Here is a 72,089-nt window from a genome sequence, read left to right as displayed (position 1 = left end):
GAAGGGGGTGACAAAGGATGAGATGGTTAGATGGCATCATCAACTCAATGGACATGAGTTTGAGCAAACTCTGGGAGATTGTGAAAGACAGCGAAGCCTGGTGTGCTACAGTCCATGGTCTTGAAGAGTTGAACACAGCTTGGCAAGTGAACAATAGCAATGTGTTACTTTTTAATTTATTGTACATATGTTTACTGAGTACTTACTGTGTGCCAAAAACTGAGAATAAAATGGTGAATAAAAACAGTATTTCCCCTTCCTTGGTGATGCTTACATATAATCAGGGGAAAGCACCACCAATCCAATTATCATCAAACAAATTGAAAACATTAACTATGAAAAATGTTGCAAGGTGAAGAACATGATGCTGTAAGAAGGCCAATTTGCCAAAAATCAATTTGCAGCAAGCCAATTTGCCAAAAGTCAATTTTCCAAATGACTGATTCATTGAATTCCCTAACAGAAAATTCAGTGAAAGATAGTTCATCCAAAACCAATTTCTAAAAAATCAATTTGATGAAAAGTAGTCTTTCAGATCATCACTTCATCAAATGACCACTTTGCTGAATTATTGGGGATTTTCTGAAGTCTTCATTTCACAGAAGTTTCAACGCAGTCCTTTCATGACAGCTCTTTAACCTCAAATTTGACAGTCTGTCTGGGCTGGACAACAAATATTTCATGTTTTCACATTTCAGATGCCAAGTCCTTCTCTGAAGCCCAATGATCCAGTACTTTAATGTAAGCAAATGGCAGGTTGCTTATACGTAGTTACTGTCTTTAGGTTTGAGCTTTTTCCAGAAAGATTGCTGCAAAAACACATCCTTGACCAGGGCGATGAACTGGTCTTCAGAAAGTTGGTTTTTGCTAAATTGGTTTTTGGCAAATTGGTCATTCATGGAACTGGCCCTAAGTTTACTGTTTTTCAGTGAAATTACCTAAAGGCAATGCTTTGGAACTGGGGAATTTGGCCTTTCATGGCAGGGACAGAAGACTTCATTGAGGAAAACATAACTGAACTAAGGTCAGAAGGATACATTTTAAAAACAACCAAGTAAAAGGAGGAAGGATCAAAAGGCAAAGAATATGAAAAAACTATTTGAAAGGGCACAGAATGTTCAAACTATTGCACAATTGCACTCATCTCACATGCTAGCAAAGTAACGCTCAAAATTCTCCAAACCAGGCTTCAACAGCACATGAACGGAGAACTTTCAGATGTTCAAGCTAGATTTAGAAAAGGCAGAGGAACCAGAGATCAAATTGACACCATCCATTCAATCATAGAAAATGCAAGAGAATTCCAGAAAAACATCTACTTCTGCTTCACTGACTACACTAAAGTTTTTGACTGTGTGGATCACAACAAACTTTAGAAAATTCTTAGAGACGGGAATACCAGACCATCTCCTGAGAAACCTGTATGCAGGTCAAGAATCAACAGTTAGAACTAAACATGGAACAACAGACTGGTTCCAAATTAGGAAAGAAGTACGTTAAGGTTGTACATTGTCAGCCTGCTTATTTAACTGATAAGCGGAGTACATCTTGTGAGATGCCAGGCTGGATGAAGCACAAGCTGGAATCACGATTGCCAGCTGAAATATCAGTAACGTCAGCTATACAGATGACACCACCTTAATGGCAGAAAGCTAAGAGGAACTAAAGAGCCTCATGAGGAAAGTGAAAGAGAAGAGTGAAAAAAGCTGGCTTAAAACTCAATATTCATAAAACGAAGATCATGGCATCTGGTCCCATCACTTCATGGCAAATAAATCAGGAAACAATGGAAAGAGTGACAGACTTTATATTCTTGGGCTCCAAAATCACTGCAGATGGTGACTGCAGCCATGAAATTAAGACGCTTGCTCCTCGGAAGAAAAGCTATGACCAACCTAGACAGCATATTAAAAAGCAGAGACATTAGTTTGCCAACAAAGGTCTGTCCAGTCAAAGCTATGGTTTTTCCAGTAGTCACGTATGGATGTGAGAGTTGGACCCATAAAGAAGGCTGAAGAATTGATGCTTTTGAACTGTGGTGTTAGAGAAGACTCTTGAGAGTCCCTTGGACTGCAAGGAGATCCAACCAGTCCATCCTAAAGGAAATCAGTCCTGAATATTCATTGGAAGGACTGATGCTGAAGCTGAAGCTCCAATACTCTGGCCACCTGATGTGAAGAACTGACCATTGAAAAACACCCTGATGCTGGGAAAGGCTGAAGGCAGAAGGGGATGACACAGGATAAGATGGTTGCATGGCATCACCGACTCGATGGACATGAGTTTGAGCAAGCTCTAGGAGTGATGGACAGGGAAGCCTGGTGTGCTGCAGTCCATGGTGTCGCAAAGAGTCAGACACAACTAAGTTACTGAACTGAACTGATTGATATGAAAGGAAGAAGCACAGAAATTAGGAGAGTTTTGCAAAATGGTCGGTGTGGGTCGAGTACAAAGAACATGTGGGGAGCATAGTGTGAACTGAATCCAGAAATACGGCTGGGAGCTAGACCATGCTGCATCTCAAAGACCATAATAAAAATTTCTGTTCTTTGCAGAATGTGGAACTTTAATACATTTTATGTAGAGGAATGATATGACCAGATGACATTTTGAAAGATTATTCTGCAAGTGGTGTGGATACCATGTTTTAAGAATGTGGTGGTACAGGCTGCTTTCTTACCTGGAAATTTATTATTGAAGTAGCTCAGAAGAGAGAAGGTAGTACTTAGACTAGGGAACAGAAAAAAGTGGAGTAAGTTATTTAAGAGGTCGAAACAGCATAATCTGTTATGCAGTATTTGACATGGAGATGAAAAAGAGGAATGTAGGGAAATGTCTTGGACAACTCCTAGATTTTTGGTTTGCATAGCTAGATTGTGGTGCCATTCCTCAGCAAGGGAAAACTAGAAGACCAGGTTCATATAAGATCCTCTCAGTGTATTGCTGTATATTTGTATATTTTAGGTATCTATCACAATATCTTCTTTCAAACTTTAAGTTACTGAGAAAGGAAATGTGAGTTTAATTGAGTCTGGATAAATTGAGTCTGCTGCTGTTGTTCAGTTGCTAAGTTGTACCCGACTCTTTTCAACCTCAGGACTGCAGCATGCCAGGCTTCCCTGGTCCTTCATTCTCTCTCAGAGTTTCCTCAAACTCACATCCATTGTGTCAATGATGCCATCCAACCATCTCATGCTCTGTTGTCCCCTTCTCCTCCTGCCTTCAATCTTTCCCAGCATCAGGGTCTTTTCCAGTGAGTCAGCTCTTGGCATCAGGTGGCCAAAGTATTGGAGCTTCAGCTTCAGCATCAGTCCTTCCAATGAATGAATATTCAGGGTTGATTTCTTGTAGGATTGATTGGTTCAATCTCCGTGCTGTCCAAGGGACTCTCAAGAGCCTTTTCCAGTGCCCTGTATGTGTGGGTATTCCACAGATCATAATCATCTTCATCCAGCCTCCATCATTACTAGATTTGGTGCAACTAACTTAGTCTCTCTGTACCCCAGTTTCCTCAACCTTAAAATGGAAATAATACCAGTGCCTGCCTCCACAATCCATTCTCTCCCTTTACTGAAGGGAGGCCCCTAGAAAAGATGGACACTGACCTAGTTGAACCTCCTTATGAACATAATGACAAATCTCCTAGCAAATCTGAAGCAAAGTTAATTATGCCAAATTATCAAGTCACCCAATGATGCCAGTGAGATCTCTTGACTCCTGTCTGGCTGGAGAATACAATCTTTGTGTTAAGATTACTACATCAGAGGACACTAGTGAGGACTAAGTGAGTCCATGCTTGTGAAAATGCAGTGCCAAGCTCGGTTAGCAAGCACTCATTAAGCTGGCGACTATTAATAATATATTATAATAATACCAAAAAACAGTAAGAGCTATTATTTACAAAGTGCATTTTATGTGACCGTCAATTAAGCTAAGTGTCTTCCATGGATTATCTCATTTAATCATCAGAAAAGCCCTATGTTCTATGTGTTTTACCGTTATATAAGAAGCCTGAAGCATGGAGATTAGTTTTCCCAGTCATACAGCTAGTAAACTGTGGCACTAAGTTTTACACCCAGGCAGTCTAACTCTCCAGTTGAGCTCTTGTCCCTAATTCCAAATAACACTGCCTTGCTACACTCCTGCCTCTAAAAGCTCACTACAGTGTCCGTCCGGGTACTATTTTAGTATGATAAAAGCATAAAGCATAATTTATTAAGAAGCACCAAAACGGTGCTCAAAATGTTAATATCGTTTCTAAATACATGTGAGTTCCACTGAGGAAGCTGCTAACCTCAGGAGAAGCAAAAACAGAGAAAACTATTATTTTTACTCCATTTCTCAACATGTAATGACCATCTGATATTCCACTGAGCACAGCCCCCTTGTGCTGCTCCCAAAAGAGGCATAGGGCTGGTCGGTTGTGAAACAATTAAATAAAACTGGAGTTTTAAGAAAATTACCACAAGGTTTGGCAAGTTTCTTTTTCTCTCTATGCTCATATCACTTAAGTTATTTTATCTCCTTATGTTAACTTATAAACAACAATAGGGATAAACAAAGCAAAAGAAGAGATACAAGTTAACTTTGCGTAAAGCAATAATTAACAAATATAGCTAAAATATTATTTTGGAGGGTGAAAGAGTACTGATTTGAAACCATGTTTAGAAATGACATAGGCTTTCCACAGCCTCTATTACATAAAAGTTATAAGCCACAGGCACTCAATTTAGTCTTATTTCATTCATTATGGCCATTCCCTTTTTAATAAAATCATCTGTATATTGGATGTGAAATCTTATTCCCATGGATTTTTACAACACACACAATACTGAGAATAAAATAACTAAATACCATTGTCTCTGGCACTGACACAGGAAAGTGGACAATTATCTAATGTTACCCAAGAAGCTTTATGGTAGCCATGTTCCTGCCCATTGTGGTTTTCAGTCTAGATACCAAACAGGAAGCATTTTTCCTGCTAAACGGAGCAGACCACAGCCTGGAAGAAAACAGGACATGGCAAAGAGAACAAGGTGCACAGAAGCCATGTGAGGAAAGGGCCATATTTAAAGTAAGCTCTGCTCTAGGAACTCCAGATGCATAGGCAAAGACATTTCTGTAAATAGTTAATAAAGGCTTTGATACAAAAAAGGTCACCATTCTATGGCAGATTTGAATGGAACCCTCCAAAATATGATCAGGAGGACCTGGAACAAAATAAATCTAGATTGGACCAGAACACAGAAGAATGCTTATTAAGAAAGAAAATAAAATTGGCATCAGTATCCCATTTGTCAATAATTCATAATTAAATGTTATATATGGAAGTTAACTGTACATGAATATGCATATTTGTTGTTTTAGAAATCCCAATATGAAGAAATTCTCTAAGTATCATTGGAGATACCAGAACTGAAAGGACCTCTTGGGAGATGTAATCTCCAACGGGCAGATAGCATCCTACACTTATTTTGCAAGGTGTGAAACGCATGACTGCTCTCTGCTCAGGCCATTTCTCAAAACTGTGTTTACAGAGACCAATCTTGAGAGATAAGGTAATGCACCCATCACAAAGAAACAGAAGGCTTGCTTGCTGCTTGCTATAAAAACCATAGGTCCTCACATTTGGCTAGAATATAACTGACTGCGTGTGTAGGCTCCCCACTAGGCCCTCAGTGTACTCTCACATGAATGAGGGGCAAGGGGAACTAATGCCAACATACTGATGCTCATGCATTGATAAAACAGTAACATGCTTGCTATTAGCTTGCAAGCATGGTAAAATCAAATTCCAGAACTGAAAAATCCTGCCTTTCCTTATAATAAATTTCTGGAGCCCAGAACAAGAGAAGTAAACAGCATCTTTCATAATGTGTCTTGGTTTTTTTTAAATAGGCTTTATTTTTTAGAGCAGTTTTGAGGCTTAAAGAAAAAATCCCCAGAAAGTTTAAAGGAATTTCCTATTCCTCCAGGTTTATACACTGTCATTAACTAAATGTGACACACTTGTTACAATCAAAGAAACAATATGATACATTAAGGTTTACTTTTATGTCCTACATTCAGTGCGTTTAACAAATGCATAATGGCATGTTCACCATTACAGTATCACATAGAATAGTTTCACTAACATAAAAATTTCCTGTGGCCTACTTATTCAGCTCCTCTTTCCCCAGACTTCTGGAAACCACTGATTTTCTTTATTCTCTCCTTGGTTTTGCCTTTTCCAGAATGTCATACAGTGGGGATTATAAAATACAAAACATGTAGCCTTTTCAGACTTGCTTCTTTCACTAAGCAATATGCAGTTCCCCCCATGTCTTTCCATGGCTTGATAGCTCATTTAATTTCATCACTTTGTGATCAGAGAAGATACTTGTGTGCTCTTTGAAACTATAACCGGGAAATTTTCCCATGTGACCTTAAGAAGAATGTTTCGATGTTTTTGTTGGATACAGAATTCTGTATGTATCTATTAGATCTAGTTAGCGTATTGTGTTAAGTCTTCTATTTCCTTACTTAACCTGTCTGTTCTATCCATTATTGAGAGTGTATTGAAGTCTTTCAACTATTATAGAACTGTTTCTCCTTTTATTTTTTCTGGTTTTATAATTGACATACATTGAATTAGTTTAAGGTGTGCAACAATGATTTGACATGCGTATATACTGCAAAATGATTAAGACAGGAAGTTTAGTTAATATCCATCACTTCATATAGCTACAGCTTTTTCCTTGTGATGAAAACTTGTAAGACTCACTCTCAGCAACTTTCAAATATACAATATGGTATTTTTAACTGTATTCACCAGGCTGTATATTACATCCACAAAACTTATACTGGAAGTTTGCACCTTTTGACCACCTTCACTCTTTTCCCCTACCCTCAACCTCTGCCTCTGGCAACTACCAATCTGCTCTCTGAGTTTGATTTTTTTAGATTCCACACATAAATAAAATCATTATTTGTGTTTACCTGATGTACTCCACTTACCATTTTGCATAGCTTACTTTAATTCTGTTTTGCTTCATATATTTTGACAATGTCATGAAGTGCATAAGTATTTGTTACATCTTCTTGCTGCATTTAAACTTTCTAAATGTTTTTGTCTCTTGTAACCTTTTTTGATTTAATGTCTATTTTGTCTGACAGAAGTATAGCAACACTTTCTCTCTTTTGATTATTATTTTCATAGAATATCTTTTCCCATTCCCTCAATTTCAGTCTATTTGTACCTTTGGATGTAAAATAAGCCAAATGGAGACAGCATAAAGTTGGATTACGTGTTTTAAATCCACTCTTCTAATCTCTGCTTTTTGTCATTCACATGTGAGTACTCATAAGGAATATTATCATTTTTTCAGCCTTATTGAGATATAATTGACATAATGCTGTGTAGACTTAGATTAGGGTGTACAATGTGACCCTTTTTCACACATATGTATGTGAAATATTTACCACAATAGGATTGTTAAAATACTCCTCCTCTCACATAATTACCTTTGCTTTTGTTGTTGGGCTGACCATGGTGAGAACTCTACTCTCACAGAAACTCCCTAGAGTACAACACAATAACGCTAACTAGAGTCACCTTGTACTACCTTAGATCCACAGGATTTATTCTTCTTCTAACTGGAGTCTGTACTATTTAACCAACATTTCCCTATATCCCCTATTCCTCAGCCCCTGGCAATAACCATTCTCCTTTCTGTTTCTAGGAGTTTGTTACTTTTAGATTCCACAAGTGAGGTCATAAAGCATTTATCTTTCTTTCTCTGACTCATTTCACTTAGTAAAATGCCTTCAATGTCTATCCATTTGTCACAAATGGAGAAGGCAATGGCACCCCACTCCAGTACTCTTGCCTGGAAAATCCCATGGACAGAGGAGCCTGGTAGGCTACAGTCCATGGGGTCACGAAGAGTCGAACACGACTAAGCGACTTCTCTTTCACTTTTCACTTTCATGCACTGGAGAAGGAAATGGCAACCCACTCCAGTGTTCTTGCCTGGAGAATCCCAGGGACGGTGGAACCTGGTGGGCTGCCGCCTATGGGGTCACACAGAGTCAGACACAACTGAAGTGACTTAGCAGTAGCAGCAGCAGTATTTCTTTTATATATATAAATAATATTCCACTCTACAAATATACCTCATGTTCTTTATCCATTCCTCTGTCAGTGAACACCTAGGTTATTTCCATGTCTTGACTGCTGTGAAGAACACTACAGTGAACATGAAGGTGTAGGTATAGCTTTGAGACAGTGATTTCATTTCCATACACACACATCAGTAGGATGGGTGAATCATATTATAGTTGTATCTTTAATCTTTTGAGAAATCGCCATACTTTTCCAATTGTGGTAATACCAATTTACATTGGAATAAAGGTTACTAAGAGTTTGGCCAAAAGAACATACTGGTCATAGCAAACACCCTCTTCCAACAACACAAGAGAAGACTCTACACATGGACATTACCAGATAGTCAATACCAAAACCAGACTGATTATATCTTTGCAATCAAAGACGGAGAAGCTCTATACAGTCAGCAAAAACAAGACTGGGAGCTGAGTGTGGCTCAGATCATGAATTTCTTATTGCAAAATTCAGACTTAAAATTGAAGAAAGTAGAGAAAACCACTAGACCATTCAGGTATTACCTAAATAAAATCCCTTTTGATTATACAGTGGAAGTGACAAATAGATTCAAGGGATTAGATCTGATAGACAAAGTGCCTGAAGAACTAAGGACAGAGTTTCATGACAATGTACAGGAGGCAGCGATCAAACCATCGCCAAGAAAAAGAAATGCAAAAAGGCAAACTGGTTGTCTGAGGAGGCCTTACAAATAGCTGAGAGAAGAAGACAAGCTAAAGGCAAAGAAGAAAAGAAAAGATACACCCATTTGAATGCAGAGTTCCAAAGAAAGGCAAAGAGAGATAAGAAAGCTTGCCACAGTGATCAATGCAAGGAAATAGAGGAAAATAACAGAATGGGAAAGACTAGAGATACTGTCAAGAAAATTACAGATACCAAGGGAAATTTTCATGCAAAGATGGACACAATAAAGGACAGAAATGGTACGGACCTAACAAAAGCAGAAGATATAAAGAAGAGGTGGCAACAATACACAGAAGAACTATACAAAAATGATCTTCCTGACCCAGATAATCACGATGGTGTGATCACTCACCTAGAGCCAGACATCCTGGAATGCAAAGTCAAATGGGTCATAGGAAGCAAAACTATGAACAAAGCTAGTGGAGGTGATGGAATTCCAGTTGAGCTGTTTCAAATCCTAAAAGATGATGCTGTGAAAGTGCTGCACTCAATATGCTAGCAAATTTGGAAAACTCAGCAGTGCCCACAGGACTGGAAAAGGTCAGTTTTCATTCCAAACCCAAAGAAGGGAAATGCCAAAGAATGTTCAAACTACTGCACAATTGTACTCAACTCAAACAACTAGCAAAGTAATGCTCAAAATTCTCCAAGCCAGGCTTCAACAGTATGTGAAGGGTGAATTTCCAGATGTTCAAGTTGAATCTAGAAAGGGCAGAGAAACCAGTGATCAAATTGCCAACATTTGCTGGATCATCAAAAAAGCAAGAGAGTTCAGAAAAACATCTACTTCTGCTTTATTGACTATGCCAAAGCCTTTGACTGTGTGGATCACAACAAACTGTGGAAAATTCTTAAAGAGATAGGAATATGAGACCACTTGATCTGCCTCCTGAGAAACGTGGAAGCAGGTCAAGAAGCAACAGTTAGAACTGGACACTGAACAACAGACTGGTTCCAAATCAGGAAAGGAGTATGTCAGGGTGTATATCGTCACCCTGCTTATTTACCTTATATACAAAGTGGTGGTGTTGGTGGTTTAGTCACAAGTCGTGTCCAACTCTTGTGACCCCATGGACTATAGCCCACTAGGCTCCTCTGTCCATAGCATTTTCCAGGCAAGTATATCAGGGTGGATTGCCATTTCTTTCTCCAAGAGATCTTCCCGACCCAGGAATTGAACCCAAGTCTCCTGCACTGCAGGCAAATTCTTTACCAGCTGAGCTATGAGGGAACATCATGAGAAACGCTGGACTGGATGAAGCACAACCTGGAATCAAGACTGCCAGGAGAAATATCAATAACCTCAGATATGCAGATGACACCACCCTTATGGCAGAAAGCGAAGAAGAACTAAAGCACCTCTTGATGAAAGTGAAAGAGGAGAGTGAAAAAGCTGGCTTAAAACTCAACATGCAGAAAACTAAGATCACGGCATCTGGTCCCATCACTTCATAGCAAATAGATGGGGAAACAGAGCAAACAGTGACAGACTTTATTTTTGGGGGCTCCAAAATCACTGCAGATGGTGACTGCAGCCATGAAATGAAAAGACGCTTGCTCCTTGGAAGAAAAGTTATGACCAACCTAGACAGCATATTAAAAAGCAGAGACATTACTTTGCCAACCCAGGTCTGCCTAGTCAAATCTATGGTTTTTCCAGTAGTCATGTATAGATGTGAGACTTGGACTATAAAGAAAGCTGAGTGCTGAAGAATTGATGCTTTTGAACTGTGGTTTTGGAGAAGACTCTTGAGAATCCCTTGGACTGCAAGGAGATCCAACCAGTCCATCCTTAAGTAGATCAGTCCTAGGTGTTCACTGGAAAGACTGATGCTGAAGCTGAAACTCCCAACACTTTGGTCACCTGATGCAAAGAACTGACTCACTGAAAAGACCCGGATGCTGGGAAAGATTGAAGGTGGGAGAAAAAGGGGATTACAGAGGATGAGATGGTTCAGTGGTATCACTGAGTCAATGGACATGAGTGTGAGTAAACTTTGGGAGGTGGTGATAGGGATGCCTGGCGTGCTGCAGTCCATGACGTTGGAAGAGTTGGACATGACTGAGTGATTCAACGGAACTGAACAATTTACATTCCCACAAACAGGGCACCAGACTTCTTTTTCAATACATCCTTGCCAGCATGTGTCTTTCTGAGAACAATCATCGTAACAGATGAGAGATAGTATCTCATTGTGGTTTTGATTTGTATTTTCCTGATAGTGATACAGAGCTTCTTTTCATATGCTTTTTGGCCATTTGTAGGTTTTCTTTGGGAAAATGACGGATTTTTGCCTTTTTGTCTTGTGTCTTGGGATTCACATCCAAAAAATGTCATTGCTGAGACCTATATCAAGGAGATTTTTCTGTTTCTAAAAAAGTTTTATAATTTCAGGTGTTATGTTAATTTAATTCATTTTGAGTTACACATTGAGTAACAGAGGATGTAGCTTCATTCTTTTGCATGTGAATATCCAATTCACCCACCATCATTTACTAAAGAAACTATCTTTCCCCATTGAGTTTGCTTGGCTCCCTAGTTGGCCATATATGCACGGGTTTATTTCTGGGCTCTCAGTCATGACCCATTGGCCTATGTTTCTGTTTTCTGCCAGAACTATGCTGTGTTTATTACCATAGCTTTGTAGTATAATTTGAAATCAGCAATTGTGATGCCTCCAGCTTTCTGAGATGCCTTTAGCTAGGTGAGGTCTTTGTGATTCCACATGAAATTTAGGATAGCTTCTTCTATTTCTCTGAAAAACACCATTGGAATTTTGATAGAGATTACATTAGATCTACATAGGATTGAGATTAGTGGTCCCCAACCTTTTTGGCACCAGGGCCCAATTTCATGGATGATAGTTTTTCCACAGACCAAGGGGATGGGGTGGTTCATGTGGTAATGTGAAAAACGGGGAGTGGCAGGTAAAGTGCTGCTCACTTGCCCATTGTTCACTTCCTGGTGTGAGGCCTGGTTTCTAAGAGACCAAAGACTGATACCTGTTGGGGACCCCTGGGTTTAGGTAGTATGGCCATTTTGATTACTCTCTAGATCCATGGGTATGGAATATCTTTCCTTTTATTCATGTCTTCATCAATTTCTTTGACCAATGTCTTAGTTTTTGCAGTACAGACCTTTCACTTTCTCGATTAAATTTATTCCTAGGTATTTTATTGTTTTTGATACTATAAATGAGACTTTTCTTTTTCAGACAGTTCATCATTAAAGTATAGTATTCTAAATAATTTTTGTATGTTGATTCTATATTCTGCAACTTCACTTAATTCATTTCATAGTTCTAACAGTTTCGGGGGATTCTTTAGGATATTCTACATACAAGATCATGTCACCATCAAACAGTTTTATTTTTTTCCTTCTTAACATAGATGCTTTTTATTTCTTTATCCTGCCTAATTGCTCTGGCTAGGAGCTCCAGTACTATGCTGAATAGAAATGTTGACAGTGGTCACCCTTGTTCTAATTTTAGAGGGAAATTTTTTGATTTTTCACCATTGACTATGAAGTTAATTGTCCTTTTGTCATGTATGGCCTTTATTATGTTGTGTCAGTTCCTTCTATACTCAACTTTTCAGTTTTTATCATGAAAAAAGTTTTGTCAACTGCTCTTTCTGCATCTAATGAGGAGATCATATGATGTTTGTGTTTCATTGTATTAACATGGTATATTACATTTATTCATTTGTGTATATTGAGCCATACTTTCATCCCAGATATAAAAACAACTTGATCATGGTGTATGATCCTTTCAGTGTACTACAGAACTCGATTTAATCTTCTTTATTAAGGATTTTTACAGCTACAATCATCAGAAATATTGGTCTGTAGTTTTCTTCTTTTGGCTTTGGTATCAGGGTAACACTGGCCTTGTAAAATAAATTTGGGAGTGCTCACTCCTCTTAAATTTTTTAGAAGAGGTTGAGAAGAACTGGCATTAGTTCGCTGTTAAATGTTTGGTAGAGTTCACCAGTGAAGCCACCTGTTCATGGTCTTTGACTGGGAGTTATATGATTACTGATTCAGTCTCCTTGTCTGTTCAGATTACCTGTCTTCATGGTGCAGAGTCGGTAGGCTGTACTTCTGTCATGTTGCTCTGTTTTCTATATGTCTTAAACATTTTTGTCATCCATTTCCTGTATTACTGTCCTCTTCTGTGTTTGTGTTTGTGCTTAGTGACTCAGTTGTGTCTGACTCCTTGCGACCCCAAGATTCTCTCATTGTCTTTGGCACTTCTATGGGTTGTTTAAAATGGAAGGTTTTTTATAGGAAGAAGTGTGGGGAAGGGAGCTATTAGCAACAGAACAGAAGAAATTACTTTAGGCTGGAGGACATTTGGGGGTGGGTCCAGAGGAATCACAGGCTTTTATCATGCAGATTGCATCTCTTCCTCTAGGGGATGGAGAAGGCCCACAGTGGCAGATTACCTCTGGTCAGATTGGTGCTGATAGAAAATTCCAAACTTGTTGATTAACAGCAAAACCATCCTTCAGCTCAGTTCAGCTCAATCGCTCAGTTGTGTCTGACTCTTTGTAACCCCATGGTTGCAGCACGCCAGGCTTCCCTGTCCTTCACCAAAACCTAGAGCTTGCTCAAACTCAAGTCCATCAAGTCGGTGATGCCATCCAACCATATCATCCTCTGTCATCCCCTTCTCCTCCTGCCATCAATCTTTCCCAGCATCAGGGTCTTTTCAAATGAGTCAGTTCTTTGCATCAGGAGGGAAAAGTATTGAGGCTTCAACTTAAGCATCAGTCCTTCCAATGAATATTCAGGACTGATTTCCTTTAGGATAGACTGGTTTGTTTTCCTTGCTGTCAGAAGGACTCACAAGTTCAAATGCACCACAGTTCAAAAGCATCAGTTCTTCAGCACTCACCTTTCTTTATAGTCCCGCTCTCACATCCATACATGACTACTGGAAAAATCATAGCTTTGACTGGACAGACCTTTGACAGCAAAGTAAATCTCTGCTTTTTAATATGCTGTCTAGGTTGGTCATAGCTTTTCTTCTAAGCAACAAGCATCGTTTAATTTCATGGCTGCAGATACCATCTGCAGTGATTTTGGAGCCCAAGAAAAGAAAATCTCTGTTTCCATTGTTTCCCCATCTATTTGCCATGAAGTGATGGGACCAGATGCCATGATCTTAGTTTTTTGAATGTTGAGTTTTAAGCCAACGTTTTCATTTTCCTCTTTCATCAACAGGCTCTAGTTCCTCTTTGCTTTCTGGATAAGAGTGGTGTCATTAGAATATCTGAGGTTATTGATATTTCTCCCAGAAATCTTGATTCCAGCTTGTGCTTCATCCATCCCAGAATTTTGTATGATGTACCCTTGATGTAAGTGAAAGAAGAGAGTGAAAAAGTTGGCTTAAAGCTCAACATTCAGAAAAGTAAGATCATGGGCATCTGGTCCCATCACTTCATGGCAAATAGATGGGGAAACAGTGGAACAGTGGCTGACTTTATTTTTCTGGGCTCCAAAATCACTGCAGATGGTGATTACAGCCATGAAATTAAAAGATGCTTACTCCTTGCAAGAAAAGTTATGACCAACCTAGATAGCATATTCAAAAGCAGAGACATTACTTGGCCAACAAAGGTCCATCTAGTCAAGGCTATGGTTTTTCCAGTGGTCATGTATGGATGTGAGAGTTGGACTGTGAAAAAAGCTGAGTGCCGAAGAATTGATGCTTTTGAACTGTGGTGTTGGAGAAGACTCTTGAGAGTCCCTTGGACTGCAAGGAGATCCAACCAGTCCATTCTGAAGGAGATCAGCCCTGGGTGTTCTTTGGAAGGAATGATGCTAAAGCTGAAACTCCAATACTTTGGCCACCTGATGCGAAGAGCTGACTGATTTGAAAAGACCCTGATGCTGGGAAAGATTGAGCGCAGGAGGAGAAGGGGACAACAGAGGATGAGATGGCTGGATGGCATCACCGACTCAATGGGCATGGGTTTGGGTGGACTCCAGGAGTTGGTGATGGACAGGGAGGCCTGGCGTGCTGCTGTTCATGGGGTCGCAAAGAGTCAGACACGACTGAGTGACTGAACTGAACTGAAGTCTGCATATAAGTTAAATAAGCAAGGTAACAATATACAGCCTTGATGTACACGTTTCCAAATTTGGAACCCATCTGTTGTTCCATGTCCAGTTTTACCTGTTGCTTCTTGACCAGCATACAGGTTTCTCAGGAGACAGGTCAGGCAATCTGATATTCCCAACTCTAAGAATTTTCCAGTTTGTTGCCATCCACACAGTCAAACTTTAGTGTAGTCAATGAAGCAGAAGTAGATGTTTTTCTGAACTCTCTTGCTTTTTCTATGATCCAACAGATGTTGGCAATTTGATCTTTGGTTCCTCTGCCTTTTCTAACTCCAGCTTGAACATCTGGAAGTTCTCTCTTCACAAACTGTTGAAGCCTAGCTTGGAGAATTTTTAGCATTACTGTGCTAGTGTGTGAGTTGAGTGCAATTGTGTGGTAGTTTGAACATTCTTTGGCATTGCCTTTCTTTGGGACTGGAATGAAAACTGACCTTTTCCAGTCCTGTGGCCACTGCTGAATTTTCCAAATTTGCTGGCATATTGAGTGCAGCATTTTCACTGCATCATCTTTTAGGATCTGAAATAGCTCAGCTAGAATTCCATCACCTCCACTAGCTTTGTTCGTAGTGATTCTTCCTAAGGCCCACTTGACTTCGCACTCTAGGATGTCTGGCTCTAGGTGAGTGATCATACAGTTGTGGTTATCTGGGTCATTAAGATCTTTTCTGCATAGTTCTTCTGTGTATTGTTGCCACCTCTTCTTAATATCGTCTCCTTCTGTTAGGTCCACATCATTCCTGTCCTTTATTGTGCCCATCTCTGAATGAAAATTTCCCTTAGTATCTCTAATTTTCTTGAAGAGATCTCTAGTCTTTCCCACTCTATTGTTTTCCTCTATTTCTTTGCATTCATCACTGAGGAAGGCTTTCTTATCTCTCCTTGCTATTCTTTGGAACTCTGCATTAAGATGGATATATCTTTCCTTTTCTCCTTTGCCTTTGGCTTCTCTTCTTTTCTCAGCTATTTGTAAGGTCTCCTCAGACAACCATTCTGCCTTTTTGCAATTCTTCTTGGGAATGGTTTTGATCACTGCCTCCTGTACAATGTTACAAACCTCTGTCCACAGTCCTTCAGGCACTCTATAAGATCTAATCCTTTGAATCTATTTGTCACTTCCACTGTATAATCATACAGAATTTAATTTAGGTCATACCTGAATGGTCTAGCAGTTTTTCCTTCTTTCTTCAACTTACGTCTGACTTTTGCAATAAGGAGTTGGTGATCTGAGCCACAGTCAGCTCCTGATCTTTTTTTTGCTGACTGTACAGAGCTTCTCCATCTTTGGCTGCAAAGAATATAATCAATCTGATTTTGGTAGTGATCATCTGGTGATGTCCCTGTGTAGAGTCGTCTTTTGTGCTGTTGGAAGAGGGTGTTTGCTATGACCAGTGTGTTCTCTTGCAAACCTCTGTTACCCTTTGCCCTGTTTCTTTTGTACTCCAAGGTCAAACTTGCCTATTACTCCAGGTATCTCTTGACTTCCTACTTTTGCATTCCAGTCCCCTATGATGAAAATGACATCTTTTTTTTATGTGTTAGTTCTAGAAAGTCTTGTAGGGATTCATAGAACCATTCAACTTCAGCTTCTTAAGCATTAGTGTTCAGGGCATAGGTTTGGACTACTGTAATAGTGAATGGTTTGGACCAGAGACCATTCTGTCATTTTTGAGACTGCACCCAAGTACTGTATTTTGGACTCTTCTGTTGACTATGAGGGCTAGTCCATTTCTTCTAAGGGATTCTTGCCCACAGTAGTAGATATAATGGCCATCTGAATTAAATTTACCCATTCTGGCCCATTTTAGTGCACTGATTCCTAACATGTTCTCTCTTGCCATCTCCTGTTTGACCACTTCCAATTTACCTTGATTCGTGAATCTAACATTCCAGATTCCTATGCAATATTGTTCTTTACAGCATCGGACTTTACTATCATCATCAGTCACATCCACACCTGGGCATTTTTTTCACTTTGGCTCCATCTCTTAATTCTTTCTGGAGTTATTTCTCCACTCTTCTCCAGTAGCATATTGAGCACCGACCAATCTGGGGCATTCATCTGTCAGCATCCTATTTTTTTGCCTTTTCATACTGTTCATGGGGTTCTCAAGGCAAGAATACTGAAATGGTTTGTCATTCCCTTCTCCAGTGGACCACATTTTGTCAGACCTCTCCACCATGACCTGTCCATCTTGGGTGGCCCTACACAGCATGGCTCATAGTTTCATTGAGTTAGATAAGGCTGTGATCCAAGTGATCGGTTTAGTTTTCTGTAATTGTGGTTTGCATTCTGTCTGCCCTCTGATGGATAAGGATAAGAGACTTATAAGGATAGGAGATTTGTGGAAGCTTCCTGATGAAAGGTTGTTGCTGAACCACGAAAAGAGGCAGGGATTCTTGGCATCTGGAGAAGAATTCAATCCGGGGCCAGAGACGAGGCTCGATCACTCAGAGCTTTTTGTGTAATAGTTTTATTAAAGTATAAAGGAGATAGAGAAAACTTCTGACATAGGCATCAGAAGGGGCAGAAAGAGTACCCCCTTGCTAGTGTTAGCCATGGAGTTATATACTCTCTAATTAGTTATTACAGTGAATCAAAAGAATGTCTGGAGGTTGTAAAGACCTCACTAGACCTACTCCCATAATTTACACCTTAATATAACAGGATTAGCCAGAAAGTTTTTTTCCAGAGACTGTCAAGCAGGATATATTATTGTTATATAATCCTAAGGAATGTAGAGGGACAAAACAGTTTGTCCTTTCTGCCTCCTTGAGAATTCCAGACCCCTCTCTCCTTGGCGACCCCTGGACTTCTTATCAATCTGCCTCGGAATTGACTCTCTCACTGGGTTGGATATTAAATTTAGGCATAGTGTTATGGATGTTAGCACAAGTGACACTGTTTGGGGCCTGTGATTTTTCTCTTTAACATCACCAAATGAGCAGAATTATGTGTTGTGTGCCATTATTTGAGAAACATTATATCTAGATTATTTAACCCACAGAACATCACTAACAATAAGAAAATATCCTCATTTTACAGATGAGGAAGCTGAAGTCCAAGTATGTGTCTCACCGAAGGCCACAACATAAAAGCGGCCAATACAGTCACTCTATCAATACCTAGGTCTGTACTTAAAAATGGTAATATTTCTTCTGCACTAATATGCAACTGAAAATAAAAAAGTATACAACATATAAAAACCCAGAAAGATTATTTGGCCTGCTTTGTTACCAATTCTCTGGGTCTTTGTTTTTCACCACAACAGTCTACTTTTTAGCGCTAAAAGAGAACTTCAAACAAACACTCTGGATTGCTCTTCACATGAAATGCTTTGTAAATAAAGCTGACTTAAGCACTAGCTTCTTAAAATACAAATAATTTCTTCTACACTGAGAAACAAAGTTCCCTGGTGAACTTTGAGAAAAAATATGTACAAAGAAAGGATATCTCATCTTTGAGAAAGAATACATACAAAGCCTCAGCAGGAAAGCAATAAAACATTACTTGAAACACTTAATAACCTACAAGTTGGCAATGTCCACATCATGTAAGAAAACTCATCAAGACATAAACATATTCCAATTACAGTAAAGGAAAACAATACATAGTCCCTACAGATTTGTAATGCCACTAAAAATCTTATTTCCTGTCTAATTTCTCTTTAACAATACTGATACTTGCCAAATGAGTATATCCCCAAAGAGACTTTTTTGTTTTTACTAAAACCAAGATTCATTATTTAATAATTACTGAGTGCTGAGTACTGGGAGATACTGTGTTGGGTGCTGGGTAAGGAGCAGGAAGAAAGATAAAACATGACAAATAGCCTCAAAGAACTTACTTTCTAAGGTAGAAAAAAGACATTCAAAAATTACAGAAAAAATAATTATAATTGTGATAGGTGCTTGAGAGGAATATAGGATGATCTGAGGATATTTTATAGAATACTTGATCTATTTTGCGAAGTTAGGTAAAATTTCCCCTGAAGTTAGGACATTTAAATTGAGATCTGAAAGAAAATGTTAGTGACACTTGAGAAAAGGAACCGTTGATAGGGAAGACCTAGTATTATTAAAAACACACACACATCCATTCAATAAAGAGCTTATGTAAATAACTAGAGAGGGTTTTTTACAACCAGAAGTCACTGTTTTATTTCTATAAAAGATTCTCTGGTGGCTCACTGGTAAAGAGTCCATCTGCAATGCAGGAGACACAGGTTCGATCCCTGAGTTGAGAAGATCCCTTGGAGAAGGAAATGGCAACCCGGTCCAGTATTCTTACCTGGGAAATCTCACGGACCTAGGAGCCTGGCGGGCTACAGTCTGTAGGGTCGCCATAGAGTCAGACACGACTTAGAGACTAAAAAACAACAAGACATTCCAAAACCAATCAAATCATTTCCAGAAAACTTTCAAGGAAATACAATTTAAGGAACCACTGGGCTCTGTACCTTGCATATTTCAAGTCCTGCTTTCCATCTAAGTCTTCAAAACCTGTACACAAACACTGCATGATTATCCATTCCAGCCCGCTCTGCATCTTAGCAAACTTGAGTCTTCAGACTCTGTAAATACCATAAACACATAAGACGTAAAACTGCTGCCATACCACAGCCACCTGCTTCCTTGTTCTTCACCTTCCTACTGACATCACCCTGTGACTACACGGACCTCTTTGAACCAATCGAAGCCTTCACTGTCCCCAACCAGAAAAGTTTTTACCTCTCAACATTCAAAAGCAGTGACAGTTCTCAGCTCCTGTTATAAATAAATGGAGACACACAGATCTAGTCTTAGGTTAGGGGAAAAGATAAGCTTGTTGACCAGATAAGAATTATGTAAAAATTAATATTCCCACCCACCGCTTCTTCCAGTATCACATGTTGCCTACTTGAGACAAAATAGGAAGTATTATAGTTTTTAATAAATACGTGTCTATAAACAGCCTTTATTGGCTTCCCTGAGAGCTCAGTTGGTAAAGAATCTGCCTGCAATGCAGGAGACCCTGGTTCGATTCCTGGGTCCAGAAGATCTGCTGGAGAAGGGATAGGCTACCCACTCCAGTATTCTTGAGCTTTTCTGCTCAACTGGTAAAGAATCCGCCTGCAATGCGGGAAACCTGGGTTTGATCCTGAGAGAGTCATTTCCTAGGCAGGCTGAAAAGAAGTCAACCCCTGATAGGGGTCTGGAATTCTCAAGGAGGAAGAAAGGACAAACTTTTTTTCCCTCTACATTCCTTAGGATTATGTATCCTGCCTGAGGACAGTCTCTGGATTAAACCTTCTGGCTAATCCTGTTATCTTAAAATATAAATTATGGGAGTAGGTCTGGTCTCTATTTCTTTGCATTGATACCTGAGGAAGTCTGTCTTATCTCTTCTTGCTATTCTTTGAAACTCTGCATTCAGAATCTTATATCATTACTTTTCTCCTTTGCTTTTCACTTTTCTTCTTTTCACAGCTAGGAAATAGAGGAAAACAACAGACTGGGAAAGACTAGAGATATCTTCAAGAAAATTAGAGATACCAAGGGAACATTTCATGCAAAGATGGGCTCAAGAAAGGACAGAAATGGTATGGACCTAACAAAAGCAGAAGATATTAAGAAGAGGTGGCAAGAATACACAGAAGAACTGTACAAAAAAGATCTTCATGACCCAGATAATCACAATGGTATGATCACTCACCTAGAGCCAGACATCCTGGAATGTGAAACTCAAGTGGGCCTTAGAAAGCATCACTAGGAACAAAGCTAGTGGAGGTGATGGAATTCCAGTGGAGCTGTTTCAAATCCTAAAAGATGATGCCGGGAAAGTGCTGCACTCAGTATGCCAGCAAATTTGGAAAACTCAGCAGTGGCCACAGGACTGGAAAAGGTCAGTTTTCATTCCAATTCCAAAGAAAGGCAATGCCAAAGAATGCTCAAACTACTGCACAATTGCACTCATCTCACATGCTAGTAAAGTAATGCTCAAAATTCTCCAAGCCAGGCTTCAGCAATACGTGAACTGTGAACTTCCAGATGTTCAAGCTGGTTTTAGAAAAGGCAGAGGAACCAGAGATCAAACTGCCACCATCCACTGGATCATCGAAAAAGTAAGAGAGTTCCAGAAAAACATCTACCTCTGCTTTATTGACTATGCTAAAGCCTTTGACTGTGTGGATCCCAATACACTGTGAAAAATTCTAAAACAGATTACCTGCCTCTTGAGAAACCTATGTGCAGGTCAGGAAGCAACAATTTGAACTGGACATGGAACAACAGACTGGTTCCAAATAGGAAAAGAAGTACATCAAGGCTGTATATTGTCACCCTGCTTATTTAACTTCTATGCAGAGTACATCATGAGAAATGCTGGGCTGGAAGAAGCACAAGCTGGAATCAAGATTGCAGGGAGAAATATCAATAACCTCAGATATGCAGATGACACTACCCTTATGGCAGAAGGTGAAGAGGAACTAAAAAGCCTCTTGATGAAAGTGAAAGTGAAAGAGTTGGCTTAAAGCTCAACATTCAGAAAACGAAGATCATGGCATCTGGTCCCATCATTTCATGGGAAATAGATGGGGAAACAGTGGACACAGTGTCACACTTTATTTCTGGGGGCTCCAAAATCACTGCAGATGGTGACTGCAGCCATGAAATTAAAAGATGCTTACTCCTTGGAAGAGAAGTTATGACCAACCTAGATAGCATATTCATAAGCAGAGACATTACTTTGCCAACAAAGGTCCATCTAGTCAAGGCTATGGTTTTTCCAGTGGTCATGTATGGATGTGAGAGTTGGACTGTGAAGAAGGCTGAGCGCCGAAGAATTGATGCTTTTGAACTGTGGTGTTGGAGAAGACTCTTGAGAGTCCCTTGGACTGCAAGGAGATCCAAGCAGTCTATTCTAAAGGAGATCAGCCCTGGGTGTTCTTTGGAAGGAATGATGCTAAAGCTGAAACTCCGGTACTTTGGCAACCTCATGCAAAGAGTTGACTCACTGGAAAAGACCCTGATGCTGGGAGGGATTGGGGGCAGGAGGAAAAGGGGACGACGGAGGATGAGATGGCTGGATGGCATCACCGACTCGATGGACGTGAGTTTGCGTGAACTCCAGGAGTTGGTGATGGACAGGGAGGCCTGGCGTGCTGCAATTCATGGGGTTGCAAAGGGTCGGACGAAGAAGGCACTGGCACCCCACTCCAGTACTCTTGCCTGGAAAATCCCATGGATTGAGGAGCCTGGTAAGCTGCAGTCCACGGGGTCGCTAAGAGTCAGACATGACTGAGCGACTTCACTTTCATTTTTGCTTTCGTGCATTGGAGAAGGAAATGGAAACCCACTCCTGTGTTCTCGCCTGGAGAATCCCAGGGACGGGGGAGCCTGGTGGGCTGCCATCTATGGGGCTGCACAGAGTCAGACATGACTGAAGCGACTTAGCAGCAGCAGCAGCAAACAGTTGTACAGGACTGAGGGACTCAACTGAGGTCTGGTCTTTACAAGGATTATAAAACAATAATATATCCTGCCTGAGGACAGTCTCTGGATTATACCTTCTGGCTAATCCTGTTATCTTAACATGTAAATTATGGGAGTAGGTCTGGTGAGGTCTTTACAATCTCCAGACATTCTTTGGATTCATTGGAGAGTGCCTGAGTCCAACTCCAGCAACCAGGGGTTCACCCCGAAGAGATGAAAGGTGTCAGCAATGAGGTAGTCTCTCAGTTTTCTTTTGGACTGCCTGTTTATTCCAACTTTAAGATTCTCTTTTATACTTTTACAAAAACATTAGGCCAGAGATTTGACATTTTCAGTTCCCCCTCTCCCAGATTTATTATCTCCATAAATCATTGTTGCTCTTCAAACAGAGTTCCTGCTTTAGTGATTCTCTGGGAATCAGCCTTGTCTTCTATTATCTACCTCTTCTCAGTTCAGTTCAGTTCAGTCGCTCAGTTGTGTCCGACTCTTTGCGACCCCATGAATCGCAGCACACCAGGCCTCCCTGTCCATCACCATCTCCCGGAGTTCACTCAGACTCACGTCCATCGAATCTGTGATGCCATCTAGCCATCTCATCCTCGGTCGTCCCCTTCTCCTCCTGCCCCCAATCCCTCCCAGCATCAAATGAGTCAGCTCTGCTCATGAGGTGGTCAAAGTACTGGAGTTTCAGCTTTAGCATCATTCCTTCCAAAGAAATCCCAGGGCTGATCTCCTTCAGAATGGACTGGTTGGATCTCCTTGCAGTCCAAGGGACTCTCCAGAGTCTTCTCCAACCTCTTCTAATGTGTCCTATAGTTAACTTGTGATTACATTGTAACTCATGCTACATTCCTCAGTTTACTACTTATCTTCCTAAATCCTGTTTGCCCCTAACATCCTGAGCTCACTCTCTTTTTTTTTTTTTAATTTTTATTTTTACTTTATTTTACTTTACAATACTGTATTGGTTTCGACATACATTGACATGAATCCACCACGGGTGTACATGCGATCCCAAACATGAACCTCCCTCCCCCATCCCTCCCCACAACATCCCTCTGGGTCATCCCCATGCACCAGCCCCAAGCATGCTGTATCCTGCTTCAGACATAGACTGGTGATTCGATTCTTACATGATAGTATACATGTTTCAATGCCATTCTCCCAAATCATCCCACCCTCTCCCTCTCCCTCTGAGTCCAAAAGTCCGCCATACACATCTGTGTCTTTTTTGCTGTCTTGCATACAGGGTCATCACTGCCATCTTTCTAAATTCCATATATATGTGTTAGTATACTGTATTGATGTTTTTCTTTCTGGCTTACTTCACTCTGTATAATCGGCTCCAGTTTCATCCATCTCAACAGAACTGGTTCAAATGTATTCTTTTTAACGGCTGAGTAATACTCCATTGTGTATATGTACCACAGCTTTCTTATCCATTCATCTGCTGATGGACATCTAGGTTGTTTCCATGTCCTGGCTATTATAAACAGTGCTGCGATGAACATTGGGGTACATGTGTCTCTTTCAATTCTGGTTTCCTCGGTGTGTATGCCCAGCAGTGGGATTGCTGGGTCATATGGCAGTTCTATTTGCAATTTTTTAAGGAATCTCCACACTGTTTTCCATAGTGGTTGCACTAGTTTGCATTCCCACCAACAGTGTAGGAGGGTTCCCTTTTCTCCACACCCTCTCCAGCATTTATTGCTTGCAGATTTTTGGATCGCAGACATTCTGACTGGTGTGAAGTGGTACCTCATTGTGGTTTTGATTTGCATTTCTCTAATAATGAGTGATGTTGAGCATCTTTTCATGTGTTTGTTAGCCATCCGTATGTCTTCTTTGGAGAAATGTCTATTTAGTTCTTTGGCCCATTTTTTGATTGGGTCGTTTGTTTTTCTGGAATTGAGTTGCATAAGTTGCTTGTATATTTTTGAGATTAGTTGTTTGTCAGTTGTTTCATTTGCTATTATTTTCTCCCATTCAGAAGGCTGTCTTTTCACCTTGCTTATATTTTCCTTTGTTGTGCAGAAGCTTTTAATTTTAATTAGATCCCATTTGTTTATTTTTGCTTTTATTTCCAGAATTCTGGGAGGTGGATCATAGAGGATCCTGCTGTGATTTATGTCGGAGAGTGTTTTGCCTATGTTCTCCTCTAGGAGTTTTATAGTTTCTGGTCTTACATTTAGATCTTTAATCCATTTTGAGTTTATTTTCGTGTGCGGAGTTAGAAAGTGATCTAATTTCATTCTTTTACAAGTGGTTGACCAGTTTTCCCAGCACCACTTGTTAAAGAGATTGTCTTTACTCCATTGTATATTCTTGCCTCCTTTGTCAAAGATAAGCTGTCCATAGGTGTGTGGATTTATCTCTGGGCTTTCTATTTTGTTCCATTGATCTATATTTCTGTCTTTGTGCCAGTACCATACTGTCTTGATGACTGTGGCTTTGTAGTAGAGCCTGAAGTCAGGCAAGTTGATTCCTCCAGTTCCATTCTTCTTTCTCAAGATTGCTTTGGCAATTCGAGGTTTTTTGTATTTCCATACAAATCTTGAAATGATTTGTTCTAGTTCTGTGAAAAATATCACTGGTAGCTTGATAGGGATTGCATTGAATTTGTAAATTGCTTTGGGTAGTATACTCATTTTCACTATATTGATTCTTCCGATCCACGAACATGGTATATTTCTCCATCTACTAGTGTCCTCTCTGACTTCTTTCATCAGTGTTTTATAGTTTTCTATATATAGGTCTTTAGTTTCTTTAGGTAGATATATTCCTAAGTATTTTATTCTTTTTGTTACAATGGTGAATGGAATTGTTTCCTTAATTTCTTTTTCTACTTTCTCATTATTAGTGTATAGGAATGCAAGGGATTTCTGTGTGTTGATTTTATATCCTGCAACTTTACTATATTCATTAATTAGCTCTAGTAATTTTCTGGTGGAGTCTTTAGGGTTTTCTATGTAGAGGATCATGTCATCTGTAAATAATGAGAGTTTTACTTCTTCTTTTCCAATTTGGATTCCTTTTATTTCTCTTTCTGTTCTGATTGCTATGGCCAAAACACCTATCCTACTCAAACTCTTCCAGAAAATTGCAGAGGAAGGTAAACTTCCAAACTCATTCTATGAGGCCACCATCACCCTAATACCAAAACCTGACAAAGATGTCACAAAAAAAGAAAACTACAGGCCAATATCACTGATGAACATAGATGCAAAAATCCTCAATAAAATTCTAGCAATCAGAATCCAACAACACATTAAAAAGATCAAACACCATGACCAAGTGGGCTTTATCCCAGGGATGCAAGGATTCTTTAATATCCGCAAATCAATCAATGTAATTCACCACATTAACAAATTAAAAAATAAAAACCATATGATTATCTCAATAGATGCAGAGAAGGCCTTTGACAAAATTCAACATCCATTTATGATAAAAACTCTCCAGAAAGCAGGAATAGAAGGAACATACCTCAACATAATTAAAGCTATATATGACAAACCCACAGCAAACATTATCCTCAATGGTGAAAAATTGAAAGCATTTCCCCTAAAGTCAGGAACAAGACAAGGGTGCCCACTTTCACCTCTACTATTCACTGTCTCTTAAAAAGGCTTCTAGATATAGCTAACTTCTATAAGCTATAGTAAAATATGCTAACTTTAAAACATTCCTTAAATCTTTAACTTCTAACTGTTTTAATTACTTCTAAGCCCTAAATTCAGTAAACTCCTTTGCCATAAACATTCTCCTCACAAATAGGCTTCAGATAGCAATCCGTCCCATGGCCTCAAGCTACAGCCTATGTGCTCATCCTGGAACACTCTTTTGTTAAAGTCCTTGAACAAATGTCAATGATTAACTTTATGAATTATTTTCTGAGCAATGCTGCAGAAGGCTTTGTGCCTTCTCATGCTCCTCTCAAAAACAATAAGCGCCTTAATATTCCTTTTCAGTCAACTCAGCCAAGGAGAGGAAAAGACAATTCAGAATTACAAGGCCTAACTCCTTCATCCCGGGATCCGTGCCTGCGGAATGAGGAGAGGGGGCTGGGGACCGTGCCTCCATTTTATCAGTAATGCCTAACACGCCTCCCAACAGGAGAGTAAATAATCCCATTGCTAACACTAGCAAGGGGGTACTCTTTCTACCCGCTTCTGACGTCTATGTCAGAAGTTTTCTCTATCTCCTTTATACTTTAATAAAACTTTATTACACAGAAGCTCTGAGTGATCAAGCCTCATCTCTGGCCCCAGATTGAGTTCTTCTCCTCTGGAGGCCAAGGATCCTGGCGTCTTTGTGTGGTTCAACAACAACCTTTCAATCCCTGGGTTAGAAAGATCCCCTGGAGAAGGGAAAGGCTATCCACTCCAGTACTGTGGCCTGAAGAATTCCATGCACAGCCCATGGGTTTGCAAAGAGTGGGACACAACTGAGCGGCCTTCACTTTCATAAACATTATGTCCATTTTTTAGGTCTGGGGCCCCCCATGATTTCTTTATTTGAAATTCAAGCTCAGCCAGTCATAACGGCTATGATGTTTTGGGATTATTTTTCAAAGATCAAAATCTCAAGTTTCAAATTTTGTTTGAATGCAACCATATGTAAAATGTCTACAAATCAACAACATACTACTGCTATTCAAACTCCTCTCATGCAAGAGGGCAGAAAATCACTGCCTAGCTTTTGAGAAAGATCCTCTTCAGATGATGAAAGTCTTTGAGATAGCAGCAATAATTGCTAGATGATGTAAATTGAGGTAATGAATAATAAACTTTGATTATCTTCAATGTCTTCAGATCCCTTCATAACCCTATAAACCACCCTTCACCCTTTACAAGGCAGACATTTGCCAGCCGGCATTTCACTCATGACTGATCCAAGCCCAGACTTGTCCTTAAATAGGCACTGAGGTTGCACATGTATTTCATTATGGTTTCCACTCTGAACTTAAAGCTTCTTTCAAAGACTTTCATCAGGATGAATCTCATGATGCCCTTTATGCCTGCCACTTTTAGTTGTCACAAGAAGCCAAGGTTAACTCTCATCTTCAGGACTCTAATTTCCGTAAGACTGAACATCTCCCTTTTGGACCCATTTCTTATCCCTGTCCAGTACCTGAAAACTCTCCACTGGGATCTGTGAGACTCAGTCATCAGCAAACGCGCCTTCTCTGTAAACATTCCCTTCCCTTCTTGCTTTAAAACCTGATCAACCCTGCAGCCCTCTCAACCCCCAAAAGCCACCACTACTTAGTCCGGAGGTGGAGATGACATGCCTGCTCTCCGCTGCTCCTTCCAGACCACTCTTTTTGTCTCCTCAATAAACCTGCCCATTTAAGTTTTATGTCTTCAAATGACTGCACTAAGTCTCCTTCTCTGCTGCGGTACTCAAACAGTCCCCAGGCCGGTCTCCCTTTCTCCTGTTCCCTGGAGATTTTAGTTCCTTACTCCCTGACACTGTCTCAAACCCTACTCCTGTCATTACTCTCAGTGGCCTTCAACATCCACAGAGATGATCTGCCTAAAACATTGTCACCCAGTGCCTTGACCTTCTCTCCTCCACTGATTTCATTCTCCACCTTACTCCAGCTACATACTCATGTGCCCATACACTCTCATACTTCCCAATCACTACTGTCAGCTCTCCATATCTGTGCATTCCAGATCCTCTAATTCAACCAATTGTGGATCAAAAAATACTCAGAAACAAATTCTAAAAAGTTTCTAAAAGCAAAACTTGAATTTGCTGTGCACTGACAACTATTTACATAACATTTACAATTGACCCTTGAACAAGATGTAATTGAACAGTACAGGTCCTTCCATGTGGGTTTTTGTTGTTTTTTTTTTTAACTAAATACTATAGTATTGCATGATCCACAGTGGGTTCAATCTGTGGATGTGGAACCACGCGTACAGAGAGCTGACTGTAAAGTTTTTTTTTAATTTATTTTTTTTAATTGGAGGATAACTGCTTTACAATATTGTGTTGGTTTCTGCCATATATCAATGTGAATCAGCCATAGGTATACATATGTCCCCTCCCTCTTGAACCCCCTCCCACCTCCCACCCCACCCCACCCCTCTAGGTTGTCACATAGCCTGGGGTATCCCCACTGGCTATTTATTGTATATTTGGTGATGTATATGCTTCAGTGCTGCTCTCTCAATTCCTCCCACCCTCTAATTCCTCCCCTTCTCCACAAGCCTGTTCTCTATGTCTGTGTCTCCATTGTTGCCCTGCAGATAGGTTTATCCGTACCATCCTTTCGGATTCCATATATATGAGTTAATATACCATATTTGCTTTTCTCCTTCTGACTTTGACTGTAAAGTTATACATGGATTTTCCAATGCACAAAGAGTCAGGGCTCTTAACACCCACACTGCTCAAGGGTCATCTGTACTTTGTATTAGGTATGGTAAGCAATCTCGAGATGATTTAAAGTATACAAAAGGATGCACAAAGTATTTATACACGCAAATCAAATGCCATTTTATAAACGGGACTGAGCACCCATGGATTATGGCATCCATGTGGGACCCCTGAACCAATCCTCTGCAGATACCAAAGGACAACTGCACTGTCTCTCAATCATCTCAACTTGGGGCACCTCACTTTCTGACTACTATCTCCTGCTTTTCCAGCTCATCACTTCTACTGGGAAACTGTAAAATTTCAACAGTCCTCTGACCTCCCCAGAACCAACAATTCATTGATTCTAATATATTTTTTCTTGTCTCTCATATCTAAACTTCTATCTATATTCAGCTTAAACTGCATGGTCAATTATAACCACTCCTTTGCATACACTCTTAATACTCCAGCCCTTTTCCTGTTTTTCCCTGTACTTGGCTAAACTACAACCCTGGTAATATCCATCCCTCTCTGCTTATTCTATGCTTGCACTTGTGCATGTACACTTGGCTGGAGGAAACAAATACATTTGTTCCTAGTCTTCCAAATATCTTAATGTTGCAGCACCCCATCTTAGAGGTTGTTTGTTTGTTTTTTTTTTCCCTCTCCCATCTACACGAATTCCCTTACTGATCTCAGACACTCTGCAGTGGGCAAATTAGAAATCCTACAGCTGCCTTCACTTTATGCAGAGATTCAAAGACTTAGGGAGATTGAAATGTTAGAGTGAATTTGACAGTTAAGACCCAGGCATCCACACTAGGAAGGTCCAGAAAATATTCTCAGCACTACCATGAGAAACAGACTTCTGAGAAGAACCCCAACATCTTTGAAGAACTCTACGATTGCTCTTCATTTTAGGCCAGACCTTACAACGGGGATTGCAGTCACTGAACTGGAAAACCTAAATGCAATGGGAGTAACTATATCCTGGCTGGCAGGGATCTGCCAAAGGCAAGGACAGTATGATGACCATAATGGACAGCAAAGCAGCAGCATTCAGAATAGTCTGACTTGTATAGGCCTAAGGCATTAGCTAGGGTCATTCCTAGAAATACAATAGACAGACCTAAGGCACTAGCTAGTTGATCATCTCATTCCTAGAAATGCAACAGATAGGAAGCCTACTAAATTCTTTCTTGATCTGTCTAAGCAGGAAAATTCTAGGTCAAGAGAACAAAAATTTAACCTGAACCATAAAAAGACAGGTTTCAAGGTCCCTCATTCATTTCCTAGATTTGATCTGGTTTATAGACAGAGGTTAAAGCGCCTGCCTGCAATGCGGGAGACCTGGGTTCGATCCTGGGTCGGGAAGATGCCCTGGAGAAGGAAATGGCAACCCACTACAGTATTCTTGCCTGGAGAATCCCATGGACGGAGGAGCCTGGGGGGCTATCGTCCATGGGGTCGCAAAGAGTTGGACACAACTGAGAGACTTAACTAACTTTATTGATCCAGAACCCACTGGATGAACTGCCCAAAATTTATACTGTTAATCACTCTCCCAGCCTTTCCCAAAGTAACCCACAGTTTTTGCCAAGGTAACTGTGATTGGGCAAAAGGAAATTGATTAATTAGTGTTTTGGGGGACTAATGTCAGTGCTGACTCAGAATTGACATTAATTCCAAGAGATCTAAAACATCGTTGTGATCTAGCAGTCAGAGTAAGAGCTTATGGAGGTCAAGTGGTCAATGGAATTTTAGCTCAAGTCTGTTTCACACTGAGTGAGCCAGGGGGTCTCTAACCTATTCCGTGGTTATTTCCCAATACCAGAATTATTGGAACAGATATACTCAGCAGCTAGCAGAATCCCCACAATGGCTCCCTGACCTACAGAGAGAGGGTTATTCAAATGGGAATAGCAAGGTGGAATCCATTAGAACTGCCTCTACCTAGGAAAATAGTGAACTAAAAGCACTGTCCTATTCCTGGAAAGACTGCAGTAGATTAGGGCCACAATCAAGGACTTGAAAAACGCAGGCATGGAGACTCCCACTACATCCACATTCAACTCATCTATGCAACCCGTGCAGAAGGGAGATGCATCTCAGAGAATGACAGTGGACCATCATAAGCTTAATCAGGCGGATAGGCCAGCTGCATTGCTCTCTCAGATGTAGCTCCATTGCCTGAGCAAATAAACACATCCCCTGGCACCTGACACGCAGCTATTGAGCTGACACATGTTGTTTGCTTGCTTTTTCTCTTTATCTATTGGTAAGCCCAGCAGAAGCAGTTTCCAGCTACCAAGGCCAACAGCAATACACTTTCGCTCTCCTACCTCAGGGGACTATGAACTCTCCAGTTCTAATTAAGGGGTCATAATCTAATTCACAGGTATCTTGATTACCTTTCTCTTCCAAAAGATAGCACATTGCTCCATTACACTGATGGTGTTATGCTCATTGGGCCTGATGAGCGAAAGATGGACCTGGGGTAGGAACTACTCTAGACTTAATGATAAGATGTTTGCATACCAGTAAAAAATAAATCTGCACCAATGGCCTCATGGGGAGTTCCCTAAATCAGCTGACAGAGGAAGAGAAGCCTCTGACCTTGTTTACAGATGATTTTGGACAATACACAAGCCCCACCCAAAAGTGGATGGCTGTAGTAATACAATCCCTTGTTCTGGGACATCCCTGAAGGGCAGTGGTGAAGGACATCCTGCCAGTGGGCAGACTTCGAGTTGGGAATCTGGCTGTTCACTTTGATTGGAAGGAGAAATGGCCAGATATATGATTACAGAATGATTCCTGGTCTATGGCCAATCACTTTTTCCCTAGCCACCCCTATCATCGCCCAGTGTTCTCATGGACAAAGTGGCCCTGGTGACAAGGATGAAGGTTAGACATGGACTCAGAAACATGGACTTCCACTTCCACTCCTCAAGGCCAACCTGGCTATGGCCACTGCTGAGTACTGAAGCTTCCAACAGCAGAGACCAACCCTTGGGTTACCATGCCTTGAATACTAGCCAGCGGCCTGGTGGCAGGTTGATTACCATGGACTCTTTCCATCATGGAAGGGGAAATGTTTTGTTCTTACTGGAATAAATATCAACTCTAGATATAAATTTGCCTTTCCTGCACACAGTGCTTCTGCCAAAACTACCATCCATGAACTTACAGAATGCTTCATCCATCATCGTAGTACTCTAGGCAGCACTGCTTCTGATCAAGAACTCACTTCACAACAAATGAAGTAAGGTACTGGACCCACATTCACAGAATTCACTGCTCTTGCCCTGTTTCCCATCTCCCTGAAGCAGCTGGCTGGACAGAATAGTGGAACAGCATTTCCAGCGAGGTGACTAGAACTTGCAGAACTGTAGCCAAGTGTTCCAGAATGACGACTATATGCTTTGAATCAGCATCCAATACCCGGTGCCGTTTTTCTCACAGTCAGAATTCATAAGCCCAGAAATGAAAGGGTAGAAATGGGAGTGGTACCACTCAACTATTTCTCCTAGTGACTTACTAGCAAAATGTTTGCTCCCTGTTCTCGAGAACTTATGCTCTGCTTGTAGAATGCTTCCACCAGGAAACGCAATGGTGATTCCATTGAATTTCAAGTGAAGAATGCCACTAGGCCACCTTGAATTCCTCATCTCTATAAATCAACAGGTAAAGAGGGAGTTACTGTGTTGGCTGGAGTGACTGATCCCGACTACCAAAAGAAAATTGGACAGCAACTCTATAATAGAGATAAGGAATGCACTCTGTCTGGAATAATATCCCTTAGGGCATCTCTTGGTATTACCATGCTCTGTGATTAAAGCCAGTATAAATCTACAACAATCCAACCCAGGTAGGACTACTCAGGGCCCAGACTCTTCAGAAATGAAGGTTTGTTTGGGTCACTCCACCAGGCAAAGAACTACAACCAGCTGAGGTACTTGCTGAAGCCAAAGGGAATACAGAGTAGACAGTGGGAAAAGGTTGTTAAAATACCAACTATAATCACATCTTCAGTGACAGAACCTGGACTGTTATCGTCACAAGCACTTATTCCTTATTTCATTATGAATGCATAATAAATTTGCTTAGTATATGTAACAAAAATATTTGCTTCAAATATATATTAATATGTATAACAAATACTGTCTCTTTTCCTCTCATTCCCTTATTACGTAACATAGGACGTAAGGTATAATATTTAAATATTGTTAATTTCACATCTTAGATTTTAAATTAAATCAGTAAATTCACAATCCCACCATACATTCCTCTTAATGTTTTACTTTCACCTTATCTTTGTCTTCCAATGTGGCACCATTCCCAGTAAAGTCAAACTTTTCTCTGTAGTTTTACTTTCCATCTATTGGAAAAGAAAAAGTTCCAAAGCTATTCCTGAGCTGTAGCATGACTTTTACATCCACCAATTACCTCATTTCTCTTTTATCGTCAATCTCTTTCTACAAACTAACTCAATCTCAAGTTTCTCTACCCAGTTTCTATCCTGTTTAAACTGTTTTTATTTTCAAGATTATCCACCGGTGTGTGCTCAATCAGTCATGTCCAACTCTGAGACTCCATGGACCACAGCCCTCCACATTCCTCCATCTATGGGATCTTCCAGGCAAGAATACTGCAGCAGGTTGCCATTCCCTTCTTCAGGGGATCTTCCTGACCCAGGGACTAAATCTGCATCTTTTGCCTCTCTTGCATTGGCAGGCAAATACTTTACCACTGAACCACCTGGGAAGCCCCAAGATTACCCTCACTAATGTACTCAATATATTGATGTAACCACTTTGTAAATTGGTAGAAACCAAAACACCACTGAGCAAAGTAAACAACTCACAAGTTTGCTTCTTTTCTATTGTGTATTTTAAATGAAACAGCTCTTTAAATTTTCATCTGTATTACAGGCCATTAAAGGTCTGATTTCACAATCATAGGAGTCAAGTCTTAACGGAGACATAATTAGGTAATTTTTCAATTTAAAGGCCTCCGATGAAAGCCTAAATTCTTACTGAGAATCTTTGGAATTTAAATTGAAAAACTACAAACATGATGACTCCATCTATTCTTTATTGTTAGCCAGTGTCAGCATAACATAAATACTGTTAAGATTTCATCGGGTTTATTTTCAAAGTACTGTCATTCTTTCTCATCTATCATTTTCCTTACTCTCCTCCCATTCTGGGGACAATACTGTCATTTCTTCTCATCTATCATTTTCCTTACTCTCCTCCCATTCTGGGGACAACGTATTTTTCGCTATCCCACACTGTCATTGTTTCCCCATCGCTCAGTCGTGTCCGACTCTTGGCGACTCCATGGACTATACACACTCTACGTTATTCTCCAAGCCAGAATACTAAAGTGGGTAGCCTTTCCCGTCTCCAGGGGATCTTCCCAACCCAGGGATCGAACCGGGGTCTCCTGCATTGCAGGCAGATTCTTTACCAATAGAGATATCTGGGAAGCCCTGACAGCTATCCCACGAGAAGATACCTGTTAAAGATCGTTTCTAAATGTATACCGTCGCCAGTACCGCCCTTACTTTAATAACCATGAAGTGAAGTGAAGTCGCTCAGTCGTGTCCGTCTCTTTGTGAGCCCATGGACTGTAGCTTACCAGGCTCCTCCCTCCATGGGATTCTCCAAGCAAGAGTACTGGAGTGGGTTGCTATTTCCTTCTCCAGGGGATCTTCCCGACCCAGGGATCGAACCCAGGTCTCTCGCATTCCAGGCAGACACTTTAACCTCTGAGCCACCAGGGAAGCCCAGCCGTACGTCAAGAGAAAGGCACTCGCATTTAGGAACCCTCTTCTGAGGTCGCACAGAGTCGGACACGGCTGAAGCGACTTAGCAGCAGCAGCAGCAGTTCATTTCTTGACGAATGACTTCTCTTCAATCCGAATTTTGGGTCCTTTTCCTTATTTTCTCCCCCAAATGCTCTTCGGTTCACGTTTCCAAAACTTTATGATTCACAAGACTTGAACTAAATAAAACTTTCTCGGCCTTTCACATGTAACCCGACCCGAACAGAACCGACATGAGATCGGAAGGTGGGAATCCTGGACTCATCACTTCCACCGCTCTCCGGAGCGGCTCCCGGCCGCACCACCCGGAAAGCCGCCTATGACTTACACGTGATCCCCAGTGACGCCGGTGTCGCTGCGCGACTCCACAGGGGCGGCCGCGCCTGCGCGGCAGCGAGGAGGCGGGACCGCTGGGGGAATCCGAGCGGGGCCCGGGAGGGGGTAGCCGGGCGGAGACGGAGGAGGAAGAGAGGGGAAGGAGGAAAGAGGTAGGGTGGGGAGGAGGGCGGAGGGGCGGGCCTTTCCGGAGGTTCCGACAGCCTTCACTTCCTGTTCGCTGGACCTTCTGAATCCGGGTCAGGGGTGTCCGCCTCCTCTTCTACCCGGCTGATCCGGCACCTTTCCTGACAGGCACTCCTGACAACCCAGGCCGGGTTTCATCCCAGGACCGGCTGGAGCCCGAACGCCTACACCTGCCGCGGCGCGCGGAGGCGCGCTTCCTCACCCGGCGGCTGGCAGCCCCGGGCCCTGAGTGCCCGCCGCAGCTGGGGGGGCCCCCGCTGGCCCCTCCGCGCTGATGCTGAGAGAGACCGCGGGCCCGGGGCGGCGGCAGCGGCGGCGGAGTGTGGGCCTCTGGCTCCTTAGGCCCAGCGCGGACGGGGCCGGTTCTTAGACGCCCCAGACTTGCCAACTCCCGCCCGGACTCGGATGGGCCCCCCTGCCCGATAAATGTGGCTACTGAGGCGGCGGTGGCGGTGGTCGGTCCCGCTGCTGCTGCTGCTGCGCTCCAGATTCGCCTCCGGCCCGGGGCTCTCCTGGCCCACCTCGGGGCCGTGGCCACCGGCTCCTCACCCCCTGGCCCGGGCCTTGCCGCGTGGCGACAATGGACAAGATCCTGGAGGGCCTGGTGAGTTCTTCGCACCCGCTGCCCCTGAAGCGGGTGATCGTGCGGAAGGTGGTGGAGTCGGCGGAGCACTGGCTGGACGAGGCGCAGTGCGAGGCCATGTTTGACCTGACGACCAGGCTCATCCTGGAGGGCCAGGACCCCTTTCAGCGGCAGGTGGGCCACCAAGTGCTGGAGGCCTACGCGCGCTACCACCGGCCGGAGTTCGAGTCCTTCTTCAACAAGACGTTCGTGCTGGGTCTCCTTCAGCAGGGCTACCACTCGCTGGACAGGAAGGACGTAGCCATCGTGGACTACATTCACAACGGCCTGAAGCTGATCATGAGCTGCCCATCGGTGCTGGACCTCTTCAGCCTGCTGCAGGTGGAGGTGCTGCGGATGGTGTGCGAGAGGCCGGAGCCGCAGCTGTGCGCCCGACTCAGCGACCTCCTGACAGACTTCGTGCAGTGCATCCCCAAGGGGAAGTTGTCCATCACCTTCTGCCAACAGCTGGTTCGAACGATAGGCCACTTCCAATGCGTGTCCACCCAGGAGAAAGAGCTGCGGGAATATGTTTCGCAGGTGACAAAAGTGAGTAACTTGCTGCAGAACATCTGGAAGGCCGAGCCCTCCACCCTGCTGCCTTCTCTGCAAGAAGTTTTTGCAAGCATTTCCTCCACAGGTAAGGGTCGTGGCCTTCACGGACAGCCTTTCTTGGAAATGTAGTTTGTGTCTCTTACATACACACCGTGTTCGTTTCCCGGCTCTGAAAACGTCTTCGTGGAAAAGCAGATCTTAACACCCTCATCCAGATTCTCTTCCACTTGGCATAATCAGCCTGTCACTTTGGACTTTAAAAAAAAAGGGGGGGGGGGGGCAGTGTTTCTATTTTAAAGGTTGAGAATGTCCAGGTCTAAGACCTTTGGCAGGAAACAAGTTGCTTAATTACTCAGCCTCTGCTCAAGTTATGGAATGCTTTGAGGATGACAGCTACTACATAAAGCATGTAAAGCTTTTATTCGTGAGTGACTAATGGCAGCATAATCATGTTTACCGTATCATAATCGTGCTGTGATTTTGTCATCTTGTTGTCATGAGTTTTTCCTTAGCTTCTGAATTTTCCCACATTTTAATTACTGGACTGGCTGTTTATTTTATTACTGGATTATCCTAGTTAAGTGTGTAGTTGCTGAATATTGGTATTCTCTGTCCACAGTAGTTTGTGAGAGTGGATGCCAGGGGGCTGAGTGATTGGTGTTTCCTGCTCCAGGTATATATAGGCCACGAATTGTGACCTTAGAACTACAGGAGGGGATCAGGTGATACTTAACAGGAAAATGCCTTCTCACCCAGAAATTTTACCTGTGTGTTTATGTTCCTTGTCCAGACATGGAGCTTCCAGCTCTGTAAGTTGTGCAACACTAGATCCAAAACTGTGTTCACTCCCTCTCTGCTTGGTACCGTCATCCTTCCCGGCTGTTGTTGGAAACTGAAGTTGTGAAGGAGGTGGAACCCCCTTTTATCTTGAGAATTAGAACTAAGACTAGAGTTTTAACAGTCTCCATGCTTTCTGTTGAATTAAATGCATTTATGAAAGAATTACCAACTGTGTATTTGCATCATCTGAGTTTTGGTTTATTTTTTAATTGTAATTGTTCTTATATTGCCTGTGTTGCTAGAACAATTAGATTTCCCCAGAACTTTCTCACCTTTAGCAGTAAAGGTGCTCACCTTGGCTTTGCCTAATTTTTATGTGTTTTAAGCAAAGTCCCCCTAAAATTCATCTTAATTTCTACTTCTTTAAGAGACTAAAAATTGTCCTTAGAGCAGTGTAGTGACTACTGTAATTAATAGGAGTAAGCTACTTTGGAGGAACTAAGGGGTTAATTTAAACGATGCCTTGCATTTCTTTTCTGACTACTGCTTTTACAAATGACTATTTTAGCACGACAAAAACAGTATTAAAGAATGCAAGAAAATTAAGTAACTTATGGACTAAATATGGTGATAGGAATAGTTTTTATGTTGCAGTAGTTCTTCCTGTAGAATGAACGTTCATTGCCATTAGCTCTTAATGTCTCATTTCTGCAGTTCAACATTCCTTGTATGTTAGCGTCTACACAGGAGGTGGAGCATAACAACCACTTGGTGGAAGGGGTAAACTGTTCTCTCCACATACTTCATTTAAACCGTCTTGCCGTATTCCTTTGTCTTTTTCATTAAAACAATATAGATGCTTCATTTGAACCTTCTGTAGCACTGGCGAGCCTCGTGCAGCACATCCCTCTTCAGATGATCACAGTTCTCATCAGGAGCCTTACTACGGATCCAAATGTAAAAGACGCCAGTATGACCCAAGCTCTTTGCAGGTACTCCTTCATAACATCGTAGATGGTAATTGTAGATTTGGAAGGAGAAGATTATTTTGCTGTATTTTGTGGGTAATGAAAAACTTAGGGCAATGTGCAGAACTGAAATCATGGAATCAAATATATAAAGATTCTCCTAATTAATTGAATCATTTACCTTACTGTAGGCTTGCAGGCATTCCAGTAATTCACAAATACATTTTCAATTCAACATTTTTAATTACAAAAATATAACACACATATACACTTATTGTACAGTCAGGAGTTGGTTGGATTATCGATATATTTTACGAATTTCTTTGCTCAGTATCATTTCCTGAAACCTATTTCCTCCCTATGGGATCTTCTTTTTTCTTCCTGACTAAGCCTGTACCTTTGCTTAGTACATACTTTTACTTTCTCTTTCAACCAGGACCTCTGGGTAAGACTTTCTTAGTCTGTTCAAAGTGTGTTTTTTTCTTGCATATTCTCAAGTATATGATTTGGCAAGACACAGAATTCTAATCTGATCATCATTTTCTCTTAGCATTTTGAAAATAATACTGCACTGTCTTCTGGCATTTGTTGTTGCTAATATGGAGTCTGCAGTCGGTTTGATTATCTTTCCTTTGTGAGTAGTTAGGCTCTCCTGGTATGTTTATGCTTTCTCTTTATCCTTGATGATTTTCAGTTTTAGTCTTATATGTCCAGCTGTAGACTTCATGTTGTTTTTACTTCTCAGTACTCTTGTACTCTTGTGCTTCGGGTCATTCAGCTATGCAAACACATTTATTGGGCACTTACCAGGAATGCCAAGCAATGTTTAAAAGTCAAATGGATAGAAATATCTCTCCTCATGGACATGTAGTTGGGGAAGCAGGCAGACAGTATCAACATATTATATTGATTCCAAGATACATCCTGATTTCAGAGATGTTGAAAGGTATAGTCATTGGTGTTTAAATTGCAGAACTTTGTTGCTGCGGTGGTATATAACCTAATTATACATCCTAAAATTGATTCTGTTTTCAGATTTAATTAAATACAATAAGTAAAATAGTATGATGAATGTTTTTGGAAAAAAAGTAGGAAAGCAATAAAGCATGGGGAATGGTTTGCAATTTTAAATAAGATAGACAAGGAAGCCCTCACTGAAAAGGTGACCTTGAAGTAAAGATATGAAGGAAATGAGAGTGCAGACCTTTTGGAGATACAAGGGGAAGGACATCAATACTATCTAATAATTTACTAATTTTTCTTTCAAAGGTAAGATGTTATTAGTTATTTCCCTGTCTTCCTATTCTTGTTTCATATCTGTCTGGTTTTGTTTTGTAATTTTTTCTATTTTTTTCCCCTGTATGTGTGTATTGATAGCACATTTAAAGAAAATGTAAGGATTTGGAACAAAATGTTTTTGCATTACAGATTATATTTTAACTAATTATAAATTACAGTCATGAGGTAACATGTAAACTTCAGTACTGATATTTTATGTTGGGTTCTCAGAAATTTACATGTGTACAAATCTCGCTCTCTAGTTCTTTTTTACTCTTATAGTTGATTTGCAATGTTGGGTATAGCACCCTTTTCATACTGTTCGTGGGGTTCTCTGATGGCACCCTTAGTCTTAGTTTTTCAGCCTCTTCAAAACAATGATAGTTTCCAACTTAAGAATTTATTTTAAGATATATTTGGAAATTATTTTTTACCTACCTGTTTCTATGGGAAATTGTGATCCATTTTTTGTATTGCATTTCCAATTTATCTCCTACATGATCCTATTTAACTTACAGTGTACCTGGAGTAATTATTCTTGTATTACAAATATAAATGAAAAGGATAGTAACATTTACTTTTATCATACCCACCCTCTACTCCCTCATGCTCTATATGTCACACATAGCGCTTGTCATGCTTCACTGTCATTTTCTGTAACCCACAGAAACCCAAATGCAGATACTGTACCAAAACTAGATGAGTAACACTGAAGGATGAAATAGGCCAGGTGTAACTAACCTGGTGGCTCAGTGGTAAAGAATCCATCTGCCAACACAGAAGATGCTGGTTCCATCCCTGAGTTGGGAAGATCCCATGGAGAAGGCAACCCACCCCAGTATTCTTGCCTGGGAAATCCCATGAACAGAGGATGCTGGCTGGCCACAGTTCATGGGGTTGCAAAGAGTTGGACAGAACCTAGCAGCTAAACAACAACTGAAATAATAGGAAACAGGGTTCATAAGCACTTTTTAAAAGAGAAAGCTGATCCTCAACTTCTGTTGTCTTATTATCAAGGGGGAATTTTTTTTTGGTTTTAAAGTTTTTAATTTATATTGGAGTATAGCCGATTAACAATGTTGTGGTAGTTTCAGGTGGACAGCAGAGGGACTCAGCCATACATGTACAGGTATCCATTCTCCCCCAGACGCCCCTCTGGTCCAGGCTGCCATGCAGCATCGAGCAGCAGAGTCCCCTGTGCTGTACAGTAGGACCTTGTCGGTTATCCATTTAAAATGGAGCAGTGTGTACGTGTCAGTTCCAAACTCCCTGACTATCCCCTCCCCGATCCTTCTCCCCTGGTAATCATAAGTTCCATTCTCTAAGTCTGTATCATAGGAAAATTTGAGTTCAGTGTTGCTAACCTGATTTTTCAGAAGAAGCCCAACGTCCATTTTTTATGTGAAGTTTTCCAATTTTTAAAACATTGGAAAGAATAAGACTGAAAGCTGGATCTAGCCCTTAAGCTGCCATATAAAAGTGAAATTAAGATGCCTTTCATAATATTATGTTAGTCGTTCAGTCATGTCCAAGCCTTTGTGACCCCACTGACTGTAGCCCACCAGGCTCCTCTGTCTGTGGAATTCTCCAGGCGAGAATACTGGAGTGTGCTGCTGTTTCCTTCTCCAGGGGATCTTCCGGAACCAGGGATTAAAGCCGGGTCTCCCGCATTGCAGGTAGATTCTTTACTGTCTGAGCCACTAGGGAAGCCCTGCCAGTGTTAATTTTTTTAAGTTGCATGTCCTTTTTTTAGCTCTAGAGGGAAATAGTTTCATTTAGTCAATAGATTTCAGCTCCATTTCAATGCAGATCAAAGATTAGAGATTAAAAAACAAAACAGAACTGTAACAACACTGTTCTTAATCCCACAATCTAATGGAGGAAACAAGATTTATTACAGCTACTGAATGTTCTTTAAATAGTAGGAAATTAAGTCAGCCTATCAGGGTTAAGTGTCCTTAAAATTCAAATTGTAACCAATACACAGTGGATAAGATTACAGTAGTTAACCATAAAAATAACTGATTCTAGAGTGACTGTGTGTGAGAGGATTTGAGCCTATGTGTATCCAATCAAACTGAAGCAAGACTAGAATGTAATTAAAGTGTAGCCAAAAGTGTCTCTTCTGCCAGCAGAGCAGGTACTGAGATCATTGCTTCAGATGCCAACACTGCTACTTATTGTGTGGCCCGTTGAATATTTCCTAACTTTCCCTATCAGTTTGAAGGCATACATCATAATTTAGAGTTATATTTTTAGCATTTAATGCAGTATCTGTTATATAATAGAGATTCAAATATTTTTTGAATACTGCTGCTGCTGCTGCTGCTGCTGCTGCTGCTGCTAAGTCGCTTCAGTCGTGTCCGACTCTGTGCGACACCACAGATGGCAGCCCACCAGGCTCCCCCATCCCTGGGATTCTCCAGGCAAGAACACTGGAGTGGGTTGCCATTTCCTTTTCCAATGCATGAAAGTGAAAAGACAAAGTGAAGTCGCTCAGTCGTATCCGACTCCTAGCGACCCCATGGACTGGAGCCTACCAGGCTCCTCTATCCATGGGATTTTCCAGGCAAGAGTACTGGCGTGGGTTGCCATTGCCTTCTTAGGGCTTCAAATTTGTGTTACTTCTGACTTGAAGTATCTTTAGGGTGGTTAGGACATGGGTTACACATGGGATAAGGTCAAGACTAGATAGAGGCTTGTGAGACGGGAGCCTAGAAGTGGAGAGGATGGAGGCAAAGGCTGATTGGGTGATTAGGGATGGTGAAAAGCCATGGCCAAGTGGAATTTGCTACTCTGCCCCCTCAGCTTTACTTGTACTCCCCTTGGACCTGAGCTAAAGGGAAACTTGGGCCCCGTGTGCTAGGGAGCCCAGTCTGGTTCCACTCTGGGACTGTGCTCCCCATGGGGAAGAGTCTGTAGAGCCAAAGAGAGGTGCTCACTTGTTCTCCTTCTCTAAACCACAGTGCTTTCATGTACACATTTATAGTAAATATATATATATACATAAAACATGTACTCATGTTTTCTTTTAAACAGTTTTTAAAAAGATTTAGCAGCATTTTTTTTCTTTTTTAATTCAATAATAGCTCAGATATTTTTGTGTTAGATCCTTGTGTTTAGATTCATATCGACCTATCTCATATTTTAAAATTCTACCTAATGTTCCATAGTAAATATAAGTCATTTCCTTATGATAATTTTGCATTTTTTCTGTATTGTAAGCAGTGCTGCAGTGAATATACTCCACACACAAATGCAAATGTCACTACTTTCTACTCTGGGTATGTAGAGTGGCCACAGACTTGGGAAAACCAGGTTAACAACAGTTGAGAGGTGTGGAACAGCTCTCAGGGACAACTGTAATGACTTAAAACCATCATTGTTGGCCAGAAAAACAAGAAAGGGAAAAAGAAATAATGTGTGTAGCGTATAGAGGAAACATACAAATAACCTGTGGTAAAATCAGTATGAACTCTGAAGCCACTCAGTGTCTGATAGGACAGGTTAATCGTTAAGAGCAAAAATCTTACTAAAGATAATGCTCCAGTGTTAATGGAGATAGTTTATATCAATATGAAGGCCAGTCCTTTTGACGTGTTAGTTGCTCTTTTGGTCGTGTGTTTATGTACTATGTATTTTACATTTTGTACAATCAAAGGATGTATTTATTTCCTCATCTTAACATTTAGAAGGGAGACATTCACAGTATTTCCAGTGTATTAATTCATTTAACCTTCTCATCAGTCCTGTGAAATTCATTCATAACCTAAAGATGAGCAACTGAAACACAAAGAAGTAACTGATAAAAGTATTTACGGACCCCCAGCTAATAAATGGTGAATTGAGATTTTTAAACCAAATCACTCTGACTTAAAAACCTGGTTTGTTTTACTATTTGTTTTATTATATATTCACCCAAACTGGATTACTGGATCAAAATCAAATAATATGAACATTTGGCCCAGTTGCCTTCCAGAAGCATTGTAGCATCTTCTTCATTGTGGTTGATATCTAACATAAGGGATAGTTTCCATCATACCCCATGTTACTTTATTTTCATTTAATTGGGTTGGTACTCAAAAAGGTGGTGGTAGTGGTTTAGTCACTAAGTCATGTCCCACTCCTGGGCCCCCATGGATTGTAGCCTGCCAGGCTCCTCTGTCCATGGGATTTCCCAGGCAAGAATCCTGACTGAAGTGGGTTGCCATTTCCTCCCCCAAGGGATCTTTGCCACCCACAGATCAAACCCCAGTCTCCTGCATTGCAGGCACATTCTTTACCAACTGAACCACCAAGGAAGCCCTACTCAAAGAGAAGAGCGCTCACTATTTCAGAACAAGGCCATTTCAGTGTTTGTATACTTGGTGCCCTTTTGTCTATTTGAAATTTCTTTTTGTTGTCTTTGTATAGTAGAATTTTGAGAGAGATGAAGAGACCTGTTTCACGATTCAAAATATAGTCTTTTTTAACAGTACATTTTATATTTATTTAGATTGTAATCACCAGAAAGGAGAAATTTTGCTTCATATGCATGTCTTAGTTCAGATAGCCATATTTGAACTGTTCTTAGAGTAAATTTGCCTAATAAATTGACACTACTGAAGAATAAATTAGAAACTTTGCATTTATGCAGAATGATTATCAGAAATTATTTTTATACAAATGTGTTATATAAGACTGTCAGTTGACAAGATTGGAAATCCCTGAGTACAAGCAGCCACTTGTTTGTATTATTTGATTTTGATCCAGTAATCCAGTTTGGGTGAATATATACAACAAAAATAGTAAAACAAACCAGGTTTTAAGTCAGAGTGATTTGGTTTAAAAATCTCAATTCACCATTTATTAGCTGGGGGTCCCTAAATACTTTTATCAGTTACTTCTTTGTGTTTCACTTCCTCATCTGTAGGTTATGAATGAATTTTACAGGACTGATGTGAAGGTTAAATGAATTAATACACTGGAAATACATCTTCAATAGTACTTTTCACATGCAAGCTCAGTAAATATTGAGTCACAAAGTGAGTGACTTTGTAACTACTACTGTAGTTACTCTTGTTATTCCTAACTGAATAATGTCAAAGCTATTGTCAATGCTACTAGTTTTGTTATCCTTTAATTTTCAGAATGATTGACTGGCTGTCCTGGCCATTGGCTCAGCACGTAGACACATGGGTGATTGCACTCTTGAAAGGACTGGCAGCTGTCCAGAAGTTTACTATTTTGATAGATGTTACTTTACTGAAAATAGAATTGGTAAGTGGGAGTATATTAATCTTTTGGAATGTATAGAGCCATGTAATACATGTGTGCTAAGTCATTTCAGTCGTGTCTGACTCTTTGCAACCCTATGGACTGTAGCCCCCCAGGCTCTTCTGTCCATGGGATTTCCCAGGCAAGAGTACTAGAGTGGGTTGCCATTTCCTTCTCCAGGGGACCTTCCTGACCTAGGGATCGAACCCGCATCTCTCTCCTACATATCCTGCATTGGCGGGTTCTTTACCACCTGTGCTACCTAGGAAGTAAGACCCATATAAGTCCATATAAGTCTTTTATCTTTGGGTGGTCCCCGTTAAAGCATCTAGTTTTGGGTTTTCTTTTGAATAAAAATTTTGAATAGGCTTTAGAAATTTAAAATGCTGCTTAAGATTAGGTCATAATAATAATTTTGCTGTTTTCAAATATTTATTATGAAAACACAGTCTTCCATTAGCTCTTGAATCCTAACTAATCAAGCTTTTACCACCATTTTTCTGCCAAAACGATCTTTGACACCTGTGCTCTCCAGTGTTGCTTAACTCGAGTTGTTTCTCAAGCCTCCTCTCCTCTGACCTGTTAGTCATTTGGCATAGCTGGTCACTCCCTCTTGAGACACCTTCCTCCCTCAGTTTCCAGGATGTTATACTGTCCTGGACTTTGTTCTAGCTCACTGGCTCCTCAGTCCTGGTGTGGATCTTTCCAACTTTAGAGTGCCTTCAAGGTTCACCTCTGGCTTCCTTTCTTCTCAGTTCACACAGCCACCATGGCTTTAAGCAACGTCTCTAAGTTCATGACTGATAGGGTTTTATTTCTAGTTCATTATTCTCCTGTAAACTCCATGTTCATGTATCCAGCTCTCCATATACTTGGATCTCAGGTTCAGCTTATCCACAATCTAATTCCTGATTTTTCCCTCCCAAACCTGGTCTTCCCCATCTTAAATGACTATTTTAGCCTTTCATGTCGGAGAAGGCAATGGCTGGGGTCCAGTACTCTTGCCTGGAAAATCCCATGGATGGAGGAGCCTGGTGGGCTGCAGTCCTTGGGGTCGCTGAGGGTCGGACACGACTGAGCGACTTCACTTGCACTTTTCACTTTCATGCATTGGAGAAGGAAATGGCGACTTGTTCTTGCCTGGAGAATCCCACGGGCGGGGGAGCCTGGTGAGCTGCCATCTATGCGGTCGCACAGAGTTGGACACAACTGAAGCGGCTTAGCAGCAGCAGCAGCAGCAGCAGCCTTTCATGTGCTCAGGCTCAACCTTGAAGCTATTCTTGTCTCTTTTCATGCTCTCTCAGCCCATATCTTACAAATCCTATTGACTCCACCTTTAAAATATATCCCGAATTCTACCACTCTCAACCAGCTACATCACTACCACCCTGGTGCAGATTCATCACCAGTTGTGCTAAGTCACTTCAGTTGTGTCCGACGCTATGCAACCCTATGGACTGTAGCCCACCAGGCTCCTCCGTCCAAAGGAATTCTCTAGGCAGGAATACTGGAGTAGGTTGTCATGGCCTCCTCCAGGGGATCTTCCCAATCCACGGATCAAATCTGGGTTTCCTGCCTTGGAAGCATCACCCCTGGCTATGTTGATTGCAGTAGCCCTGTGGCTCCTGCCCCGATCCCCTTCAGGCATCACACGAGGTCCGCGCCCCCCCCCCCCCCCGCCCCCGGCCTGGGCCATTGCTGCTCCTCTCGTCCTGTCTTCCACTGTGACTGCCCCAGTCTCTGTGCTTTATTTACACACACTGCCCTCCTCGCTATATCTCTAGTCCACCAGGCTGGAGGCCTCAGGGCTTTTGCAGTGCTGAGTATAATAAGCAGAGCAAAGGCCCTTCTCCCAGTTAATCTGTCAGACTTAGTCTCATTCCTTTCAGTTTTTTGTAGTCAGGGGTCACGTTTATCATGAGGCATTTTTTAAAATTCTCTGTAATAAAACAGCAGAGCCTTTTGCCACTCAGCATTCCCTATTCAACATGCCTCGCTTTCATAGCATTTTTCTCTCATGTTACTTTTAATTGCCTCTACCCAGCCCTCTAGACAGTAAGCCCTCTAAGATGAGAGGTTTGCTTTGAATCCACTATTGTTTTCCCAGTATATACAATAGTGCCAGGCAGTAGTAGATGGTCAGTAAGTATTTTCTGAATGAATAATGGTCCAGGGAGTATCACCTTGATACTTGATACAAAAATCTGTTTGACAGAATTTTTATTTGATGATGTAGTTTTAAGAGTTGGTGGGGTCATTATACTCCCTTGATCTCTGTCATATTATTTCCTAACTTTCTCCCTCTCCCAGAGTTTAATTGTATATGTTATGATAAAACTTCCCAGGAAGGAGATAAGCACATCAATAATTTGGGGCCCAATGAAAGTAGCCACTGATTGGGATAATGGTTTCCATGCCAGACCTTAAAGTGGATGCTTGTCTTTTGGGCAGGTTTTTAATCGCCTTTGGTTTCCTCTCGTGCGACCTGGTGCTCTCGCAGTTCTTTCTCACATGCTGCTTAGTTTTCAGCATTCTCCAGAGGCGTTCCATTTGGTAAGTTATGACACAAGTTTCCTACTTCAAAAAACCTTGTTTTAAAATTTCAACTTAGTATTGAGTCACATTTGTATTTGTGAAAAGATTATAGATTGGTCCTAAATCTATTTTCCTGTAGCTTTATGAGTCCTGTTAAAATTGATACTGTGAGATTTCCTCTCAAAGAATATATTTTAGAATGTTTTGGGTCTCACCAAAACTTCCACTTGTGATCACAACGAGCAATTGAAAGTTAAAAGTTACTCTTGCACTTGAGAAGTGTCATGTGTCAGTGTCACCGTTCACTGTCTGTTGCACACATGAGCAGCATAGAAGGAGAAAAATGGTTTGAAACCACTGACTGCTCTAGAACTTCAGAAGCAGGAGAACATCAGTCTTTATTGCCCTAGAATTAGGGCTTTGCCTTCTCTCTCAGCTCATACCCTATAAATTCTGTTGATTCCTCCTTTAAAATATATCCAGAATCCTACCACTTTTAATCAGCTGCATCACTGGTTTTGGTTTGATTTCATATTATTTATTTGATTATCAGTTATTGCAAGTGAGAAATGACAAAATGTAACTTTGAGAACCTGTCCGTTTTTCTGTCTAGGGCATCAAAGGAAAGCAGTGCTTTATGGTTTATGTGGTTACTGTGGTTACTGTGGTTTATGTGGTTACTGACTTCCTCCAAGGTCTGATCCTCAGTTTTACAGGACTAGAAGCTCAATCAACACAGCCACAGTTTAAAATTTTAGGAGGCCTGGCCTACCACAAACATATTCAAAAGAGGCAAGAGACAGATGAAATGCAGAATTTCAGTTGCTGATTGTTGGTTGGAAATTTAACTAGCCTCAGAGAATTATGTGTCACATCAGCTACTCAGTGCCCCATTTCCACTGAAGGAAAATCTGCAGGCTTATCAGAAGTAAACCTTACTAACAAGTAATTACATTATAATACATTATCACTTAGGAGGAGTGATTTCTGTAGTTTATTGTTCTAATTGGTGAGCTTGATCATCAGTTAATAAACTTGTTATCCATTACACAAAACTCAAACTTGAGCTAATATAGCAAGAATACTAGCAAAATCGTCCAAGGGAAAAAAAACAACTATTTGTTCCTCCCGTCAGGCACAATCATGTATCAGCTGTTTGAGAAAAGGTTTATATTTATTTATTTTCTGGGGAGGAAATCCATTCTAATGTTTATTAATCTCCACACATTCCTTATTCTCTCAGATAAGTCACTTTTGCTATACTCTAAACCTGTTTCTTTGCTCAATATTTTAAAAGATGGAAGGGATCTCCTTACCTTTTGTTGCCTTCGCCCTCCCCACAAAAAAGTGATTGAAATGGCAAATGGTTGACTTTGAAATATTTGACTACTGAAATAAGTAAATATGAAATCATTTATTTAAAGAACAGTTAGAGCTAAAATAGGAAACTGTGATCTGGCTTAATAAAGTCTAAAAACAAAAACCTAATTATTCTGTCTACATACTGTGTATAGCCTGACCTACGACTCAACTAGAATTAACTTGGGCATCTAGTAGTGGGTCATGCAGCAGTTAAATCACCGGTAACTCTAAACAACTCAGCAAAGGACTCAGATTTAGGAGTTGCTAAGTATGAACAGTAACCTGGAATCATTTAGAATATTTTGAAGCAAACCAAGATTGATATTACAGAGTGTGTTTTTATGGACCATTTGCTTTTCATATGCTTTTTATAAGTGACAAATTTTAAATGGAAGAGAAAATATCAAGCCTTCTAATTAAATGTTATACACATTTTCTCAAATACTAACTTAAGTTTAGTGACTATCACAGTAATGTCTGCAAATATTCAGATTTGCTCATTCAGGAAAAAAAAAATCAGTTTTCAGATATTTAGAAGATAATAACCTGCTTGGACATCTGTCTTATACACTTGTGAAGAACTTAATCTTATTTCTGAGTCAGTGATCATTTTTTACCATGTAAGATGTAATAGTAGATAACTAGGTATATTATCTGTCCACAAAGATCCAATCTACACTAGGAAGGCTTTTGGACGATTTAGTATTATAAATTAAATAATCATTTTAAAGATTCTTTCTTCTCTTCTATCTTTGTCTCTCCTATCACCTCTGAGGAAACCCTAATTTTGGATTTCTGACTATTTTAGCAAATATCTGATAGATGTGGCTTTATGGAGAAAAATTATAATTCAGATTTGCTTTGAAATGTAGCGATGATAGCAGTGGTGTGAACCATTAGGAACTGGTAGTTTTATGGTCAGATTAATGCCTTCAGTGGAGGTAAGATTAAAGAAAGTGGTGTGAAAGCAAAAATATGATTTAAGACCTCAAAGCATAAGAGTAAAACCAGAGAGAGGAGAACGAAGAATAGCACTATTATTTTAAGAATATGAATTTCTTCCTACAAGAAGGAAGGGGGCCGATTGGAATATAACTGTAATTGTTCGCTATTTGATGGTAAGACCATAGAGCTGGCTGTAACTTCACTTTTGTCATGAGTTAGCCATGAACCAAATAGATGTTCTGCACTGCTTATACCAAATAATGTTCTACACTGCTTTTTATTTGGCTCATTTGGCTACTTTAAGAGTAGTCTGAAGGAGGGCAAAAGGTGAAAGCAAGGAGACCATTTGAGAGGCTTTGCATGAATTTGAGGCAAGAGATGATTGTCAGTTGAAACAAGAAAAGTTCTAGGCAGTATATAGGTTTGATTCCATTTGTACAAAAAAATCACATATATGGTATGTGCCGTGACATGCCATACGAAGTTTGATATACAACCAATGTCTTTCGCTGGACAGTGGGACGGAGACTTTTACTTCATACATGTTTGTATCGTCAGATTTTCTTTATAGTAAGTGTATAATTCATTTATAACAAAATTAAACTTGTATAGAAAGAAAATATAACAATATAGGAAGTTAGGGCAATATATCATGAAATTACTCACAATCTCACTACACTAATTTTTATGTTTTCCGTTACAATGTTTTTTCCCCTAAATATTTTAACAAGGTTGTATTTATATTTATAATCAATATGTAATTTTTGTATCCTTCTTTTGAAATTTAACATCACATAATATTTTCCCATGTTGCTGCATATATACACACACATACATACACAAAAGTTCTACGAAGGGAAAATAATAAGATGCTTTTTACATGTGGACTCTAAATATGTAGTATCAAATTATAATAATTAGTTGAAATAAGTGTAGTTCTGTACTAATGAGCCATTGCTGCTAAGTAGCATTTATTTTGTTAATAACCTCTTAAATATGTGATTGGCTTTATATTGACTTTTTACTCTAATTTTAAAATGAAAGGACATTGTGCTTATTATCAGTGTTAATAGTTTTCTACGTAGTTATGAGCAATGAGCATTTTAGATTTCACTTCAATTTCTAACCCCAGTTCCTTAAAAATAATGGACTTTCCTAATTCTCTTCATTTTTAGAATCATCTCTTCTTTTTTGGAGGTGGGACATGGGGATCGTTAGTAAGGATAACCATGGTTACATAAGACACCGTCCCTAAAATAAAGGTAGTCCCTTGTCTAAAATAGAGGTGGTGCTGTAGCCTCAGCTGTAATTTTAGTTGTATGGATAAGTTATCGTGAAGATTTTCTTGAAGCAGTCTTTAATGTGCTGCTGCTGCTGCTAAGTCGCTTCAGTCATGTCCGACTGTGCGACCCCATAGACGGCAGCCCACCAGGCTCCCCCGTCCCTGGGATAATATGTCTAATTCCTTCAAGTGAAAAATCTAAAATTCACACTAGATGGCACTCTTAAGCTAATGCTTGGTTTATCTTTTAAACATCTGTCCCTATTAAACAATCTGGTAAATATAATAGCCCCAACATTTTTCAGTCTAAGCCATTTTTAGAATGGCAGCAGTGACTTAGGCTCCTATTTATTACCTTAATTTTTTGTACCTTAGTTTTAAATGGAGTATAAGCATGAGGAGAGGGGTCTTATGGATTACAGTTATATATGCTTCAAAAACTAGATTTACCTTGGTATTCTAGAAATGTTTAACTTCGTAACGTTTTTAGAAGAAGGCAGTGGCTGAACATACAGAAGAGCTCTGCTGATCGTGTAACACTTGCACTCCATTTGTACCGGCGTGGGTTGCATTTCCTTCTCCAGGGGATCTTCCCAACCCAGGGATCAAGCCTGGGTCTCCTGCATTGCAGGCTGATTCTTTACAGTCTGAGCCACCAGGGAAACCCTATTCCATTTGTAGGCTAGGGAATTTGTTGCCAGTTTGTGTAAATTGAAGAATGTTTGTCTTTTTTTCTGTTCAGATTGTTCCTCATGTAGTTAATTTGGTTCATTCCTTCAAAAGTGATGGTCTGCCTTCCAGTACAGCCTTCCTAGTGCAGTTAACAGAACTGATTCACTGTATGATGTACCACTACTCTGGATTTCCAGATCTCTACGAACCCATCCTGGAGGCAATAAAGGTATGATGACAGTTGCACCAGTCTTTGTGGAGCTGCAGCCTATGATATGGTAGATGAATGCGATGAACCTTCCTATAACCAGCTATTCAATTTACCTTTTTATGGAAATGTGCTTTTTGTTTGAAAAATGCAATTGGAACCGTGGTTCAATAATTCTTAGAGAGTGATGTCTTTATTATGTGCTATTACTCTCCAAATTAATAACCATATTTCTTCAGTTCTACAGTGCCAACAATGTTAAGGCATATCTTTAAATTCGTAACAGCTTTGGAGGAATTTGTTTTAAAAAAGGATATATTAAGTTGATACATACATAAGTTGCTTCCCAATATCAGAAATGTCAAAATATGTAAGATACATCTTAGATTCAAAGGAAGGCATTGTAATTACAGTATTTGACCTCTGTTTCTTCTCTGATTTTTATTTCATTTTTGCTATGGATTGTTCATGAATGTTCATATATCTTAGAATCTTTACTTGAATTATTTGTGAACTCACTGTTTTTCAACTTTGTGTGGATACTGGATCTAAAAAGCATTGATTCTGTTTGTCTTGAAAAATGGGTCGCAGAAAGCGTACTTTCCTCTTAGTAAATGTATTGCTTAATCAGGGAACAGCAAAATAATTGGAGAACTTCCTTCAGCTAGATGTGTTCAGAAGTTGTTAGAAATCAGTTTTATTGATAATGTTCCTTTTTGAGGTCTGAAATAAAGTATAAGGTCTCATTATCTTTACTTCTGTATCTGAAATGAATACAAAGCATATTCTTTCTACTGTAGAGTTTCTAGTTAGAATGAGTTTGGATGAGGCCAAAACACAAAACTGTTCAGCAAAGAAGCTATACTACTGGTATGACCCTTGGACACTTGAGAAGTAAATGTGTGTCTTTATAAAGGTTTTTGTCATGGATTTGATAGCAGTATTAACCTCTTTCTGCAATGCTGCTGTGTCCATAGATGAAAGCTACTGCTGTTGTTAAATGTCATTCTTCACCTCTAAAAGCTGAAAATTCTGATAACTAAAGTTGGCTCAGTTTGCATGGATCTCCCTGTTAAACTAAGGGAAGGATTTTCCATTAGATGTCAACAACAACAATAAAATCAAAAGATTAAAATTCCTTCAGAAAGTATTTTCTGAGGTTTAAGTGCTTTAGGTGGTAACAGCAGTCCAAAAAAAGCCTTCAAGATTTTGCCAGCTTTTCTTAGTCTCCAGGACTCCACTCATGCTTGAAAACCACTGACACTGAACATTTTATCTCATATGTCACAAAGCAGGGAAGAAACTGTATCTTGTAATAATTTTCTCTATGGTTAAACATGAGGTGGAGTTTTGTTTTTTAAAGTCAGAGGTCATTGTGCTTAGATACTTTCATTTTTCATTCTCTGACTACTTTGAGATTTCATTTCTAAGGGCTAATACTGGGCAAATATTAGTAGTCTATGATAAAGAGATATTTCTTATTTTACTGCAAAATTTGAAAGCAGACTATTAAGCTAATTCAGTTGTGTGCTAAGTCCTCATTCTACAGACTTTGAATAGCACTGCCACATATTCTCTGATGGCAGAGGTTTATTTTGAAAATATTTTGCTGGCAAAGAGGAAGTAGAAATAGTTCAAATGTGACTTGAGTTCCTATTTCTTGAGTATTCCTCAGCTTGATAAACTCTAGGAGATATTTATTCATTTTTGGAGACCATTATTTTTGCCATGTACTGTGATTTTTTTGATGACTGGTCAAGTACTATCAGTGATGTCAAAACTAAATGGGAAAAAAGAAAGAATAAATGTCAGTGGAAGAATCTTCTTTATGGTGTTAATAACAAAAAATAGTTTATATTTTATACTACTTTTCCTCTTTATGATCTACAGGATTTTCCTAAGCCCAGTGAAGAGAAGATTAAATTGATTCTCAATCAAAGTGCCTGGACTTCTCAATCCAATTCTTTGGCATCTTGCTTGTCTAGACTTTCTGGAAAATCTGAAACTGGGAAAACTGGTCTTATTAATCTAGGGAATACATGTTATATGAACAGTGTTATACAAGCATTGTTTATGGCCACAGAGTAAGTTTAAATTTGAACTTTAAAAAAATTTGTCATTTTTACTGTAGAAATTGATGCATGCTGATGAAATGTAAGATGGTGAGATTGTCTTCAAATTATTTCTTATATATGGCAGAAAAAATACTAATATTTTCATATAATTGCCTTATTCAGAAACAAAATTGCTTTTAGTACCTGGAGCTATTAAAATGCTAATTTATATAAATTATACTTCATGTTTATATTATTTCATTTAGAGTCTTTCAATTACTCTGGCTTGATATTTATTAATATATCAGAGGAAGTGATTGAACTTACTTCACAGAGTTTAAGGGTCCTCAAGTACAATTTGTTATTATCCTGTAAGACTGATTTTTTTTTTAACCTGTGTATCTTTTGAGGTGGTCATATTTAGTTTTTTCTGCTTGTAGGTATTTTGCTGTTTCTCAGATCAATAACTTCTTCCCTGCCCTTAAAGAAATTCAAGCTCTGCTTCCCATCCCAAGTTGATAGATACTGAACAGATGTATAACAGACATGTTCCTTTGCCATCTTACAGATTTACTTTCAAATACATTTTCTTTTGCAGCCAAGCAAATAGGAAATCAGTGACTGTTAGCTATGTGAATTTAATCTGTAAAGGTACAAAATAGTGATGAACTTTCGCTGAAGGCAAAAACCTGGTTGGATTTTTCTCTTCTATAGCAATAGAATATTCATGGAACTTGACCAAAGATGTTTACAAATTGAAATCTAGGCCTTTGTAAGTTTTTGTGCCTTCCGAGAGGTATCATACCTGGAGGAGGGTTTGGCAGCCCACTTCAGTATTATTGCCTGGAGAATCCCATAGACAGAGGAGCCTGGAGGGCTGCGGTGTGGGGTTGCAAAGAGTCCGACATGACTGAGCGACTGATCACAGAGGAATCATAAACTAAAAGCTGAAGAGTTTAGCTTTACTTTCTTTCCTGGTCTCAATATATACAATCAAAACTAAGGCGTTTTCATTTGGTCTAATGGTTCGTTTGTTTTTAGGAGTTTTTTCTTGTGTTCTAAGCAAATATTTATTCATAGACACAACTGATACTAGGCATAAAACCAAAATAATCCATGTCTTACCACCAGAGGTCATCTAATCCAGCCATCTAATTTTATAAATGATAGAGAAAGCAAAAACTCAAAGCAGTTATAACTGACAGCTACAATTCAAAGAGCACATCTTATTTTATAGCAGCCAATACTATCTCAAAATAGGCGGACAGCATATTTTATTTCTTTGGTAATATGTAAATTCTTAAATAAATCTAGGAGTACATAAAATAAAAATCAGACATTCGCATAGGTATCTGTTGTTTTGCTTGCATTGTTCCAGACCTATTTTTGTACAGTGATAAGATTTATCTAGTATAAAACAAATGCGTTGGTTTTTAAAAATATGTTTACAAAGAATCTTGTTTATTCTTTTCCAGCCACTTATTTTTTTTCTTTTGATGATTTATATTGGAAATAGTCCCATGTTAGTGTAATGGCAGAGCAATGTCATTCTGATTAAATAGATGTGTCACAGTTAATTTAATCATCTTCCTAATGATGAATGTTAGGTTGTTTTGCTTATAATTAACATCTGCCCATATGCCTATGATATAGAGGCTATTCTTTGAATAGGGTGTGCCACATTGGTCTCCAGAAAGGTTATAGCATTTGAACTTGCATACTAATACATGATTGTACCTATGACCCCATCCCTTTAGCAGTACTTGATAAAATCAGTATTAAAAAATCTTCCCAATCTGGACAAAAGTGTCTTAGTGCATCTTGGCTGACCTTTACAGTTTTTTGCCCTCTCTAGTATCTTTGTTCACTGTGTCTCTTTTCTGAATGACCTGTTCTTCCCATTGTGCACCTTTCTGTTGGGTCCTTTTCTTTTTCCTGCTGATTTATCCTGGATGTATACGTGCTTTCTTCCCATCAGAATGATACATTTATCGAGTATTTTGTTTGTAATTTTTTATTTTATGTAGTCAGATCTGCTATTTATCATTTATAGCTTCTGAATTTTGGGGCACCTTCCCCTCTAAACTCCCTTTACCCCCTTTTCTTCTGTTAAATACTTCAGTATTTTCATATTTTACATTTAGCTCATTACTTCTCTGTGGCATCTATAATGATATGAAATCTTGTTTAATTCCATTTTTTTCCCAAAAGGATATCCAATTGTTCTATACTGTTTTTTGAAGTTTCTTCTTTTCCCATTCAGCACTAGTACTACATTCTTTAAAACTCTAACTTTATCATAGTTTTGATGACAGGACATTTTTTTTACATTTCATGCAGAGTTGAAAGAATTTAAAAGTTGTTTACTCAAGTTACTAGTTAATAGCTTCATCTATTTCTATTTGCACCATTTTCTTCCTTCTTCACTACATTGTAGCCAGTGACTTTGCCAGGTAAAGGGCCTTCAGGTAAGTGAAATTTTACTTTAAGGATAATAACTTGAACTAACTTCCCTTTAGCTTTTAAAAAGTGCATCATGTGTACACATGTAGACAAAAAATCATTATATTTTACTATCTTTCAGTTTCAGGAGACAAGTATTATCTTTAAATCTAAATGGGTGCAATTCATTAATGAAAAAATTACAGCATCTTTTTGCCTTTTTGGCTCATACACAGGTGAGTGTAAGTGTCTATAGTATGTATATGTTAACTGAATTGATAATCTTCTTTAAACTTCACATTATACCAAATTTGATGAACCTTTTTAACTGGAGAAATAATATATCTCTCTCCCAGCACAACAGATCCACATAGAAATCTAAAGAGATACTGCCTAAAATCAGGATATGCCTTAAGTTCTTACTTCTCCCTTCTACTTTGCATTCTTGTAGATGAATATTTTACTGACCCATTATTCTAATTATTATAGGTAAAATCTGATTTCCTATCCAAAAAATAGCTCCTTCATGAAGAAATATTTTAAAATGCATCTTTAATATTAAGCTTATAGATATTAATTTGGTAGATTTTCATAGTAATGAACAATTTAACATGAATAGTTAAAATAATTTTGTGACATCTTGGCTTTTTTTCCCTCCCATTTCTAATGTATATACCCTTTCATTATGACTAAACTTTTGAACTTAATGGATAAACTGTTTACCTGTTAGAAGTTATGGAGCTTAAAATTTCGTGATCTTTTATGTCCACAAATTAATCCAACGAAATAAGTTTATGCTAATAGCAAGAATGTCATGTAAACAGCCATTTATTGAGAGATGTAATATGAAGTCTGATAAGCATTCAGAAAGGAATCCTTATGCTCAAAGAACTTATACTTTTAAGTTTTGAGTAATACCTGTGAATAATACAAATCATTTATAAATAATATTTTCTGGTTTTACTGTTTTCATTTCACAGAGGTCTAAAGGAATAGGTAGTTACAGCCAGAAGAGAAGATAGATTTAGAATTGATGGAATTGAGTTGTTAGGAATGCTTTGTTTCCTACCTACAAGCTGAGAAATATCTCAAGTATAACTTCTTAAATGGAAGGAGTCAAGAGTGGCATGAGTGATGGCCTGAAATACTCAGAGGATCATTTTACTGTTCTCTGCCTGGAGGAAATATGTCCACAAATTTAACACCTCAGGACCAAAGGAGATGAAATCTCCTCCCTGCAACTTCCAAACATTGTTTTCTAGTAAATGGATGTATGTACTTGCTGTATTTACTGTATGCTGTATTTACTGTATGTTATATGGAGTTTGCCCTTCAACATCACAGTCTGAACTGCAAAGGTTCACTTACACATGGATTTTTTTCAATAAATATGTACTACAGTACAACATAATCCATGTCTGAGTCCACAGATGCAGAACCACAGATATGGTGGGCCTGTTGTAAAGTTATACACAGGTTTTTGACTAAGCAGAGGGTCAGGACCCCTAACCCCATGTTGTTCAATGGTCAGCTGTATAACATGTATGCATATGGTAGGTGTATGTGTATCTATGTGTATATGTGTAGAAATAAATACATTATATATACTATATTAACTTAAGTTAGAGCTATTAGGAAAAAGCCTTAGGAGTCTTCCATATTCTCAACAAAAGAAGAATTAACAAGAGAATCTAATTAAACTTCTGCCATAGTTGAGACCGTATCTGACAAGTAGATTAGGTAGGTAGATTTTCCCTATATGATTTAAAAGGCTTTTCTTCTCATAATTAATAAAGCTAACATGTATTGAGCATTTAAATTCATCTAGTTCCTGTGCTAGGTGGTTTGCATATATTATCTCTTAATCCTCAAAATCAATCTATGAGGTAATAAGGTAGTGTCCCTATTTTACAGGTGAAGAAACAGGGCTTACATGACCTGCTTTCCTGGCCATGCAAACAAGTGGCAAGACTGGAATATGAATCAAATGATTTCTGAAACCCATTGCAAACAATCCACCAAATTCCTTTTCTTCAGAATGCCATAAACACACCTATTTTGATAGAAATGTTTTCCTTAGCTGAGAACCCTGTCATATACCACAAATAACTCAAATTCTAAATTTTCAAGTTACAATCACAACTTTGAGGTTCGTGACGTTGTACAGGAGACAGGGATCAAGACCATCCCCATGGAAAAGAAATGCAAAAAAGCAAAATGGCTGTCTGGGGAGGCCTTACAAATAGCTGTGAAGAGAAGAGATACGAAAAGCAAAGGAGAAAAGGAAAGATATAAGCATCTGAATGCAGAGTTCCAAGAATAGCAAGAAGAGATAAGAAAGCCTTCTTTAGCGATCAGTGCAAAGAAATAGAGGAAAAGAACAGAATGGGAAAGACTAGAGATCTCTTCAAGAAAATTAGAGATACCAAGGGAACATTTCATGCAAAGATGGGCTCGATAAAGGACAGAAATGGTATGGACCTAACAGAAGCAGAAGATATTAAGAAGAGGTGGCAAGAATACACAGAAGAACTGTACAAAAAAGATCTTCACAACCCAGATAATCGTGATGATGTGATCACTAATCTAGAGCCAGACATCTTGGAATGTGAAGTCAAAGCATCACCTTAGAAAGCATCACTACAAACAAAGCTAGTGGAGGTGATGGAATTCAAGTTGAGCTGTTTGAAATCCTGAAAGATGATGCTGTGAAAGTGCTGCACTCAGTATGCCAGCAAGTTTGGAAAACTCAGCAGTGGCCACAGGACTGGAAAAGGTCAGTTTTCATTCCAATTCCAAAGAAAGGCAATGCCAAACAATGCTCAGACTACCGCACAATTGCACTCATCTCACATGCTAGTAAAGTAATGCTCAAAATTCTCCAAGCCAGGCTTCAGCAATACGTGAACCGTGAACTCCCTGATGTTCAAGCTGGTTTTAGAAAAGGCAGAGGAACCAGAGATCAAATTGCCAACATCCGCTGGATCATGGAAAAAGCCAGAGAGTTCCAGAAAAACATCTATTTCTGCTTTATTGACTATGCCAAAGCCTTTGACTGTGTGGATCACAATAAACTGGAAAATTCTGAAAGAGTTGGGAATACCAGACCACCTAACCTGCCTCTTGAGAAATCTGTATGCAGGTCAGGAAGCAACAGTTTGAACTGGACATGGAACAACACACTGGTTCCAAATAGGCAAAGGTGTACGTCAAGGCTGTATATTGTCACCCTGCTTATTTAACGTATATGCAGAGTACATCATGAGAAACGCTGGACTGGAAGAAACACAAGCTGGAATCAAGATTGCAGGGAGAAATATCAATCACCTCAGATATGCAGATGACACCACCCTTATGGCAGAAAGTGAAGAGGAGCTAAAAAGCCTCTTGATGAAAGTGAAAGAGGAGAGTGAAAGAGTTGGCTTAAAGCTCAACATTCAGAAAACGAAGATCATGGCATCTGGTCCCATCACTTCATGGGAAATAGATGGGGAAACAGTGGACACAGTGTCAGACTTTATTTTGGGGGGCTCCAAAATCACTGCAGGTGGTGACTGCAGCCATGAAATTAAGAGACGCTTACTCCTTGCAAGAAAAGTTATGAGCAACCTAGATAGTATATTCAAAAGCAGAGACATTACTTTGCCAACAAAGGTCCATCTAGTCAAGGCTATGGTTTTTCCTGTGGTCATGTATGGATGTGAGAGTTGGACTGTGAAGAAGGCTGAGCACCGGAGAATTGATGCTTTTGAACTGTGGTGTTGGAGAAGACTCTTGAGAGTCCCTTGGATTGCAAGGAGGTTCAACCAGTCCATTCTGAAGGAGATCAACCCTGGGATTTCTTTGGAAGGAATGATGCTGAAGCTGAAACTCCAGTACTTTGGCCACCTCATGCGAAGAGTTGACTCATTGGAAAAGACTCTGATGCTGGGAGGGATTAGGGGCAGGAGGAGAAGGGGACGACCGAGGCTGAGATGGCTGGATGGCAGCACGGACTCGATGGACATGAGTCTGAGTGAACTCCGGGAGATGGTGATGGACAGGGAGGCCTGGCGTGCTGCAATTCATGGGGTCACAAAGAGTTGGACACGACTGAGCGACTGAACTGAACTGAACTGAATCACAACTTTGCAGATGTCTTTTTCAGTTCTTTTTTTGTCATGGCAAAATCTAGGATTTCAGCCTACCTTGCTCTAAAGTCCGCAAGCAGTCACTTCACTAAACTGCTCCTATGTTAAAACAAATAAAGTCAGCAAAGTTCCTGAGCAGTGTGTTCATATTCCATACATTTATGACATGTGTTCCCAGTCAAAGACATTTTCACCTAAAATCAGTAGGCATGGCTTTGTAGAGTATGTCCCTTTTTAATCCAAAATATATATCCACCAACTTTTTTTTTTTCAGATTTTTTTTTTTAATGGTGGATTCAAGCACATCAGAGAGATAAGGGCAGAAGCATTGTATTAAGTTAAAGAGTCTTGGGGTCTGATAAAAATCCCCTCTGCTACTAGTTTAGCTGTATGACCTTGGGCAAGTCGCGTACTTTCTCTAGATCTTAATTCTGATCTGCAGAATGAGAAGTTAAGACTGAAAGTTACCTAAATGTATTTGTCTGGTCCTTTGTTAAAGGTTAAGCCCATGTAATTGTAGTCATCTTTATTAAACATTATATATTAAGATTTAGGTATTTAGTTCATGGTGTGAGAATCACTTCCTTGTGTTTTCTCGATCAACAGAGAGAAGCATATGCACCTCGGATATTCTTTGAGGCTTCCAGACCTCCATGGTTTACCCCCAGATCACAACAAGACTGTTCTGAATACCTCAGGTTTCTACTAGACAGGTAAAAAGTATTTCTAGAGTTGTGATTTGAATTATGTTCTTTCTTAACAGATTATTTCTATTGAATATTGTTTTTACCTTTAAAGACATTATTTCTAGTGTGAAACTCTAAAATGCCTTGCATTTATTGTATTTTTTTAGGTGTTTTTAATTTAGTTTCTTTTTTAAATTTTCTTACTTTAGCTGTTCTCAAAGTGTAGTATAAGAACCCCTGGGGGTTCCCAAAACACTTTCAGGGATCTTTCCCTTTCCGACTACATATCTGTGTATCTGTAGTTAAGGCCAGACTTTCTTCATATGCTTCATCCAAAACAACAGAGCACAATAGTTTGAATGCAGAGCAGATACAAGGATCTAGCCTGCCTTCTATTAAGCCGGATGCTTGAAATATTTGCAAAATGAGCCATTCATCTCACTAAATTTTTTTGAGTTTAGAAAATATAACTGTTTTTCATTTTTAAATGTTATTTATATTAGCATGTAATGAGTTTATTATTTATTATTGTGTAGTACTTTATTTTATTCTCAATTTTTGAATACAGTAAATGTTGATAGATACAACCACATACATGATAGCTCTCAGGTTCCTCAGTTATTTTTAAGAGTATAAAGGCATTCTGAGATAATGAAATTTAATAACTTCACCTTTATACCAACTGATAATTAAGTGGGTTTGATCAATTTTATTGTCTTCTTCCTACTTAGGTAATAAAACCTATTATTTCCTGGTCTTTGCCTCCTTTATGGAATGTAAATGACTAGTAAAGTTAGTTGATTTTTTAAATAAGTATTATATTTGATAAGAATAATTGGGCTGTTAATATAAGGCAAGCCACTCATATTTTTGAGTAGAACTGACATTTAAATTTAAGCGAAGTAGCTATATAATGATATACTCTCCTGCAGGCTCCATGAAGAAGAAAAGATCTTGAAAGTTCAGTCCTCACACAAGTCTTCTGAAAGTCCAGGATGCAGTGAAACTTCTTTACAAGAGGTAGCCATTAAAGCAGCTGTCCTAACAGAGACCCATTGTGCAAGTGACGGTGAGAAGACGCTAATTGAAAAAATGTTTGGAGGAAAACTGCGAACTCACATTTGTTGTCTGAACTGCAGGAGTACCTCACAGAAAGTGGAAGCCTTTACAGATCTTTCACTGGCCTTTTGTCCTTCCTCTTCTGTGGAAAACTTGTCTTTTCAAGATCCAGCATCATCACCCAGTACACAAGATGATGGCCTAACACAGGCCAGCGGGCCTGGTCCTTCAGAAGGACCAGGTGTCTGTAACCCGTCAGCCATTGCCATTGCCTGCGACTCAGCTGTGAATGAAAGAATGGTTGACAGTCCTGATGAGTTCTGCTGTACTGAAGACACTTCTGCCCCTCATGACTCTAGCAAGATGCTTGTTAATAAAGATGTACCTCAGAAACCAGGAGGTGAGACCACACCTTCAGTGACTGACTTATTAAATTATTTTTTGGCTCCAGAGATTCTTACTGGTGACAACCAGTATTATTGTGAAAACTGTGCCTCTCTGCAGAATGCCGAGAAAACTATGCAAATCACAGAGGAACCTGAATACCTTATCCTTACTCTCTTAAGATTTTCCTATGATCAGAAGTATCACGTGAGAAGAAAAATACTAGACAATGTGTCACTGCCACTGGTTTTGGAGTTGCCAGTTAAAAGAACTCCTTTCTCTTCATTGTCAGAAAGTTGGTCTCTAGATGTTGACTTCACTGACATTAGTGAGAATCTAGCTAAAAAGTTGAAGCCTTCTGGGACTGAAGAAGCTTGCTCCCCAAAACTGGTGCCCTATCTCTTGAGTTCTGTGGTCGTTCACTCTGGTGTGTCCTCAGAAAGTGGGCATTACTATTCTTATGCCAGAAACGTCACAGGAACAGAGTCCCCCTGCCAGACGTGCCCCCAGCCTGAAACGCTGGCGTTTTCCTCCTCCCGGAATCACTTACTAGGGAGAGAGAATCCCACCACAGTGATTGAACAGGACTTGGAAAATAAGGACATGTCAAAAGAATGGTTTTTATTTAATGACAGCCGAGTGACGTTTACTTCATTTCAGTCAGTCCAGAAAATTACGAGTAGGTTTCCCAAGGATACAGCTTATGTACTTTTGTATAAGAGACAGAACAGTACTGATGGTTTAAATGGTAACAATTCAACCACTGGACTCTGGGTAAATGGAGAACCACCTCTACAGAAAGAACTAATGGATGCTATAACAAAAGACAATAAACTATATTTACAGGTAAGTTGGAAACATAATCATCATTTGTAGAAGCTATTTAAGCAATTGATAAATGGTTGAATGCTTGCCTTAATTTTGAAATCCACCTTTTACACTTCCAAGGAGTTTACAAAGTGGTGATTTTGAAATTTGAATCTGGGTTCATATGAAATGGGTTCAACCTATATAACTAAATTTTCTTACTTGCTAATATTATGAATTAGGTATGGAAAGTCACAATTAGATGCAGTATAGAAGCCCTTCTTTGTTTTCAATTAGAAAAGATCTGATCATTATAAAATCATGCCATTCAGAAATATAGGAAGTTTAATAAAATGGAAATATTTTCCTCTTCCTTTTAGTTCCACCTGCCAGGGGAAACAACTGCTAAATTTGTATTTATTTCTTCTTGACCTTTGTATAAATACTTTAAGAACTATTGACAAGTGGTTAAAAGGAGACTAAAAGGTAGAATCTGTACACAACAGATGTTTGTGTTCTTTAAGGACCTGATCGGTAGAATCAAGGCAGTAATACAACAGTAAATAAAACTATGGAATAAGGATTTCATATGAGCTGAATATACTTATACTTTTCACAAAGATTTTTCTTACTTTAAAGTTAATATAGACCTTGCTGAAAGTATTTTTCTTTGAAACCTGCCAACTTGCTATCAACATAAAAGACCAACAGTAAATAGGAGTTAAAACTGTAGGTGTATTATAAACACACCAAATGATTTTATGAGTTTAAATATGTAAGTTTCTAAAAATTTTGTGTTACAGACTCTTAAAAGATACAGAATAAGAGAAAAAACAGCACTGATTTGTGGGAAAGTATACTGTACTATGAAATATTCAAATAATGATACATGATACATTTTTAAAGGAGTATGGCAGTGTTCCAGGATTACACAGAAACAATACATTTTGCAGGAAAAAAAAATAAGAAACTCAGCATATTCCTTATTCACTACCAGAAAGGCTTATGATCAAGGTAATAGAATATATTCAACCATGTACTTCTCGCTAGATATCAGATAAGCCATTAGATAGGAATCATCAGGATTCTTGAACATTGGAAAGATGGAGTGAGGGTAAGAAGATAAGGCTGAAATAGAATTTCTACAATGTAAAATATGAAAATAAGGCCCAGTGCAATCTTGACTTTTGAAATATACAAAAGCTACTCTAGTTTCTATAATTGGACTGCCAAAAACTTAGCCCATTACATCCTACTTTACAGTGTTTGTGATGAGCCATTCTTTTCATTATTATTTTATTATCCTTATGTCATTATAAAGAAAAACCATTATGTACTTTGTTGATTCAGTTTCTCGTGTTGTGCAGTTGTTCTAAATTCCATTTTAAGTCTCAGATTGTCCAGTTGTCTAATGCAAAAAAGTTATCACTTCATTTTACATTAAAGTTATTACCTGTTTTAAGATATTATTTATTTACCTGTATTAAGACTCTTAGGCTATTAAAGCTTCATATTAAAGTGCCTTTTTGAACCAAATTACAATAACAAATACCCAACTAGAAATTATTTAGAAATAAATTAATTAGAAACAGATATATTTAGACTTCATATTATTTAATCTCAACTACAGAAATATAATGGATAAGTTTTGAATGGTGATGTTTCTCATACCAAATCATTCTGGTGTTTTAAGTTTGCGTTAGGAGCTATGGTGCTTCTGCTGTGAACGTGTCTTCATAGTTGCCTAGCAGTGAGACTATGTGGTGAGATTTTATATATAGCAGTTTTCAGCTGTCATTCTTTAGTTTTGAACACTTGGAACATATATGTGTATATTTTTTCTCTCATTTCCAGTGCTGTTTTTACATTCACTCTTGAGTTATAGTTAAAAGTGTGTGCCCATTTCATAGTAATAATGCTTTGTAATAGATTGCTATGTTTGGGATACAACTTTGGCTTTAAGAAATGGCATTCTGCCTAATTATAAAATAGTTGTAAAAAACTTACCAAATCTTAGTAAAAGTAAGGCTATGGAGTTAAGTCACAGCTAGATTTACAAGTGTTAGAAAGACTCTTGCTCTTTATAGTATTGGAAGGACTAGTGGTTTTGAAAAACCTAGGCAAAAAAATTCTACCACACAAGCTATTTTCTACTCTGTAACATAACCTGACACACAGGAAAGCAATGCAAACTGGGGATCTTGAAGTCTATCTGGGAAAGGGCTTGTTCCTCATATACTTCTACCCCCAGCTTCCATTAGGAGTATCTCCATTCTTTTAGCGTCTGGAATACAAACATCGTGCTTTCTGTTAGGATCCAGTGTGAGAAAGGATGTGTGAATGGTTATCGCCTAACCCCATGTGTTCTACCCTAACTGCAGATAATCCTCTCCTTTCTTGTTCAGTTTCTTTTCTTTCTTTGGAGGAGGTGGGAGTTTGTCTGAATATTTTTCTTCATCATACATCATACATAAGAGTATATATTGTATCTCATACATAAGAGTATATATTGTATCTGTGTAATTTAAAACAAACAAAAAAGCTGGATCAATTTTATGTTTATAGATGTACTTAAATGAGAGATCTAAATATACTGAAAGGTTTTTGTCCCAAAGCAACAGTAGCTCCTTTTTGTTACTTGACCAATAGTCCACTATTGAAATAAGAATTAATTTTAATACTTGATATAAAATTGGGTAAAATTACTTATAAATTTGTGAATTTACCTAATATTCTCATCTATATTAAAAGAAATAAAATGAAAAGTGGTTTCCTGTACTTTTATCCATAGTTGAAGCTTATCTTCTGAAAACGGAATATCATATGCTTTTCTCCATCAGCCATGTATTTATATAAATAACTACAAAAGTAAAAATGGAATCTTACTTCCTTGAGAAGCTCTATATCTTAAAGTATAATATAATATAGGTTTCAGGTGTCTCAGAAGCAGTGGGGTTACTCAGTTTTGTGTCGTGTAGGTTCTTCAACATAGTTTCTGGTGGGAAATCCCTTTTTAATAGAGTCTAGGCAAGATCTTCTTGAGCAGAACTCTTGAACTCTGCCTTGCATATTTACTCAGTTTATTTATTTCATTAGGGAACAAGGTCTGTATCCTAAACCAAATATTGTTTCTTAGATACAGAGCCATATTTTCATTGCTTGCTTAGATAGCTTAATACGTTATAGAGCCAGAATGGAGTATTTCTGTTCTTATTTTTGTGTCTATTTCTGATACCGCTATGGCAGCTTTTATTTTTAATCTGTCAAACATATGTAATCTTACTCTAACTTTACAAATTGAAGAATAAATTAATATAATCCCTGAGAAATACTGTGTGGTTAGACATGATACAGAGGAGCCAGCAATTACAGATGTTGTAGCTGATAGAGTTAATGGAAAAATTGTTTTTGAGAAATATCCTATAAATTAAGTTTTAAAAGCCTTTCTAAGGGCCTATCAGAGACTGGTTAATTAAGCCATTCTGCTATAAGGATTTCTCATCTATGATCACATTCAGCCATAAATATGTGGTTGTTGATCATTTTGTGTATTGGGAATCACAGAGCAGTCATGTATGCTTACTGAGAAACCAGGGTGTCCATGATATAGAGATAGATGTCAAGGTATGCCTGAGGTTTTTCCTCCATAATAAAACTCAGGCATCTCATGAAGAGGGTAGAATAGTCAACTAAGAAAACTTAGCTAGAAATTGAATATTACATTGCCAGGAGGAGCAAACTAATTGGACTTTAAGTTGAAAAGCTGGAAATAGTCCAGTTTTTATTATTAATGTTGATGGCACTGTGAGAGTCCTTCAGGATGGTTTTATGTAATCAGTTAAGGGTTATGCGTTACCAGTCAGTGCCTTTTAGACCTTGTTGACACTAACGACCTCATTTGAGAGTTGTTGACGCTTTCCCAGAAAATGGACCTATGCCAGGATATTTTGCCTATTCTTCCTAGGAGTTTATGTCAGTTTTAGAATCCAGTTCAACACCTTGCCAAATTAATTTGCAATTTATAAATAAATGTTTATTCATATTTGTTCCTTTCATGGCTAAGTACCTAACAGTGTTCTAGTTTGAGATCATGAATATTTACTGAGCACTTAATATATGTCTGGCACAGAGATGAATATGAGTCCTTATAAAAGTTCTAATAATCTGATAGGGGATGGTTTTAAGTAATACTGTAAGAAGACAGGCTCCATTTTCTTTAGCAGTGTTTTTGAGATGAGATCTGTTATTTACTGAGAAATATTCTCAGGAAAGGGCAGGAAAAAATTGAGCCCTCTTTCATTATTTATACCTTTTACTGTAATCACTCACTTCCAAAACAGCTCCACTTGACGGAAAGTAGATAATCCATTGTCATAACCTTTGAATTTTGTGTTCTGTATATTAGGAAAGAAATCCATTCTTGTATTTGTTGATGAGCTGTGCAAGAACTGATGTTTCTGTAGAGAAATCTGAAGACTGTGGGGCTTCAGTTAAAGTGGGGTATTGACAGAGAATGGCTTTTAGGATTTATCATTCTGTAGAATTACACCAGGATTTTGCTCTCTATCTTGTTTGCTCCATCTGTGACTATGTACTTTAGTATGATTTGATAAGGATTAAGTATTTTTAAAGTTACTGAGATTTGAAGGATACTTAAGGATTAAAGCAACTGAAAAATATTTTTATAGATGATATACCCATCCATGGTATTTAGAGTTTTAATGTCATAAAAACTATTTTAAATTTCAGGAACAAGAGTTGAATGCCCGAGCCCGGGCCCTACAAGCTGCATCTGCATCCTGTTCATTTCGGCCCAATGGATTTGATGACAATGATCCACCCGGAAGCTGTGGACCAACTGGTGGTGGGGGTGGAGGCGGATTTAATACAGTTGGAAGACTCGTATTTTGATGCTGAGAGAGTCCAAAATGCACTGGTCACAAAACATCCAATACCATGACTGTTAAAATGTCAGACTGTAACAAATATCATATCTATCTTTTATTTTTCTTTTCATTAGACCCTTATACTTTAAGAAAACACACTCAGTGCTTGTTTTATTTTCTTGACAATACATTTATTAACAAAATGCATCATGGGAAAAAAATCTACCTCTTAAAACTCCATTTGCTTTTATGGTTAGACATGCTTGACCAAAAATTTTCAGAGGAAAATATGTACCTGGTCCCTAATGAAGCTGCATTAAATTTAGTTAGAGGCATTTAAATGGTCCTGTGCTCAGTTTTACCGAACAGAAAATAGATTTCACTTAGCATCCTTTATAAAAGAATTGTGTGTTGGAGGTGAAGGAAATATTGTTTAAAAAGAAAGAAAATATTTTATTCCCTTTGTAGTTACCCCATTATTAAATTCAAGTCTTTGAGAATACTAGCGATGATACAGTCTCTTATGAAGGCAATAACATAAACTTTATCGAGCTGTAGTACTTTGTCTCTGCATTTCAAGTAAAAATGTTTTAAAAAAGGATTATTTATACATATGTGCTGAATTTGATCTTAAGAAAGGTGCATGATCCTGTAGGAGTCACATTTTTACCTAAGAATTGCTAACTTTGTAGTATTTCTAATTGAGGATTTTAAAAATTCTATTTCAGGGAGTATATCTTCTGTGTGTTTTGAAGGAGGTGAGTTCTGTATGTGCCTTGCAGTACTGTAATTCAAAAATAAGAATCTTTGGCTCCAGAAAAGATTTTCTAAAATGAAATGTTAGGAAGTAATTTTTTGTGCTAACATTAAAATTGTAACTTTTAAAAGGTATTAGATTTTCCTGAAGTAAAATCTGATGGTTGTAAATCAAAAAGTGTGATAGTTTGTTTTTAACTCTTACAAGAATTCAGAGGAAATGAACTAGATCAAGTAAAAAAAATTTTTTTTTATTTTTTTACTTAATCCTCAGAATATTAAATATTGATCATATATTTTCAGAGTTGTACATTTGGGCTTTTTTTTTTTTTTTTGAGTCATGTGTTTTGCACAATTGTTTCTGTTTCACAGTTTCAGATAAAATGTCAATGTCAGCCCCTACCATCCCACATTTTCTTTGCCAGGAAACTGGAAACAAGTCACTTCTTCTCGGTCTTGATTATACAGTATTCAGGAATTATGCCAGTTGTCTCCATTCCTAAAAGTTTTAACTTACCCATCATGTACATAGTTCTGAAGATTGGTCATATATTTATTTTTAAAACATTTTAAGGAAAGAATGTTCTTTGTTGATTTGGGACTTATCTTTTTCCCAAGCTTTTAATGGCAGTGGTTAAAAACAGATATCCTCATCTTCATTCTACTACTTCCCATTCCTAACCTGTTTCTGGTCATCAGGAAGATTAGAAAAACTGATTGGATTAGTTTAAAACTGGAAATTCTTTACAGAATTGAGATTTCTCTTCCCTACAAATCACTGAACCAGAAGGAATTTTATCAAGTTTCTTTCCTATGGACTTCCTGTTGTTCTAATAGTGAATGTCTAAGTTATGTGTTCAGTTATCCACTGGCTAGAAAATGATTTATAGTCAGACTATATCAATCGGCATCTGTTGAAACTGGTAAAGTCATTTAATACTTGGTGGGTTGATATTGGATTCAACTGCTTCTACTAGGAACTTGCATAAAGACAATTAAACCTACATAAAGTTTTATCTTTGAATAGCAAGTCATTCAAGGATTTTTATGTGTCAAGGTAGTTAAATATTCAAAATGATAACAAAGATGAAATTCTAGTTATGTAATATACTGAGCATGGGGACTTCCTTGGTAGTCTAGTGACTCCGTGCTTCCAATTCAGGCATGGGTTTGATCCCTGGTTAGGGAATTAGAATCCTAGGTGCTGTGTGGTGTGGCACAAGGGGGAAAAAAAAAAAAAAGCATACTACTGAGCATATTTAGATTAACTTCATACCACTACCAAAAACTGGAAGTTAAAGATTTCCTTTTAAAATTACAGCTATAGTAATAGTTATGTGGAAGCAACCTAAATGTCCATCAACAGATGAATGAATAAAAGAAAATTTGGTTATTTATATATAGTGGAATATTACTCAGCCATAGGAAAGAATGAAATACTGCCATTTGGAGCAACATGGATAGACCTAGTTTATCATACTAAGTGAAATAAGTCAGAGAAAGACAAATATCATATGATGTCACTTATATGTGGAATCTAAAAAAAATTATGCAAATGAACTTATTTATAATAACATATTGGAAGAGAATCTGAAAAGATAATGTATGTGTATATGTATACCTACACACACACACACATATCTAACTAACTATAACTGGATCACTGCTGTAATCTGAAGCACTTTAAATCAACTGTACTTCAATTTAAAAAATAGATTTAAAAACAAAAAAGATAATAACCCCCCCAAAAAAACCCAATGAATCTTAAAAAAGAAGTCTAATAAAAGAAAAAAGAAGTCTAAAAGGCTCTTCTATGTGTGTGTATATATATATATATATATATATATATGCATTTACCAAACTGTCATATCATCGTAATGTTAGCCTTATTTTTTGTTTTACTAATTTTCTTATATAGAGTCCTTTTTGGAAGTGAATGAAACTCGAATGAAGGATTTTTAAAAAACAAGGATTCAAAGGAAACAGTTCTTAAAAAAAGTTAACTTATAAAGAAAAACCTCAGGTTTTCTGTGTAAAAGGAAATTCGGTTATAGAAATAGTTTTAAAGAAGTGAAATAAAGATTTTTATTCAACAAATCAACTATCTGGGTTTTACAAAATCAAAAGGATTTGTTATGTAAAACCTTTAGCCCCAGTGTTACATAACCAGTGTGGATTTAACTTTAAAAATAGAATCTAAGAAGTCAGCCAAGTGTGTAGCCAACTCTCATCATCAGTGTCAGTTATGGCCTGCAGTTGTTTTTCTCTTAATAAATCTCATGTTTTCAAGTTTTGCTTTGTGTGCTAGACACACACACACCTTGATTTCAGAGAGATGAAAAGGTTAGCGTTCCCTTGGTAGATCAGTGGTTTTCAACCATGCATAATGTTAGAATCACTTGGAAAGTTTTTAAAAAATATTACCAGGCCTGGCCTAGCCCCAGACCTATTAAATTACATGGCGACTGGGCATCAATATTTTTTGAAGTTCCTCACATGATTTAAATGTACAGCCGTTGTTGAGAACTTCTGGGCTAGAAAAGGAATTGTTTTCTCTAGGACTTTTATCCAAAGATAATAACATGTTGAGTGATTAAGTAAGATTAAAACTATCGTAATATTAATTATTTGGAAGCAGCGTAAGTGTCAACCAGATGATAAAAGATGATGTGGTGGGTACTGATAGATGTTTATGTCTTTTGAACTTATACCAGCCCTGTAAGTGACTTCATACCTTTGCCCTCCTTTACTCTTTTATGGATAAAGAAAGGAAAGACTCAGATTAAGGAACTTGCTCAAAACTATGCAGCTAAAAAAATCAGAAATTGAGATTTTTCAAAGTCATAATTGAGATTTTAATCCATGTCTTCAGAACTCCAAAGTCAGTGCTCCAAAAGAGGGACGGTAACAAGTAGGAGAAAAACGTGAGCAAAAGAATGAAGCAAGTTACATATGAATAAAGATTTGCAGTAAGCTATGAAATAGAATGTCTATAATCTGAATTGTTTATTCTTTTGCACTCCAAACACCATTTTAAAAAAAAGAAAAGTGAGACCCACTCTTGAAACCTGTAGGTAGTAATCCCAACAGTTGAGAAATATGGTTCTGAGCAAACTCATTTGCTACCCCTGTTTAACCTGTGCTTATTTTACTAGCCTTATCTCTTCCATTCTTCCCTTTCTGCCCTCCCATGTCATATTGGACTGTGAGTCAGACCCTGGTCTTCTGCATTTCAGGCAGATTCTTTACCATC

At 38.9% G+C, this 72,089-nt stretch overlaps 1 protein-coding gene across 1 annotated transcript; it reads left to right on the top strand.

Annotated features, from left to right (window-relative positions):
* Positions 1–35,211: 35,211 nt before the first annotated feature.
* On the top strand, positions 35,212–69,008 carry USP38 (ubiquitin specific peptidase 38). The gene is made up of 10 exons (XM_052654704.1): positions 35,212–36,431; positions 37,983–38,118; positions 44,502–44,631; positions 47,080–47,181; positions 51,495–51,653; positions 53,523–53,716; positions 56,271–56,364; positions 60,865–60,971; positions 61,877–63,233; positions 67,944–69,008. The coding sequence occupies exons 1-10, from the start codon at positions 35,750–35,752 to the stop codon at positions 68,103–68,105; spliced, it is 3,123 nt and encodes a 1,040-aa protein (XP_052510664.1). The 5' UTR covers positions 35,212–35,749; the 3' UTR covers positions 68,106–69,008.
* The last annotated feature ends 3,081 nt before the right edge of the window (positions 69,009–72,089 follow it).

The sequence above is a fragment of the Budorcas taxicolor genome, chromosome 17, assembly GCF_023091745.1.
Source record: "Budorcas taxicolor isolate Tak-1 chromosome 17, Takin1.1, whole genome shotgun sequence".
Classification (NCBI taxonomy): domain Eukaryota; kingdom Metazoa; phylum Chordata; class Mammalia; order Artiodactyla; family Bovidae; genus Budorcas; species Budorcas taxicolor.
This window is presented reverse-complemented; position numbering and strand designations above follow the sequence as displayed.

Bases quoted from the DNA above. Each gene is read 5' to 3' on its own strand.
- USP38 (XM_052654704.1), top strand. From the start codon at position 35,750: ATGGACAAGATCCTGGAGGGCCTGGTGAGTTCTTCGCACCCGCTGCCC. The intron at 51,654-53,522 runs GTATGATGACAG...TATGATCTACAG, and splicing joins CCATCCTGGAGGCAATAAAG to GATTTTCCTAAGCCCAGTGA. The intron at 60,972-61,876 runs GTAAAAAGTATT...ACTCTCCTGCAG, and splicing joins CTCAGGTTTCTACTAGACAG to GCTCCATGAAGAAGAAAAGA.